The sequence below is a fragment of the Bufo gargarizans genome, chromosome 6 (genome assembly GCF_014858855.1).
Source record: "Bufo gargarizans isolate SCDJY-AF-19 chromosome 6, ASM1485885v1, whole genome shotgun sequence".
Lineage (NCBI taxonomy): Eukaryota > Metazoa > Chordata > Amphibia > Anura > Bufonidae > Bufo > Bufo gargarizans.
Genome location: NC_058085.1, coordinates 309790363 through 309862451, shown reverse-complemented (window position 1 = coordinate 309862451; position 72089 = coordinate 309790363). Strand labels below are relative to the sequence as shown.

Here is a 72089-nt window from a genome sequence, read left to right as displayed (position 1 = left end):
TTCTTGCCTTATAAATGGGGTTGGGACCATCAGTTGCCTTGTGGAGAAGTCAGGTGGATACACAGCTGATAGTCCTACTGAATAGACTGTTAGAATTTGTATTATGGCAAGAAAAAAGTAAAGAAAAACGAGTGGCCATCATTACTTTAAGAAATAAAGGTCAGTCAGTCCGAAAAATTGGGAAAACTTTAAAAGTGTCCCCAAGTCACAAAAACCATCAAGCGCTACAAAGAAACTGGCTCACATGCGGACCGCCCCAGGAAAGGAAGACCAAGAGTCACCTCTGCTGCGGAGGATAAGTTCATCCGAGTCACCAGCCTCAAATCGCAGGTTAGGCCTCTTTCACACTTGCGTTGTCCGGATCCGGCGTGTACTCCACTTGCCAGAATTACACGCCGGATCCGGAAAAACGCAAGTGTACTGAAAGCATTTGAAGACGGATCCGTCTTCAAAATGCTTGCAGTGTTACTATGGCAGCCAGGACGCTATTAAAGTCCTGGTTGCCATAGTAGTAGTGGGGAGCGGGGGAGCGGTATACTTACCATCCGTGCGGCTCCCGGGGCGCTCCAGAGTGACGTCAGAGCGCCCCAGGCGCATGGATGACGTGCCATGCGATCACATCATCCATGCGCCTGGGGCGCCCTGACGTCACTCTGGAGCGCCCCGGGAGCCGCACGGATGGTAAATATGCTGCTCCACCCCTCTCCGCTACACTTTACCATGGCTGCCAGGACTTTAGCGTCCCGGCAGCCATGGTAACCACTCTAAAAAAGCTAAACGTCGGATCCGGCAATGCGCCGAAACGACGTTTAGCTTAAGGCCGGATCCGGATCAATGCCTTTCAATGGGCATTCATTCCGGATCCGGTCTTGCGGCAAGTCTTCCGTTTTTTTTGCCGGAGCAAAAAGCGCAGCATGCTGCGGTATTTTCTCCGGCCAAAAAACGTTCCGTTCCGGAACTGAAGACATCCTGATGCATCCTGAACGGATTTCACTCCATTCAGAATGCATTAGGATAATCCTGATCAGGATTCTTCCGGCATAGAGCCCCGACGACGGAACTCTATGCCGGAAGACGATAACGCAGATGTGAAGGAGCCCTTAACAGCAGCTGAGATTAGAGACCAGGTCAATGCCACACATAGTTCTAGCAGCAGACACATCTCTAGAACAACTGTTAAGAGGAGACTGTGTGAATCAGGCCTTCATGGTAGAATATCTGCTAGGAAACCACTGCTAAGGACAGGCAACAAGCAGAAGAGACTTGTTTGGGCTAAAGAACACAAGGAATGGACATTAGACCAGTGGAAATCTGTGCGTTGGTCTGATGAGTCCACATTTGAGATCTTTGGTTCTAACCACCGTGTCTTTGTGAGACGCAGAAAAGGTGAACGGATGGACTCTTCATGCCTGGTTCCCACCGTGAAGCATGGAGGAGGAGGTGTGATGGTGTGGGGGGCTTTGCTGGTGACACTGTTGGGGATTTATTCAAAATTGAAGGCATACTGAACCAGCATGGCTACCACAGCATCTTGCAGCAGCATGCTATTCCATCCGGTTTGCGTTTAGTTGGACCATCATTTATTTTACAACAGGACAATGACCCCAAACACACCTCCAGGCTGTGTAAGGGCTAATTGACCATGAAGGAGAGTGATGGGGTGCTGCGCCAGATGACCTGGCCTCCACAGTCACCGGACCTGAACCCAATCGAGATGGTTTGGGGTGAGCTGGACGGCAGAGTGAAGGCAAAATGGCCAACAAGTGCTAAGCATCTCTGGGAACTCCTTCAAGTCTGTTGGAAGACCATTTCAGGTAACTACCTCTTGAAGCTCATCAAGAGAATGCCAAGAGTGTGCAAAGCAGTAATCAAAGCAGAAGGTGGATACTTTGAAGAACCTAGAATATGACCTATTTTCAGTTGTTTCACACTTTTTTGTTATGTATATAATTCCACATGTGTTAATTCATAGTTTTGATGCCTTCAGTGTGAATCTACAATTTTCATAGTCATGAAAATAAAGAAAACTCTTTGAATGAGAAGGTGTGTCCAAACTTTTGCTCTGTACTGTATATATGTAATAAATTCTGAAATATTTTTCTACTTTGGTGGGAATACCTGGGTGTCTCTTGTAGGTTTTTTGCAGTGGTCTAATTAAGGTCCTACTTATTATTATCATTGGTGGAGGACATTTTGGAAGTTTTCTATATGGTGTACACTAGGCTGTATCCATACATGCAATGCAGAAAAAACATATCTGTCACAAAGTATACACAACGGTTGATAAAACTAACCAAAATCCATACAGTTGGCCATACACATTAAAGGTAGAGTAAATTAAAATGGAGAAATTCCATCAAACTATTGTTCACCGAGTGACGTTTAACAACTAATGAGCATTTAAGGTGACCGATGACAGACCATCATTGTCAAATTTCAAATAGGCGGTGTTTGAAATTTTCGGATGAAGGATCTCTCGTTCAAGTAAAGATTGATCTTCTTGGACAAAAGGTCTTTCTTTAAAATAATGTCCCCAGAAATATCTTTTATCTGTTCTCAGTGGTTAGCACTGGTGCCTAGCAGCTCTGGGATCCTGGGTTCGTATCTGACCAAGGACAACATCTGCCTGGAGTTTGCGTGGGTTCCTCCGGGTTCTCCGGTTTCCTCCCACACTCCAGACATACTGATAGGGACCTTAGATTGTGTGCCCTATTGGGGACAGCGTGATGCTAATGTCTGTAAAGCGCTGCGGACTATGTCAGTGTTATATAAGTGAGTATAATTTTAAAAATCTGGTTTCATGTAACATGTGCAGTGACCCACTAGGCCAGTGTTGATCATACTATTCTAGTCCCCACCGCTGGGTTCCGGTTCCATTACGCCACGGCTTCCTCCACAGGTCCCAGGTCTCTCGGAATTGACATCCTGATCAAGTGACCACTAGAGCCAATCACTGGGCACAGTGGTGACCTGCCACCCATGCGGCACGTGACCCAGTGACATACCGCATGATGTGATGTCAGCAATGATGCCGTGTCTTAGTGCACACGTCCTTTGGTGTTTTGCAGTCTGCAAATAGCGCATCCGTAAGGCCTCTTTCACATGAACAATGCTAATTGTGTCAGGGTGTGTTCATTGAAACTCGCACCATTTCGCAAGCAGGTTCTGTCAGTTTTGTCTGCAATTGCGTTCAGTATTTAGTTTTTTTCTGCGTGGGTGCAATCGTGAAAAAAAACCTGAAGATTTACAAACACCTAGCAGCCATCAGTGAAAAACACACTGCATCCGGATGCAATACGTTTTTCACTAAAGTCCTATTCACATCTATGGGGCCAGGGCTGCGTGAAAAACGCTGAAAATAGAACATGCTGCGATTCTCACGCAACGCAGAAATGATGCGTGAAAAACAACGCTCATGTGCACAGATCCATTGAAATGAATGGGTCAGGATTCAGTGTGGGTGCTATGCGTTCAGTTCACGCATTGTACCCGCGCGGAAAACTCGTCCTTGTGAAAGGGACCTAAAACATGTTTTCTGGCTGAGTGCTTGCCACCATTTCTTTTTTTACTTCTGCAAAAATGTCCTATCCTTGTCAGCAAAATGGACAAGAATAGGACATGGTCTATCATTTTTGCGGGGCTGCAGAATGGAAGTGCAGCCCGATCTATTGCAGCCCCATTGAAATGAATTGGTCCGCATCCGATCCGTAAAAAATGCGGTAAGAACCATTTGCCAGGCTGTGGGAGGTTATTTGAGGATCAGGAGGCGTTCTTGGGCACTGCAGGGGGGCGTCACTGGGCACCGGAGAAGGAAAAAAACGCCCCTCTGGGCACCTTGGAGCCTCATTAGCATAACATAAAAATCGCTTTTATATGAAAAGGACAAAACGAAATAAAGTAAAAAGAAGACTGCTGGAAATAAGGTACTTTAGTGAACATAGCGATGGTGCCAGCTTAAAATGGTAAAAGCAGGTGACAGATTCCCTTTAAGGTAAAAGTTAACATTTTCTGTAAAGTTATTTTTACTAGAAAGTAACAAAGTAAAAAATCATTAGTGTTTGTAACACATAGGGTACATTCACACTTGCGTCAAAGTTTTCCTGTATTGAGTTCCGTCCTAGGGGCTCAATACTGGAAAAAAAAACAGATCAGTTTTATCCCCATGCATTCTGACAGCCGGTTCAGACCTGAGCGTTTTACAGCGCGTTCCTACGCGCTGTAAAACGCTCAACAGGCAAGAACCAATGATTCCCTATGGGAATGGTTCTCACCTGAGCGTTTTACAGCGCGTACGATCGCGCTGTAAAACACCCGACGCCCCAAGAAGTACAGGAGCTTCTTTGGGGCGTCTTGTCGCGCGTTCCTGTACATAGACTTCAGTGGGAACGCGCGACAATGGGCGTTCGCTTGTCTCTGTATGCGCGATTGCTAAAGGCCCGTACAATCGCGCATACAGAGCGTACGTTCAGTACGCTCAGGTCTGAACCCAGCCTGAATGGAGAGCAATCCGTTCAGGATGCATCAGGATGTCTTCAGTTAAGTCCTTTTTCGTTATTTGGACGGAGAAAAAAACGCAGCATGCTGCAATTTTCTCTCCGGCCAAAAATGATGAACACTTACCAGAGATGGTGACGGAACTGCCTACCGAAATCCAGCAACGCAAGTGTGAAAGTACCCTATGAAATATCTCAAAACAGTATTTGGTATCCCTGTAATTATAATAAGTTTTACAATATAGTGAACATATCATTTTTGATGATCGGTAAATCGCGACTTTTTTCCCCTTCACTTAAAAAATATACTATTTAGTGTTGTGCCTGTGAAGAAATTAGCTTTTTAACAACACCAAAATCAGACTGTGCAACAGAGCAGGTCTGTAGTGTAATGGTAACTCTTGTGCCTGACATACAGAAGGTCTAGAGTTCAAATCCTGATGAGGACCTTTAACTGGTCCTAACATTACAATATTATCAGCTGACTGTGTAGGGCTTTGCTAGGGAGCTTTTTCTTTTTCACACTGGCTGCTCCATTCCCCCGCTGTGCCCCCGTTCACTTTTGCCGCCCTGTATGCTAATTAGCAGCATCAGTACAGAGAGGAGGAGACGGCCGGGTTTCTCAATGGGCGTCTCCTTCTCCCTGTGGTTGGCCGGCTCACAGCGGGGGAACGGTGCAGCCAATGTGAAAAAGAAAAAGCGCCCTGATTTAACCTAATAAAGCCCTATACTGTCAGGTAATGATATTGTAATGTAAGGACCAGTGAAAGCGCCTCTTTAAATAAGGCCAAGTTCACAGTTCAGTTATTTCCATCAGTTAGAGTGCATTCACATCACCGTTTAGCTTTCCGTTCTTCTGATCCGTCAGAAGAAGAGAGAGAGAAAAAAATAATAGCATCAAGTAAAAAAAACTGATCCTGTTGCATCAGTTGTCATCCGTTTCAGCCATTTCCGTCTGAGATCAGTTTTTTTCTTTAGACAGAAACAAAAGTACTGCATGCAGGACTTTTTTTCCCCGATGCTCGAACCGCATAAGCCCGCCTCCTGGTGCTCGACCACTTCATTTGCATATTTTTAAAAGTTCATTTTTCTCCACCACTGGACCACCGACAGCAAAAATAAGGGTATGGCTTTTGTCAGAGTCATCAACCCTACCAGGCTATTTGCTGGTAGTATAGGGTTGATCCAGATGATAGAGCCGCTTTAAGGCCTCTTTCACACAAGCTAGTTTTCTGCAAAGATGATTGACCATGTCCTATTTGATTGACCAAGTCCATTTTGCTGACAAGGATAGGACATTTCTACGTTAGTTAAAAAATAAATGGTGGCATGCACTCAGCCGGAATACATGTTTTAGGCCCCTTTCAGATGAGTGATTTTTCCTCGCAGGTAAAATGCGTGACGTGAACGCATAGCACCCGCACTGAATCCTTTTCCATTCATTTTAATGGGTCTGTGCACATGAGCGTTGTTTTTCACGCATCATTTCCGCGTTGCTCGAGAATCGCAGCATGTTCTATAGGCCTCATGCACACGACCGTTGTGTGCATTCGTGGCCGTTGTGCCGTTTTCCGTTTTTTTTCACGGACCCATTGACTTTCAATGGGTCCGTGGAAAAATCGGAAAATGCACCGTTTGGCAGCCGCATCCGTGAGCCGTGTTTCCTGGCCGTGAAAAAAATATGACCTGTCCTATTTTTTTCACGGCCAACGGTTCACGGGCCCATTCAAGTCAATGGGTCCGTGAAAGAACACGGATGCACACAAGATTGGCATCCGTGTCCGTGATCCGTGGCCGTAGGTTTTAGTTTCATACAGACGGATCCGAAGATCCGTCTGCATAAAAGCTTTTTCTGATCTAAGTTTTCACTTCGTGAAAACTCATTTCCGACAGTATATTCTAACACAGAAGCGTTCCCATGGTGATGGGGACGCTTCTAGTTAGAATACACTGCAAACTTTGTACAAGACTGCCCCCTGCTGCCTGGCAGCACCCGATCTCTTACAGGGGGATATGATAGTACAATTAACCCCATCATATCCCCCTGTAAGAGATCAGGGCTGCCAGGCAGCAGGGGGCAGACCCCCCCCCCCCCTCCCCAGTTTGAATATCATTGTGCGGCCCCCCCCCTCCCCTGTTGTTAACTCGTTGGTGGCCAGTGTGCGCACCCCCCTCCCTCCCTCCCTCTATTGTTTTAATACATTGGGGCCAGTGTGCGCGCGCCCCCCCCAACCCCCCCTCCCTCCCTCTATTGTTTTAATACATTGGGGCCAGTGTGCGCGCGCCCCCCCAACCCCCCCTCCCTCCCTCTATTGTTTTAATACATTGGGGCCAGTGTGCGCACCCCCCCAACCCCCCCCCCCCCCCCCCCTCCGTCCCTCTATTGTAATCATCATCGGTGGCAGCGGAGTAGAAGATTTTCATACTTACCTGCTTCTTGCTGCTGCGATGTCTGCGTCCGGCCGGGAGCTCCTCCTACTGGTAAGTGACAGGTCTGTGCGGCGCATTGCTGTCACTTACCAGTAGGAGGAGCTCCCGGCCGGACGCAGACATCGCAGCAGCAAGAAGCAGGTAAGTATGAAAATCTTCTACTCCGCTGCCACCGATGATGATTACAATAGAGGGAGGGAGGGGGGTTGGGGGGGTGCGCACACTGGCCCCAATGTATTAAAACAATAGAGAGAGGGAGGGAGGGGGGGTTGGGGGGGCGCGCGCACACTGGCCCCAATGTATTAAAACAATAGAGGGAGGGAGGGGGGTGCGCACACTGGCCACCAACGAGTTAACAACAGGGGAGGGGGGGCCCACTGGCCACCAATGAGTTAAAAACAGGGGGGGGGGGTCTGCCCCCTGCTGCCTGGCAGCACCTGCCAGGCAGCAGGGGGCAGTCATGTACACAGTTTTTTTGTATATTCTAACCTGAAGCGTCTCCATCACCATGGGAACGCCTCTGTGTTAGAATATACTGTCGGAAATGAGTTTCACGATGTAGCTCATATCCGACAGTATATTCTAACATAGAGGCGTTCCCATGGTGATGGGGACGCTACAAGTTAAAATATACCATCGGATTGGAGAAAACTCCAATCCGATGGTATAACAGAACTCCAGACTTTACATTGAAAGTCAATGGGGACGGATCCGTTTGAAATGGCACCATATTGTGTCAACATCAAACGGATCCGTCCCCATTGACTTGCATTGTAATTCAGGACGGATCCGTTTGGCTCCGCACGGCCAGGCGGACACCAAAATGACTTTTTTTTCATGTCCGTGGATCCTCCAAAAATCAAGGAAGACCCACGACGGTCACGGATCACGGACCAACGGAACCCCGTTTTGCGGACCGTGAAAAAAAACGTCCGTGTGCATGAGGCCATATTCTGCATTTTTCACGCAGCCCTGGCTCCATAGAAGTGAATGGGGCTTCAGTGAAAAACGCATTGCATCCCGATGTTTTCACTGATGGTTGCTAGGGGAAGTTGTTTGTAATTCTCCAGTTTTTTTCCACTGGTGTGAAAAACGCATCGAAACTGATTGCACCCGCTCGGGAAAAAAACTGAAACACTCAACGCAATTGCAGACCAAACTGACTGAACTCGCTTGCAAAATCGTGCGAGTTTAACTGAACGCACCCTGAGAGAATCTGTAACACTCATGGGAAAGACTCATTTACCAAAAGTTTTTGGAGGTATTTGCTCCTGTTGCACCTATTTTGAGTTTTAAGAATAATATAAAAAGTTTTCTAAATTTTGCGCCATAGAAATGAATGGGAGCAGTGGCCGCACAAGCGCGGTGCCCTCCCACTCATTTTAATGGGGATTCCGAAAATAGCCAAGCAAGCAGCTCAGCTATTTTCAGCAGGCCAATAGGAAGGCTTGGTGGTGGCTGAACCCGGGACTGCCGACCTTGTGGTAGACTTCGTTTTAGAGCTCATGCACATGACTGTATGTATTTTGCGGTCCGCAAAAAAGACGGATTACGTCAGTGTGCATTCCGTATTTTGCGGAACAGAACAGCTGGCCCCTAATAGAACAGTCTTATCCTTGTCTGTCATGCGGACAATAACAGGACATATTCATTTTTTTTGCAGAACGGACACACAAAAACGGAATGCACACGGAGTAACTTCATTTTTTTTTTTTTTTAGGACCCATTGAAATGAATGGTTCCACATACATCCTCAAAAAAAAATGGAATGGATACGGAAAGAAAATACATTTGTCGGCATGAGCCCTATCAGACAATGGGGGCATACCCTAGCGATATGCCCCCATTGTCTAAAATTGAATACCCCTTTAAGATAGATGTGCAGGAATAGACACTTTAGTCAACTATTGGTTGGCTTAGTTTGACACACAATCTTATGCCAGAATTGTGGAATATTTTTGGCGCTAAATGTTGCATATCAGACCACACCCCCTCTCAGATAAAGGCACACAAAAGCTCGCTTGGCCTTTGCAAAAGCTCATCCGGACAAAGAAGAAGACTTCTGGTCTTCTGTGTTATGGTCAGATGAAACAAAAATTGAATTGTTTGGTCACAATGATGTTTCCTTTATTTGGCATAAAAAAGGAGAAGCCTTCAACCCAAAGAACACCATCCCCACTGTCAAACATGGTGGTGGGAACCTAATGCTTTGGGGGCGTTTTTCAGCCAATGGACCAGGGAACCTAATCACAGTAAACGGCACCATGAAAAAAGAGCAATACATGAGGATTCTCAACGACAACATCGGGCAGTCTGCAGAAAAACTTGGCCTTTTCACCAGTGGACATTTCAGCATAACAATGACCCAAAACACACATGGAGGCACATCGCACCCTCCTCATAGAACTAACAATAAATAAGACGCCACAATCTGGGTTGGCTAAACAATGGCCGCAATGCTTTATTATGGGTTACCTTAATTAAATTAACACCAGAATAAATTATCGTAAATAATTAAATATTTATAAATACTTCTCCAATAAATAATTAATTCAATAACCCATAAGCATAATCACTTCATGGTGCCATATGAGCAATTACTAAACTGGCATAAATTTCAACATCAAACTTAATTAAAATAAATAACACCAAACCAAAACTGTGGTAGAAAATTGGCCGTGGTCCTTTATTAAGGGTTACATAAATATAATACTGCTGATAATAATAATAACCATCAATAATTAAATAACCAATCAATAAATACTCATTAAATATTCATTAAGTCCACAATTGTCCCCCCTCTAATACAGGACCACGACTTCAAATGGACGTCCTCTTCTTACAGGCTCCGCGGTGGACAAGCTCCGGACCTGCTGCGCTCCTCTTTAAATACTTAAATTTCCCGCCCTAAAACATCATCAACCAATCAGCAGGAGGCAGAAAAAAGGTACCTCAGCAACAGGTAAGCAACCAGGTACCAATCAGAATCTTTAGATAGATTCACCTCAGAATGCTGAAAAAGAACACATATTACCAAACAGAAAAGGCGGGAAAATGGGAATTAAACTAACCACTACTCCCACTATGCTCAATGCCACCATGGTGGGCATTCCGTATACACTTCGTGCCCACTATCATTAGAACTACATCCACCCAGCTACACTGAGTGATTCTGCCCCACTAACTCAGCAAAGCAACAAAACCTTTATTTTTTTTATTTTTTTTTTAAAGGGCAATCGCCAGAACAAATCACATCTCCGGAATTATCCCCCAGCAACCGCTCTCCACCAATCAGCTTCCAGGATTCTTCAGCCAGCCAACATCCAAGAACTGGAAAAAAAACGGTTACCTCAGAACACCTTTACCCTAAAACAGAAGAGCGGGAAAAGAGAGAGAAGAGGGATGGGGGAGAGAGGAGGCACTACCTATATACACATATACACACATAAAACGTACCTATATATACATAGCCTACCTATATAACCGAGGTGCCTGTGCCCCCCAAGCTAAATGCTCTGGGGGAGGGGGGGCTATGAATAGCAGACAACATTAACGTTTTGGAGTGGCCCAGCCAGAGTCCGGACTTGAATCCAATTGAGAATCTGTGGAGGGAGCTAACCTTCAACCTGAAAGATTTGGAGCTCATTGCTAAAGATGAATGGGCAAAAATACCTGTGGAGACAAAAAGCTGGTCTGCAATTATAGGAAGCGTTTGATTGCTGCAATAGCCAATAAATGCTTTTCTATTGATTATTGAGAAGGGTATGAATGATTTTGGACTGGACCCTTTTTGCTCAAATGTAAATAAAAGCTGAGAAATGTTTTTTTTCCCACAATAATGCCTCTTGTACATCGTCTTATTATCTTTTGGGAGACACCTATGTCATTTCCCGTCAAAAAATTACTTGCTGGTTTAATAAAAGTAACTAAGTCAAAATTTGCCAGGGGTATTAATAATTATGGGCAGCACTGTAGGGACCTGCACCTATCAGACAATGGGGGCATACCCTAGCGATATGCCCCCATTGTCTAAAATGGAATACCCCTTTAAGATAGATGTTGTGCAGAGATAGACACTTTAGTCTACTATTGGTTGGCTTCGTTTGAGACAGAATCTTATGCCAGAATTGTGGAATAATTTTGGCGCCAAATGTTGCATATCAGACCACACCCGCTCTCATGGTAAGCCCCCTTGCCAGACTTGGCGGATAGAATTTCTCTAAACCTAGATGGAAAAAGAACATTTTGGCTTAATTTATGCCAAAAATTTAGGTGCACTCACATTTGAAAAAGTATTTGTACGGTGGAGCCCAGAGGCAATATAACTGGTGGGCGCTAGGCCGCTCGGTCCAGCTTTGGGGCTCCTAACTGTCCTCTGGCGGTAGAAAGAAGGATCAGGCCAACTGAATGTCAACGCTCAATAATGTTCAGGGGAAGCAGTCGGTGGAGATTCCTGGCAGCATCTTCCTCCCCTTCCTCACTGACAACTCTTGCACACTGCGCGGTGAAATAAATCCCATATGGCTGACTATTAAAGGTGTACGGTCCCCCCGCTAGAATATGCGACCAATGTGAGACAGGTATGGGACCCACATCTATCTATAGCACAGGGGCCCAAAATAGAAGGAGAGCTCACTGGGCATGTTCTCGCTTCAATGGGAGTTCCGAAAAGAGCAGAGTGCGCAAGCACGACTATTTACAGAACTGACAGAAGTGAATGGAGAGCACACTGCGCAAGCGTGGCCACTTCTGCATTCATCTCTATGGGAATTCCGGGAATGGCCGAGCCAGCGCCTAGCTATTTTTGGCACTCCTACAAAAGTGGATGGAGGGTGGTTATGCTTGCTAGGTGCACTTTGGGGGTCTGTTCTAGAGACCGGTGCGGGTCACCTATCTGACATTGGTGGCATAAAGAGATATGCCACCAATGTGTGAGTCTGAGTCTCGGTGGTCACATGCCATCCACGCACATGTCAGCGCTGGCGCCATTTATTTGCCAGCAGTGGTCTTATGTATGTACACGGCACATCACACGGTCCGGCGGGGCCGGATGCAGCAGGTTCGGGAGCCGCAGAACACCATGTTACTGGTATCAGTCTGGGATAATGAACCCCCTACCCGTGAGAACACAGTATGGGACCTTTGTACTGGGGGAAGGGGGTGTCTGGCGGGATAGCTGTGGGCAGAAGATAGCCAGCCACACATTTCAAGGACATGTCCAAGGTCTGGTCCTGGAAACAAGTGACAGTAATAAACTGACACCAGTACAGCCAGTGGTTGTCAGAGCTGTGTCATCACCAGTACAGTCAGTGGTTGTCAGAGATGTGCTGGCACCAGTACAGTCAGTGGTTGTCAGAGATGTGCTGGCTCCAGTACAGTCAGTGGTTGTCAGAGGTGTGCTGGCCCCAGTACAGCCAGTGGTTGTCAGAGCTGTGCTGGCCCCAGTACAGTCAGTGGTTGTCAGAGGTGTGTTGGCTCCAGTACAGTCAGTGGTTGTCAGAGCTGTTCCGGCACCAGTACAGTCAGTGGTTGTCAGAGATGTGCTGACTCCAGTACAGTCAGTGGTTGTCAGAGATGTGCTGGCTCCAGTACAGCCAGTGGTTGTCAGAGGTGTGTTGGCTCCAGTACAGCCAGTGGTTGTCAGAGCTGTGCTGGCTCCAGTACAGCCAGTGGTTGTCAGAGATGTGCTGGCTCCAGTACAGCCAGTGGTTGTCAGAGATGTGCTGGCTCCAGTACAGTCAGTGGTTGTCAGAGATGTGCTGGCTCCAGTACAGTCAGTGGTTGTCAGAGATGTGTTGGCTCCAGTACAGCCAGTGGTTGTCAGAGCTGTGCTGGCTCCAGTACAGCCAGTGGTTGTCAGAGATGTGCTGGCTCCAGTACAGCCAGTGGTTGTCAGAGATGTGCTGGCTCCAGTACAGCCAGTGGTTGTCAGATCTGTGCCGGCACCAGTACAGTCAGTGGTTGTCAGAGCTGTGCTGGCTCCAGTACAGTCAGTGGTTGTCAGAGATGTGCAGGCTCCAGTACAGTCAGTGGTTGTCAGAGGTGTTCCAGCACCAGTACAGTCAGTGGTTGTCAGAGGTGTGCTGGCTCCAGTACAGTCAGTGGTTGTCAGAGCTGTGCTGGCTCCAGTACAGTCAGTGGTTGTCAGAGGTGTGGTGGCTCCAGTACAGCCAGTGGTTGTCAGAGATGTGCTGGCTCCAGTACAGTCAGTGGTTGTCAGAGATGTGCTGGCTCCAGTACAGTCAGTGGTTGTCAGAGCTGTGCTAGCTCCAGTACAGTCAGTGGTTGTCAGAGCTGTGCTGGCTCCAGTACAGCCAGTGGTTGTCAGAGCTGTTCCGGCACCAGTACAGCCAGTGGTTGTCAGATCTGTGCCGGCACCAGTACAGTCAGTGGTTGTCAGAGATGTGCTGGCTCCAGTACAGTCAGTGGTTGTCAGAGATGTGCTGGCTCCAGTACAGTCAGTGGTTGTCAGAGGTGTGTTGGCTCCAGTACAGCCAGTGGTTGTCAGAGATGTGCTGGCTCCAGTACAGTCAGTGGTTGTCAGAGATGTGCTGGCTCCAGTACAGTCAGTGGTTGTCAGAGCTGTGCTAGCTCCAGTACAGTCAGTGGTTGTCAGAGCTGTTCCGGCACCAGTACAGCCAGTGGTTGTCAGATCTGTGCCGGCACCAGTACAGTCAGTGGTTGTCAGATCTGTGCTGGCTCCAGTACAGTCAGTGGTTGTCAGAGATGTGCTGGCTCCAGTACAGCCAGTGGTTGTCAGCCTGGTCCCGCTCCTGCCCCCCCTTGTCATGAGGGGGGCGGGGCGTGACGTCACCCGGCGCTGCAGCACTGGCGGCTACGTTGGAGCGCCTGAACTGTAGGACATGACCCCGCTCCTGTCAGCGGACACTTACCGTCCAGCGCCGGGTTATTAGCGGAGACGTGCTCCGGGAGGGGAGGGCGGTCAGCGCACACCAGTGACGGTGATGGCAGATCACGCGCAGCCCGCGGCGGCCTCGGCTCCCTGTCTACAGAACGGCTTCCATGCACCCGGTACCGGAGAGAGCAGCGATCATGCGGCCGTGCACCAGCGCTCGCCCCCGGATCCCCTGCATCAAGGCTCCCCAGCCAAGAAGAGCAGGATGAGGAGAAGGCTGGACTCGGGCAGGAGGAGCAGACCCCGTAAGTGGCCGCAGCGGTGGTCCTCTGCTGTGCATTCAGGTCCCCATAGCTTTCTCCTAGGATACCTGTAACGATCGCTAGAGCTCACTGCGATCGGTCGTGGTCTAAATAGATTGGAGAGGGGGCTGAGCCCTTGGGTCTGTAGTACAAGAATGATGGGGGTTCAGATTCATCCATATGTCAGGGAGGACAATCCGTGGCCATAGCCTCTCATCATTCCCTTGGCTCCAATGTATGGCTTTGGTGGTGGGTGGTCTGAATGGCGTGAGATGATTGACCCCAAAATATCAGCGTGGTGGGTGCATGCGTTTACCAAGACGCAAAATGTTACATGGGGTTTATAGATGTGAGGGTCTGACGAGGAAGGTCATCAGCTTTTCTCTTCCTTAGGCCTAATTCACACGCCCGTGACAAGATGGTCAGTGGTCCATCCGTGTTTGGTCCGTGTGTCATCCATATTCCACAAAAACATCCAGAGCATCTCCTACCAATGTCCATGGAAACCACAGAACAAACATGGACGGCATTCGTGTTGTGTCTGTGCTTTTCATGGACCCCTAGACCAGAATGTGTGTGAGGGATCTGTAATCATGTATTGGGGATGTCACCGCGGTCCGTGGAAACCACTGATGTTTGAATTAAAGTCAATGGATACATGTGCTGCACATGGAGACCACACACATCCGCAAATCACTGCCATGTGAGAGACGCCTTCTGGTGCCTCCTGACTGGCCTCCATAGACATCAGTATTTTGTCCCAATACAATGGCGAACTTAACCGCTCCTCGCTATTTTTTCCGCAGCTGGAAACTGGAGAGGAACAAAAAGTGTCAGAATATTATATTTTGGTGCATGTCATAGTAACATGGTATATAAGGCTGAAAAAAGACATCCGTCCATCCGGTTCGGCCTGTCATCCTGCAGGTTAAGGGTCCATTCACACGTCCGTTGTTTCTTTCCTGATCTGTTCCGTTTTTTGCGGAACAGATCTGGACCAGTTGCGTACCCATTCATTTTCAATGGGTCCTGAAAAAAAATCGGACATTGTGCTGTCCAATTTTTTCAGTACCCATTGAAAATGAATGGGTACGCAACTGGTCCAGATCTGTTCCACAAAAAAACTGAACAGATCAGGAAAGAAACAACGGACGTGTGAATGGACCCTAATACAGAGGAAGGCAAAAAAAAAAAAAAAACGGAGGTAGAAGCCAATTTTCCCCACTTAAGCCGAATGCACACGGCTGTGAGCGGTCCGTGGTAACCCGGCCTGGAGTCCTGCTGAGAGCAGGAGCGCACGGCGTCATTGGTTGCTATGACGCCGTGCGCCTCATGCCGCCGCTGCACTACAGTAATACACTGGTATGATCTATGCAAGTGTATTACTGTAGTGCAGCGGCGGCATGAGGCGCACGGCGTCATAGCAACCAATGACGCTGTGCGCTCCTGCTCTCAGCAGGAATCCAGGCCGTGTTACCACGGACCGCTCACAGCCGTGTGCATTCGGTTTTAAGGGGAAAAATTCCTTCCCGACTCCAATCAGAATAACTCCCTGGATCAACGACCCCTCTCTAGTAGCTATAAAGGGCTCTTTAACACAAGCGGATGCCGTGCGTGTCATCTGCTGCGTGAAAGAGAGCCAAGCCCCGTTCCGGACAGCAGAGACATGGAGCATTAGGCTGGGTTCACACAGGCGAGATTTCCGCGCGGGTGCAATGTGTGAAGTGAACGGATTGCACCCGCACTGAATCCGGACCCATTCATTTCTATGGGGCTGTGCACATGAGCGATGATTTTCACGCGTTGCGTGAAAATCGCAGCAAGCTCTATATTGTGCGTTTTTCACGCAACGCAGGCCCCATAGAAGTGAATAGGGCTGCGTGAAAATCGCAAGCAAGTGCGGATGCGGTGCGATTTTCACGCATGGTTGCTAGGTGACAGTCTATTCACTGTATTATTTTCCCTTATAACATGGTTATAAGGGAAAATAATAGCATTCTTTAATACAGAATGCTAAGTAGGTCAGTTGAGGGTTAAAAAATAAAATTAACTCACCTCCTCCTATTGATCGCGTAGCTGCCGGTCTCCTGTTCTTTTTTCAGGACCTGTCAAAGGACCTGTGGTGACATCACTGTGCTCATCACATGATCCATCACATGGACCATGTGATGAGCTCAGTCTATGGAGACACTAAAACATGTTTTGTTTCAAAAATGCTGTTATTGTGTATAACGTAAATAAAAAATGTATACATATTAGGTATCGCCGCGTCCATAAGAACCTGCTATATAAAAATATCACATGACCTAACACCTCAGGTGAACACCATAAAAAAAATAAAAACTGTGTCAAAAAAGCAATTTTTTGTCACTTTACATCACAAAAAGTATAATACCAAGTGATCAAAAAGTCATATGCACCCTAAAATAGTACCAAACCGTCATCTCATACCGAAAAAAATGAGCCCCTACATAAGACAGTCGCCCAAAAAAAACAAAAAAAAAAACTATGGCTTTCAGAATATGGAGACACTAATAAAGCATTTTAGAATTTTTTTTTTTATGTAAAACTTAAACAAACAACCAAAAAAGTTTAGTATTTTCGCATCTGTAACAACCTGCTCTATAAAAATAGCACATGATCTAACCTGTCAGATGAACATTGTAAATAACAAAAAATTAAAACGGTGCCAAAACAGATATTTTTGTTACCTTGCCTCACAAAAAGTGTAACATAGAGCAACCAAAAATCAAAAGTACCCTAAACTAGTACCAGCAAAACTGCCATCTTATCCCGTAGTTTCCAAAATGGGGTCATGGCATTCCTTTCCTTCTGCGCCCTGCCGTGTGCCCGTACAGCAGTTTACGACCACATATGGGGTGTTTCTGTAAAGTACAGAATCAGGGCCATAAATATTGAGTTTTGTTTGGCCATTAACCCTTGCTTTGTTAATGGATTAAAATGGAAAATCTGCCCAAAAAGTAAAATTCTGAAATTTCATCTGCATTTTCCTTTAATTCTTGTGGAACACCTAAAGGGTTAACAAAGTTTGTAAAAATCAGTTTTGAATAACTTGTGGCCATTTTGGGGTAGTTTCTATTAGGTAAGCCTCACAAAGTGACTTCAGACCTGAACTGTTCCCTAAAAATTGGGTTTTTGAAAATTTAAAGATTTTCTTCTAAACCTTGTAACGTCCCCAAAAAATAAAATGTAATTTACAAAATGATCCAAACATGAAGTAGACATATGGGGAATTAAAAGCAAATAACTATTTTAGGAGGTATCCCTATCTGTTTTAAAAGCAGAGAGATTAAAAAAATTTATATTGCAAATTTTTCCACATTTTTGGTAAAAAAAATAAAAAATTATAAATAAAAATTCAATATTTTGACTACAATTTACCACTGTCATTAAGTACAATATGTTACGAAAACATAATCTCAGAATGTCCTGGATAAGTAAAAGTGTGTTAAAGTTATTTCCACATAAAGTGACACGTAAGGGCCTGGTCCTTAAGGGCGGTTCCACACGAGCGGATGCCGTGCGTGGCATCCGCTCCGTGAATGACAGCCAAGACCCGATGCGGACAGCAGAGGCACGGAGCACTAACATGACTGATAATGCTCCGTGCCTCTCTGTGATCTCTTCACTACGAAATCACAGTGACAACTTTATCTCACTGTGATTTCGTAGTAAAGAGATCACAGAGAGGCACGGAGTTTTATCAATCGTGTTAATGCTCCGTGCCTCTGCTGTCCGCATCGGGTCTTGGCTGTCATTCACGGAGCGGATGTCACGCACGGCATCCGCTCGTGTGAAACAGCCCTAAGGGGTTGAACTCTTTTATTGTACTCGCCATCACCACCTCCTCAGGCAGAGAGCTCCATAGTCTCACTGCTCTTACCGTAAAGAATCCTTTTCTATGTTTGTGTACAAACCTTCTTTCCCCCAGACGCAGAGGATGTCCCCTCGTCACAGTCCTGGGGATAAATAGATGATGGGAGAGATCTCTGTACTGACCCCTGACATATTTATACATAGTAATTAGATCTCCCCTCAGTCGTCTTATATTTATTTTAAGTGAATAACCCTAAGGGCTCGTTCACACAAACGTGTGCTGCCTGTTGCCGTATTGCGGACCCGCAATACATAAGCACCTTTCCGTGGCCATTCCGCATCACGGATGCGGATCGAAGCACTACGGAGCGCTTTCTGAGGTTCTGTTCCATGCCTCCGCACCACAAACAGATAGAACTTGCTCTACCTTTTTTGCGGAACGGACGGATTGCGGACCCATTCAAGTGAATTGGTCTGCGATCCCTATGCGGCTGGGCCACGGTCGGTGCCCATGCATTGTGGACAGCAATTTGTGGTCCACAGAACAGGCTTCACATAGTCATGTGAACAAGCCCTAATTTTGATAATCTTTCAGGGTACTGTAGTTGCCCCATTCCAGTTATTACTTTAGTTGCCCTCCTCTGGACCCTCTCCAGCTCTGTAATATCTGCCTTGTTCACTGGAGACCAGAACTGTACACAGTACTCCATGTGTGGTCTGACTAATGATTTGTAAAGTGGCAGGACTATGTTCTCATCACGGGCATCTATGCCCCTTTTGATGCAACCCATTATCTTATTGGCCTTGGCAGCAGCTGCCTGACACTGGTTTTTGCAGCTTAGTTTGCTGTTCACTAACATTCCTAGATCCTTTTCCATGTCAGTGTTACCCAGTGTTTTACCATTTAGTATGTACGGGTGACTTGCATTATTCCTTCCCCTGTGCATAACTTTACATTTGTCAGTGTTAAACCTCATCTGCCACTTATCTGTCCAAGCCTCCAATCTATCCAGATCCCTCTGTAGCAGTATGCTGTCCTCTTCAGTGTAAATTACTTTACACAGTTTAGTGTCATCTGCGAATATTGATACTTTACTATGCAAGCCTTCTACAAGATCATTAATAAATATATTGACGAGAATAGGGCCCAATACTGACCCCTGAGACACCCCACTAGTGACAGTGACCCAATCTGAGTGTGTACCGTTAATAACCACCCTCTGTTTTCTATCACTCAGCCAGTTACTTACCCACATACAGACGTTTTCTCCCAGTCCGAGCATTCTCATTTTATATACTAACCTTTTATGTGGTCCAGTGTCAAATGCTTTGGAGAAGTCCAGATATACAACCTCCATTGATGTCATATACACCACTTTTTTTGGTGCAATTTATGCCTAGATCCTGGTGTCCCATTTTTGGGCTCGGAGAACACCAAGGCAGCGAGGAATCCAACCTGAGACCCAGTGAAGATGCAGAGCTGGCACTGAATGGAAAACCTGGAGTCTGTTCACACCAAGCAGATGTGAATGGGGTTGTGTCTGCAGCCATGCATGGATTTCTAGAACTTCCATTAAGATGCATGGGATAGTTACAGAAATCTGTGCTGTGTGAATATAACCTAAAGACCCAGCCATGCACTTCCCAGAAGCGGTCAGCTATTCCTCCCGCTGCCCCGTACACATGCACACTCATCCGAGCTTGTATGCGTTTTCAGTCGGGCGGGAACACATACACATGGGATTAAAGCACATCTCTGCAGATCTGTACCTAGGACACCGGCTGACCTGGCAGCTGAAGGCATCCGTGTTGGTACCATGTACCTATGTGCCCGCACTGCTGAGAAAAATGATGTTTTATATGCAAATGAGCCTCTAGGAACAACAGGGGCGTTACCGTTACACCCAGAGGCTCTGCTGGCTTTATAACTGCCGCACCCTCCGCACTTTGATTGGCACGGCCATGCTGTGAAAGCATAATCAGACCTGACCCTGCCAAAGTGCAGAGGGCGCGGCAGTTGTAGAGAGAGCAGAGCCTCTGGGTGTAACAGTAACGCCCCTGTTGCTCCTAGAGGCTCATTTGCATATAAAAACCACATCATTTTTCTCAGCAATGCGGGAACATAGGAACATGGGCCAACACAGACGTCTTCAGCTGCCAAGCGACCTTGTAACAGTTCAGATAGTGTCCTAGGTACAGATCTGCTATCCAAAATGCCCATTAAAGGGGTTGTCCAGAGCTGAACCCGCACATACCCACTTTTTCACCCAGGCAGACCCGGAGATATCAGCATCGGAGCATGAAACAGCGCAGGGCAAGGGCTTTTTTGCTTACAACAGCGCACTGCTAGGTGGAGGCATCTGCCCAGCAGTGGGTTTGGTGACATCACCGGCTCTGATTGGCATCACTTTAGCGCTGCCCTAGTCGTTGCTAGGGCAGCGCTAAAGCCCGCCCATTCGTGCCGGTGATGTCACCGGCTGGACCGAAGCCTCCGCCTAGCAGAGAACCCCTTTAACATTGGCTGAACCCACTGATTTCAGCGAGGCCAACTGTGTGCACGGAGGCCTCTAAACGCTGCGCTGGCAAATGATGATGGAGGGAAAGAAGGATATGTTTCATTTCAGCCCGCCTTCCCTTCGTTCTGGCTCCCGCCGAAGGAGTCTGGCGATGAATTTCTTCTCTCTTGCCATTGAAAAGACAAGGCATGCTCAGCTCATCTGAGTATGGAGGCGTCAGGAGAGACACTTAGATCTGTTGTAGTAGGTGCGTTCTACAGTTAGAACAAGTCTGGAGCGTCTGTGTTGTCATTCCTCTATTATTCCTATTAGACGTTATGAATGGCTAGCAATGTGCAATAAAGCTCCAACTAGGTGCTACCAGCTGGGCGGCGGTCAGTCTGACACTGGCAGCATGGATTGGACAGCCTCATACTGTGCACATGGACATGCCCCCAACTGGTAACACTGCAAACCGCTAGCAATTCATGTCACTTCTTGAAGGGATAATTGAGGAGTGACAACATAGATGTTCCAGAATGGTTCTTACATTGGGGAATTCAAGTAGTTACTAAAACAGACATGTCAGGGGAGGGGACAGCTCCTGCTTAAAGGGGTTGTCCACCTTTGCTGGGCTTTTTTCAGACCCCTTTCCCTGGTATAGTTGGACCTGAGGTTCTGGCTCCATCACTCCCCTTCCTGCAGCCCTGGCCCCAGGTACAGCCATGCCAACAACTTGTTTAAAAAAAGAGTCACGTGACTGCTGCAGCCAATGACTGGCCCTGTATATGGCTGCATGTTGGACATGTATTTTGATGTATCCCTCTCACCATTATGATCACATGACATTGCTAAACATAAATCTTCCTGTGGATCTGGTAAGCAGAAAGATGGGGGATCACGTCCGTGGCTGACGATCAGCTGCTGGATCTGACATTCCGATGATCTCAGGCTTTCCTGCCGTCCCCGGTGACACGTCTGGGCTCACGTTACGTTGTGGGGTGTGCACATGATGGGTGTAGTAGTGTCCCCTCCCTTCCTCCGCTGCACGGCTGACACCACAACACGAGCAGCGGGTGGATTGGTGAGGGAGCAGTCAGTAGATCGCTTAAAATCAATGCCGAGTTAAATGCCTGCTCGGCTCAGCCAATCAGGAGAGCGGAGGCGCGGACACACCCACTGACACCACAGGGGGGCCGGGCTGCGGTCGGCCAATCAGGAGGCGGGAAGCATGGCCATTGTGGCTGCACGGTGAGCCCCGGGTGCGCGGTACAACAGGCGACGTTTCGCAATTTACATACAGAAATATGTGACCTTGTTTCTAGTGAATCCAGACGAGGCGGCGCGGGGGATGCGGAGCTGCGGGCTGCTGCGGGCGGTGTAGTGCTGGACGGCTTCTCCCTGACCGCTGCGACCGACTCTGCCTAATAATGAAGCTTATTGACGGCAAGAAGCATTGTAAGTAACCGGGCTGCAACGCCCCGAGCTCAGCTACATCTGTAATACTGAACAGTACACCCTATAGGGACGGCTGGTGAGCTGGCGCAACTGTGCGACATCTGTATCAACTATCTCCTGGTGTGTGGGCGACATGTAGCATGTTGGATCCTTCCATGGGAGCATCTCTGAGCCCTGACAGAGACTTGTTTTACTACCAGCACTATAGACTGTCCAAGCATCTATCTGTCTGTCTGTCCGTGCATCTATTTGTCTGTCCGTGCATCTATTTGTCTGTCCATGCATCTATCTGTCTGTCCATGCATCTGTCTGTCCATGCATCTGTCTGTCTGTCTGTCCATCCATCTGTCTGTCTGAGCATCTATCTGTCTGTCCATGCATCTATCTGTCTGTCTGTCCATGCATCTGTCTGTCTGTCCATGCATCTATCTGTCTGTCCATGCATCTATCTGTCTGTCTGTCCATGCATCTGTCTGTCTGTCCATCCATCTATCTGTCTGTCTGAGCATCTATCTGTCTGTCCATGCATCTATCTGTCTGTCTGTCCATGCATCTGTCTGTCTGTCCATGCATCTGTCTGTCTGTCCATGCATCTATCTGTCTGTCTGAGCATCTATCTATCTGTCTGTCCATGCATCTATCTATCTATCTATCTATCTATCTATCTATCTATCTGTCTGTCCATGCATCTATCTATCTGTCTGTCCATGCATCTATCTATCTATCTATCTATGTCTGTCCATGCATCTATCTATCTATCTATCTATCTATCTATCTATCTATCTGTCCATGTATCTATCTGTCTGTCCATGCATCTATCTATCTATCTGTCTGTCTGTCCATGCATCTATCTGTCTGTCCATGCATCTATCTATCTGTCTGTCTGTCCATGCATCTGTCTGTCTGTCCATGCATCTGTCTATGCATCTGTCTGTCTGTCTGTCCATGCATCTGTCTATGCATCTGTCTGTCTGTCTGTCCATGTGTCTGTCCATGCATCTGTCTGTCTGTCTGTCTGTCCATGCATCTATCTGTCTGTCTGTCTGTCCATGCTTCTATTTATCTGTCTGTCTGTCCATGCTTCTATTTATCTGTCTGTCTGTCCATGCTTCTATCTGTCTGTCTGTCCATGCTTCTATCTATCTGTCTGTCTGTCCATGCTTCTATCTATCTGTCTGTCTGTCCATGCTTCTATCTATCTGTCTGTCTGTCCATGCATCTATCTATCTGTCTGTCTGTCCATGCATCTATCTGTCTGTCTGTCCATGCATCTATCTGTCTGTCTGTCCATGCATCTGTCTATCTGTCTGTCTGTCTGTCCATGCATCTATCTGTCTGTCCATGCATCTATCTGTCTGTCCATGCATCTATCTGTCTGTCTGTCTGTCCATGCATCTATCTGTCTGTCCATGCATCTATCTGTCTGTCTGTCCATGCATCTATCTATCTGTCTGTCTGTCCATGCATCTATCTGTCTGTCTGTCCATGCATCTATCTGTCTGTCTGTCCATGCATCTATCTGTCTGTCCATGCATCTGTCTGTCCATGCATCTGTCTGTCCATGCATCTGTCTGTCCATGCATCTGTCTGTCCATGCATCTGTCTGTCCATGCATCTGTCTGTCCATGCATCTGTCTGTCCATGCATCTGTCTGTCTGTCCATGCATCTATCTATCTCTGTCCATGCATCTATCTATCTGTCCATGCATCTGTCTGTCTGTCCATGCATCTGTCTGTCTGTCCATGCATCTATCTGTCTGTCTGTCCATGCATCTATCTGTCTGTCTGTCCATGCATCTGTCTGTCTGTCCATGCATCTATCTGTCTGTCTGTCCATGCATCTATCTGTCTGTCTGTCCATGCATCTATCTATCTGTCTGTCCATGCATCTGTCTGTCCATGCATCTGTCTGTCCGAGCATCTGTCTGTCTGTCTTTCCAAGCATCTATATCTATCTATCTATCCGAGCATCTATTCATGTAGTTTATTCTGTAGTTTGATTCATGTAGTTTATGTCATTCTATCTGTCTGTCTATCTATAATCTATCTGTCTGTCTGTCTCACATCTCTTTCTAGTCACACTCTATATACACACATTAATTTGCCATTGGTGTTGTATAAACGTTTTTCTAAGGGTATGTTCACACCAGCGCTGGTTATTTCCGTTAGAGGAGCAGAGCAACGAAGATAACGAACAAACCGCATTGACTATGATGAGTTCCGTCCCCTTTTTTATTGGGAGGGAAAAATAATAATAATTCTTCATGCAGGACTTTTTGTCCTCCCTCTGACAAAATTTGCAATGGAGTCCCCAAATGGAACCGAACATGCCCATAAGGGCTCATGCACACGGCCGTATGGATTTTGCAGTCCGCAAACCATACGGATGATGTCTGCGTGCATTCAGTATTTTGCGGAATAGAACAGTTTTATCCTTGTCCGTAAGGCGGACAATAATAGGACATGTTCTATATTTTGGTGGAACGGAAACAGAACACGCGCGGAGGAACTTCCGTTTACTTTTTGGTGGACCCATTGGTTTGTGTGCATGAGCCCTAAGGGTGCAGTCCCATAGGTGTCTCCAGCGCGGTGTTTCCTCCCGGGTGAAAGAGGTGGAGTGTGATAATCCGGTGATAACTCATCCTGGCAGGAGCACGGCCCCGGAAGTGTTGTCCTACTGGTATTAAGGCTATTACTTGATGATTTTTTGGGGGGACAAACATTTGGCCCCTTGGGGAAGATCTGGTCTCGTATACGTCTTAGAGCGCGTGCACACAGTGCAGATTTGTGTGAAGGAGATCAGCACCAAAAACCTCATAAATCTGCACTATTCATTGCAGTTTTTTTTTTTTGTGTTTTTTGTTTGGTACAGATTTGATGCGTTTCGCTACAGATCTCAGCCTTCCAGTGAAAAGGGTGAAATCCGCACAAAAAAAAAAAAAGACATGTTTCAGATTTTTAAAATCCGCATGGCAGGTCAGTTTCCGCACCTTTAGGGTGCATTCACACGACCGTACATCAATTGCAGATGACATCCATGTTGCATCTTTTTTTTGTTGTTGTTTTTTGCGGATGCCTATTCTTGTCTGCAAAACGGAAAAGAATCGGACATGTTTTATCTTTTTTGCGGAGATACGGAATGGACATATGGATGCGAACCTATTGAAATGAATGGGTCCGCATTCGATAGGCAAAAAATGCGGTTCAGATCTGGAGCAAAAATACGGTCGTGTGAATGGGGCCTTATATTACGGTGTGTGTTTTACATTTTTTGCCATGTGTAATCCGCACTGAGTGCAGGCGCCCTTCGGCTAATTCCACACAAGCGCGTTCAGTCTGGGAAACGTACTCCGTGTGATGAATGCATTTCCCTGACTGGGCGCTTCTTCTCTAACCCAAACTCACAGCATCGTAACGAATTATGATGCTGTGAGTTCCTGCCTGACTGCGGGGGCTCTGGACTGCTGGCATTATGTGAGTATCGGCTCACCTGATTCTGCTGATGGGGATGGTTTATCAAAACTGGTGTAAAGTAGACCTGGCTTAGTTGCCCATAGCAACCAATCAGATTCCACCTTTCATTTTTTACAGCTCCCCTGAAAAATGAAGGGTGGGATCTGATTGGTTGCTATGGGCAACTAAGCCAGGTCTACTTTACACCAGGTTTGATAAATCTCCTCCATGATATTATAATATTTTGACTGGAGAGACCTCTTCAGAATGGTCCGGGCAGACTGTCAGTGTCTCCACAGCACACACTCCGCGTTAGAGGGCGTCTTCTGATGAATCAGGTTTTTCTGGTTCGGTGAGATTTTTCCGTAGTGCGTGTGGCTGTGTATTAGGGCTCATGCACACAAATGTATTTTCTTTCCGTGTCCATCTCATATTATTTTATTTTTTTTGCAAACCGTATACGAAACCATTCATTTAAATGCGTCCACAAAAAAAAAAAAACTGAAGTTACTCCGTGTGCATTCCGTTTCCGTGTGTCCATATTTCCGTTCCGCCAAAAAATAGAACATGTCCTATTATTGTCCGCATTACGGACAAGGATAGCACTGTTCTATTGGGGGCCAGCTGTTCTGTTCCACAAAATACGTAACGCACACGGATGTCATCCGTATTTTTTGCAGATCCGTTTTTTGCGGACCGCAAAATACATACGGTCGTGTGCATGAGCCCTTAATGAGGCGCAATTACCACGTGTTCTGAATGCGTAGTGTATTACGTATGTACATATACATGAGGTGAGGACAGGTTAAATAGGTGGGGTTAGTTTGTGCTAAAGTTTATGTTGTTTCTCCCCCCCCCCCCGTAGGTTGGTTATAAAAACAGTGGTGGAGATTTATCAAACTGGTGTAAAGTAGAACTGGCTTAGTTGCCCATGGCAACCAATCAGATTCCTCCTTTCATTTTTGACAGCTCCTTTGGAAAATGAAAGGCGGAATCTGATTGGTTGCTATGCGACACTAAGCCCGTTCTACGTTACCCCAGTTTGATAAATCTCCCCCAGTGTTTTTTGTTTTTAGAAAAATGCTGCAGCAGTTTTTAGCCAAAACCAGAAGTGGATTCAGCAGAAAGGAGGAGTAGAAGTCCTTCCCATATATTACCCATTCCATTTGAGTCCACCTCTGGCTTTGACTTAAAAAACTGCCCCATATTCACTGTGTGAAAACACGCTTAGGGCTGCTTCACACACAGTTTTGGTCCTAGTGTATTTTTAGGCCAAAAAAAAAAAAAAACAAGAACATGTGCACCTAAAATTAGGCCTACAGGTATATGTGTGACACCAGTTTTCTTTCAGCCAAAAATGAACTTTTAAGATTCTGTAAGGGCGGCGTCTCAATCTTCCGAGCGCCAGGCAGCACCTCCTCAACGGCTCATTACCTCGCCCTCCGTGTGCCTCTGCCCGCCCGTTTACTCTCCTCTCCTTTTCCACTGCGGCTGCGCGATCAAATTCGTAGCGGGCAGAGGCACACGGAGGGCGGGGTTATGAGCCGTTGAGGAGGTGCTGCCTGGGGCTTGGACGATTGAGACGCCGCCCTGGGCACTTGAGAGGGCGCATTTACAGAATCTTAAGAGTTCATTTTTGGCTGAAAGAAAACTCCAGATACAACAAAGGTACCGTTTTGAAGTTCTCGGTGGCACATATAACGCTATTTGATCAGTCTAATATGCACAAATGTGGTGACAGACTCCCTTTAACTTTGTTAACAATACAGTCTCTGTCCTACCGTAAAATGTATGGGCTCTGCAGAGGTGTTTGCAGCAATTATCGCAAAACAAAGCAAGTCTATGACACGACACTGTTTATTCGCATAACTTACAGTGTTAAAATCCAAGGCTGAACTCCGTTTCCTGCCTCAATAACGAAGCAGAGTTTAGCTTCGACACTGTACTTATGCGAATAAACGAAGTGTCACGTCATAGACGCGGGACGAAGCAAGTCTTGCGATATTTGCTGCAAGTTCGCAAAGACCTCCATAGAGCCCATACATATTATGGTAGGACGGAGTCTATATTGTGAATGAAGTTTACAGACGAATCTGGTTCGGATACAGCAATCTAGACCCGATTTTGCTCAACACCAGACGTAACCATGGAAACAAGCAGTGTATACTGATATGGAAAAATGTATCCAGCCAGCAAAGGAGGCAATATGGACAATCACAATACATTAGTAAGAGCCTTGTATTAACTTTCTCTACATGATAAATGCCATTTGCTGAAGTGACACGACCCATTTAAAACTGTAAATTAACATATATTCACTGGTTCATGCCACCTCCGCTGCGATCCTCACGGCACAGCTTTGTTTACATGGCTGCAGCGGTAACGTGTATACTGAATGTGACCACTACCGCCAATGACCTCACCAGTCTTAGGCCTTATGCACACGACCGGTGTTCTGGTCCGCATCTGAGCCACAGTTTTTTCGGCTCGGGTGCGGACCCATTCACTTCAATGGGAGCCGCAAAAGATGCGGACAGCACTCCGTGTGCTGTACGCATCCGTTGCCCCATTACGTAGCCCCGCAAAAAAAAAAAAAAAACGTTTTGTGTACAAGAATAGGCATTTCTACAAAGGGCCGTCTGTTTTGTTCCGCAAATTGCGGAAGGCACACGGGCGGCTTCCGTGTTCTGTGGATCCGCAATTTGCGGACCGCAAAAAAACAGAACGGTCGTGTGCATGAGGCCTTTTGCTGTATACTGCAGGGCCATTGGCTGTAGCAGTGACATGTGGTATAGAGGATTCAGCATAATTTTCTGCCGGCTCTCAGTGCTTTGGTTTGTCAGATACCATAAAGCCTACCCTTTCTGCATCCTTGGACTTTCATTCCTGTTTGTTACAGCATGGTACATGTTACACAACTGTATTGTAAATCCCTGCGGCCAGACAATTATTTCTCTTTGTCTGATGGTCAAAGCTCATAGCTAACATTTGCTATTGGGGAAAAACTACTCTGAAGACATTGGGTCATGAATATGTTAGGAAACTGCATAAAGGGCAATTCCCTGGCATCAGCCTCCCCTCTCTTAGTTTACATGTCTGCAGGACTTTAAACAAGAAGACAGGCATCCGTTATGCTTGTGTCTGTAGGTGAGTGTCATTTTTAAAGTACACTCTATTACATTTATTTATTTAGCAGGAACCAACGCTGATTGCATTCTGAGAAATTAATAGGAATTAACATCTCTTTGTGGACGGTATTTATCAAGCAGTAGTACAGAGCTGGGACAGGAAAATCCACATTGGCAGCTTATACCCTGCTCAGCCCTTCTGGGCTGCCTGTATTCTGTCTATAAAGCAGCAGGCTCTGGCTGCCTTAAAACCACTGTGCCTGCTCAGGCTGCAAGGAACCCACACAGTGAAGAGTACAGCAGCCTCTGCTCAACTATCTCAGCAGTCATAGAAGCCCTCCTTCTACTAGTTCAGAAGCCCCCCCCCCCCCCCAACTAGCACAGTAGTCACCAGAGCCCCACAATGACTAGCTCAGTAGTCCTAGAAGCCCCCTTTGACTAGTTTAGTAGTCACAACAGCCCCATGTTACTTACCCAGTAGTCACAGCTGAACGCCCCCTTTCAGATTGGTTACACAGCCAGTGACAGATCTACAGTTTTTGACCGTTGAATACCAAGTAGAGTACAGTCATCAGGTTCACTTTGACACGTGAGGAGGAAACTCTTGCAGTTAGCTCAAGACTCTACTGTGTGACCTCTGTCTCCTTAGAATTTATGTGCAACTTTAATGTTTTATGTACAGCCAGTAATTATAGTTTTATAGGACTGCAATACACCAATAACAAACATGTGTTATTGACTTCTTCATTCATAGTAGTTACGGTATATAGCACCAGGACATTGTACAGCAGTGTTCACTGGTAGTCAGGCAGTGGGACTAAACGCGTATAAATCATATTAGGGCCAGTTCATTTTCAGCTTGAGGTTTTTGAAGGAGATATGCGGGGAAAATGCACAAAAAAAGTATGGACTATTATGGGGCTGTTTTTGGGAGATTCAGAACTGGTTTGGCCCCAGGATAAGGCATGCTGCTTCTTTTTTACATGTGTAAATACGAAGCAAGTACTGCTTGCCATTGAAATGAACGTGAGGATGTTTTGAGGCAGAAATGCTCCAAAATCAGCGCAAAAAAACGCTGTGTGAACTGGCCCTTAAGGTGGAAGAATCAATGATCCAGGGAGTCATAGCACATAACCGTCAGTTGGAAGACCCAGTGGACTAAAGTGCTACGCTACGGGTATTTACTAGTTTCCCTCTTTCTTGTGGTGTATATATGTATTTGGGATGAATAGGCATTGACCCTTTGGTGTCACGGACGTTCCCGCGACAGGTGGCAGGAGATCGGTGAGACTGGTAACACGTGGTTTGATCTGATATGTTTTCCGTTTGGATGAAATGACGTCTGTGTTGTTTCTGGTGCTTGCCACGCCTTCTTTCCCCAGGTCTGGCTATAAGGGTCATTTAACCTTCCCTATTTATAGTTGCTTCTCCCACAATGCTGTGCAGTTTATAGCTTCTGTTTGGACCTTTTGGATAGCTTGTGATTGTAACTCGGCTGAGTTCCTGGTGCCTCTATTGCTCCTTTTGAAGTTAAGTCTTTCCTTTCCCTTTTGTATTTTGTTTGCGTTCCGTGTGTTGCATTTCTCTATTGTTTGTATTAGGCCTGAAGGAGACTCCTGTTCGTCCTTCCTTTTGGAGGAACAGGTAGTCCCGTCCCTGCCATTAGTACCAGGGTCCTATAGGGCTTGATAGGACTCTAGGTATTCCTGCGTATAAACTCGCCTACCTTTGGGGTCTGTTCATACTGGTAGTCAGTCAGGATTTTAGTTAGGGGTTTCACTAGGAGGTGTCCATTTTCCTTCCCTAGTTCTCAGGCCTGATTCTCTTTCTCCCCCCCCCCCTTCTATTCTCGGTGTGGTGTTTCCCTCCCACACCGAAGCGTGACATTATAAACCGACAAAACCGTCATTTTTTGTTTGGTGTGCAGCCATGGATCCTATTGCTGCACTGGCAGGTCGGCTGCAAGGGCTGTCTTTGGAGGTAGCTGACCTCCGCACAACCGTTTTGCAGATGCAGAGATCACAGGCTGTTGATCCTGGTGGTAGTGGTGGCGACCAGGCCTATCTGGAGCCTAAAATTTGCCCTCCCGGACAGATTTTTGGGGGGACGTGATAATTTAATTTTGTTTAGGGAGACGTGCAAACTGTATTTTAGGCTATGTCCACACTCTTCTGGAGATGAGAAACAGTGAGTCGGTGTGGTTATTTCCTTGCTTAAGGGGAATGCCCAGTCATGGGCTTTTTCTGTCCAGACCGGATCGCAGTCTCTCCGGTCAGTATTTTTTGAAGCTTTGGGTCTTATCTCTGATGATCCAGATCGGACCTCTCTAGCCGAAACCAAGCAGCGCGGCCTTCGTCAGGGTGATCGTTCCACTGAGATTTATTGCTCTGAGTTTAGGAGGTGGGCTACGGATACGGAGTGGAAAGATCCTGCCCTTCGTTGCCAGTTTTGTCAAGGGTTATCAGAAAGGCTGAAGGATGCTTTGCCCTTTCATTAAACCCCAGTGTCTCTGGAGGTTGCTATGTCTCTTGCTATACGCATTGATAGACGCCTGAGAGAGAGATCTAGGGGCCCACACTCTCAGGACGTACTATCACATGTTGTATCGTCCTCCTCTGACACTTTGGGTGAAGCTACTCCTGGGTTTATGTCTGGCGACGAACCCATGCAATTAGGAGGAGCTACTCTCGGATATGCACGGGTTGTCACCGAGTGCATTAGAAAAAACATTTCCGTTTTTGCTTTTGACTGTGCACCTCTAACTCAGAAGTGTTTATCTCAAGTGGTGGAAGTAATTTGACACTGTTCACACATTCACCTGTTCACCCAGTCTTAGTGCATTTAGTAGTGTGCTGCTACTTTTTTGTTCTCTCTCCCTCTCCCGGCCGGGCTGCTTGCTGTCCTGAACGCGCATGCGCGATGGTGACTACTTCCTGGCCAGAATAGTACAGAGCCGCATTCAGTCCAGCACGCGGCCTGGCCGGGAGAAGACTTCAATCAAGATGAAGCCCGCCCCCAGCCAGAATCCATGAAGTGAATGGCACGCTGGCAGCAGGTTAGTATGAAAATGCAAAGTGGGATAACTCCTTTAATGTGCACAGTGGATTTAAAAGATGCATACTACCACATCCCAATCCACCACAATTTCTTAACCCCTTAGTGACCACCCATACGTTTTTTTACTGACTTAAACAAAAGTTTTTTTTAGCTAAACAGCTGGCTTTAATCAGTCATTACATGTACTTAAAATGGTGCATTAAAAACTATAACTTGTCCTGCAAAAAATAAGACCTCGTACAAGGACATTTATAAAAAAACTAAAAAGTTCTAACTCTTGGAATGCAATTTTTAAAAAATGTGCTTGGTCACTAAGGGGAAATTCCTAAGATTCGCCATAAAAGACCAGCTAGAAGTAATTCATCATTTTCAGTTTACAGCACTTCCATTTGGGATTTCCTTGGCTCCCAGAGTATTCACCAAGATGGTGGTCGAGATGGTGGCGTATTTGAGACTGAAATAATCGTCATGGTCTCATACCTAGACGATTTCTTATTAGTGGGAGATACGGTAGATAGTTTGTTAACAGATCTAGACATTTTTCTATCCATTCTGAAGGAGCTAGGCTGGATGATCAATCTGGAAAAATCTTTTCTACAACCATCGACCAAGGTACATTTTCTGGGAGTCATCCTGGACTCTCGATCTCAGACCACCTTTCAACCCTCAGGCAAAATCCAGTCCCTAGAGAAGAAAGTCAAATTTCTTCTATAAGAGAAGCCATGAGTATGTTGGGGACGTTAACAGCATGCATTCCCTCAGTGACCTGGAGTCAATTTAATTTCCACGCCATTCAATCCTGGATTCTGGAGATCTGTGACAAGCAGTTTTTCTTTTTTTTTTTTTTTTAATTTATTTATTTTTTAACCCTTTCTCTGTTCCTGCCCCTGAATCCGGACCCATTCATTTCTATGGGGCTGTGCACACGAGCAGTGATTTTCATGCATCACTTGTGCGTTGCGTGAAAATCGCAGCATGCTCTATATTGTGCGTTTTCCACGCAACGCAGGCCCCATAGAAGTGAATGGGGCTGCGTGAAAATCGCAAGCAAGTGCGGATGCGGTGCGATTTTCACGCACAGTTGCTAGGAGATGATCGGGATAGAGACCCGATCATTATTATTTTCCCTTATAACCTGGTTATAAGGGAAAATAATAACATTCTGAATACAGAATGCATAGTACAATAGTGCTGGAGGGGTTAAAATAAATAAATAATAATTTAACTCCCCTTAATCCACTTGATCGCGCAGCCGGCATCTCTTCTTTCTTTGCCGTGTGCTGCAAAAGGACCTGTGATGACATCACTCCGGTCATCACATGATCCATCACCATGGTAAAAGATCATGTGACGGACCATGTGATGACCGGAGTGACGTCACCACAGGTCATTTTCCTGCACACAGCAAAGAAATAAGACAGAAGAGATGCCGGCTGCGTGAGCAAGTGGATTAAGGTGAGTTAAAAATTTTTTTTATTATTTTTTAACCCCTCCAGCACTATTCTACTATGCATTCTGTATTCAGAATGTTATTATTTTCCCTTATAACCATGTTATAAGGGAAAATAATACAATCTGCCCAGCACCTAACCCAAACCCGAACTTCTGTAAAGAAGTTTGGGTACCAAACATGCCGATTTTTCTCACGCGAGTGCAAAACGCATTACAATGTTTTGCACTCGTGCTGAAAAATCACGCATGTTCCCGCAACGCCCCCGCACATTTTCCCGCAACGCCCGTGTGAACTCAGCCTTACAGAAATAACTTTTATAAGCTCTTTATTGTGTATTTCTTCCATGTCGTACAGATGAATGCGAACAATGCCTGACGTATTAAAAGGATTTTATTAGTTCTTTAGACACTTCATAAAAAAGTACCTTCCTTTTGTCAACTTTATTTTAGAAAAGTGGATATTTGCCAGGTTTGAAGCGGAGTAGGTAGGTTGTCCAGTAAAGTCGCCTGCATGTGCAATCATCGACTTTATATTCAGATTGCTAGTATGAGAAAACAGACTCCAGAATAAAGACTTACAACAAAAACCATAAGTAATATAGAATATGTCAGGGCCGCTTATTAAATACCAGTAGAGGTACGGTAACGGCCCATGTTCTTCTGTGGGTGCACCATTAATAATGACTCTGTACAAAACAGAGCCAAAATAGGGCCTTGTGCAGGAATTGTGTTTTAGGAAAGTGGTCCCAGTAAAAATTGGGAACACTTTCCAATACCCGTTTACCGAATTTGGGTTAAAAGCTCCCAGAGAATATGTCAAATAGACCCATAAGCCCTATTCACCTGATAAAAGACCAAAATAGTGTCCTTTTGGCCTCCATCATGCTACTATAGGTCGGTATATTTTATATATTTTTTTAAACAGTCTGCTGTACTGTACCATACAGAGGCATCCAGTAAAAAAAAAACATATATGGTGTGGTATACATTTTTGGGGTCATTTATCAAACTGGTGTAAAGTAGAACTGGCTTTGTTGCCCATAGCAACCGATCAGATTCCACCTTTTAATTTTCCAAAGGAGCTGTCCAAAATAAAAGGTGGAATCTGGTTGCTATGGCAACTAAGCCAGTTCTACTTTATACCAATTTGATAAATGACCCCATTTGTTTTTTACAATGGGAGCCTATGGGTGTGACAGAAGCCCCTGTACGTATATATCATACTTGCCATCATTTGTGTTTTATAAACTCTGGACATTAAAGCCCCGCAACCCGAGTACACCCTAAAGCTGGCTGGTGATACCCACTTCTGGGTGGGGTTTACTCGAGTCACACCTATTTTCGTATCGGGAATGTGTGTAATGTGAAAAAAGCCTAAAAGTAACCCATATAACATCATGTACATCAGTGAAACAGAGTAGAAGGCGCTGACTATCTTCAGGTGGAATTGGTACGGGCTTTGGCAGTGCTGACAAGGCTGCTAAGAAGGAACGTTATTTCACACAAATTTTGGTGCAGAATACAACAAAACCTATGCATAATTTCGTTAGTCATTGCAAACCTCTGGTTAAAGGGGTTCTCTGGGAATTATTGAACATGGTCACCCATCCTTGAATGTGAATAGGACGGTTGCGTCCCACTGCAGAACTGCACGGGTGCGAGGCCTAACTTCATTACACAGGGCTCCAGCTCCTGCTTTCATGTTACAGTACTGAGTGTTGCTGTCGGGCTGCTCTGCCTGGCAGCATACTGTAGACAGGATTGTATCTTTACTATCTAATTGTAGAGCAAGAACCCTGCTCTACAGTTGGATAGTAATGATGCCACCTTGTTCCTGTCAGTCTGCTCAGCCTGGCAGCATATTTCAGGCAGGGTTATGTCATTACTATCTAATTGTCGAGCAGAGTTACTGCACTACAGTAGATTGTATCATTGTACTGATGCAATCCTGCCTGCCCTAAGCTGCCAGGCTGATCAGCCTGACAGGAACACAGTGCTGTAACATAAAAGCAGGCACTGGACTTCAGTGGTAGTCAAACGTGAGCCCCCAACCTTTCCCTCTTATCACCTCTTCCATGCAGCTTTGTAGCAGGATGCAACCTATCTTATTCACATTCTAGGACGGGTTGCCGGTGGCCATGTTCAACAAATTCCCAGAAAACCCCTTTAACAGTTTATGTTCAGTGTTTCAGATAGAGGGTTGGCTAAATGAGCTCTACAGGGTCCCCCTTGCCCCCCAACTAAACAGCAATTTCATAAACCTCAGCTTCCTGGGCCCTTGAAAGTCCATGATTACACAGCATAACCAATGTGGTTAGACTGTTTTTGCAAAGTTTTCAGTGTTGTTCCCTTTTTTGTTTTCCATAGGGAAAACATTGACGTCACAGCCCGGCCACAATAACTCGCAGGTGATGCCATGCCTGGCTGTGCGTTGGGTGAAGGATTTGTAGGAGTTAACTCCCGTCGCATGTGAATATCTAGGTTTTGCGTAGAGAACAAAAATAAAAGAGCTGATTCAGACATCAGCAGGGTTCTGTTCTACGTAATGTATCATCAGACTTAGTACGCAGTCACCAGTGTGACCAGTGGTCGGGGATGTCACTTGTGTACACTGATGACATCCTAGGTATGCACATGTTTTTTTTCCAGCCTGGCATCAGCTTACCTGGTCTTTCACATGACTTTTTAATAAACTGGACATGATCAGAACAGTATAGTGTATGTAGCGCTGACCCCATAAAATAGTGTCATACCCACACAACGTAGACGTGACCCACAGTAAGGTAACGGCACATGCGGTAGTCATCTGTAAGTGTCTGACTCCTCTCAGCTTACTCGGCTATCTTCAGAACTCCCATACAAATGAATGGAGCGGCTGCGAATATGTGCGATCGTACGCCCTGTTCTCATGAACGGTGGGAGTACCAGTGGTAGGCCCCTTCACCGATCTGATAGTTATCTCCTATCCTGTGTATAGGGGGTAATGTAAGTTACTGAATACCCCTTTAAACAGACGGGAACCAAATTTATCTGATTGCTAAAGCCTAGAGTAGAGGTGGAGGCCCTAAGAAGGCCTGGGATGAAAGATTATTGGCAGGGGGTGTTTCAATTGCACTGACGCTTTAAGGTGAAGGCTACACAGCAACCTGTCATGGAACATTTTTTGTAATGCTAGTCTATTGGGTTGCACTTTGACATGCTGCGACTTCTACACGACAGTCGGGAAAAAAACCCCATCCAAGATGGATTTCTGTGGATTGCTGCGACTGTCATGTCGCGGTCACAGCGCAACGCAATAGACTAGCAGTACAAAATATGTTGTGCGACATTCACCTGTCGGACAGGTCTGCTTTAATAAATACTTACCTATGCTTCATGCAAATTGTTTAAGGGCTCATTCACACGTAATGGAATTGCTGCGGATTAGCAGAGTGAAATTTGTACAAAGCCCCCTGCACACACTGCGCAAATTTTTCAGTGCATACACTTTGCTGGATCCGTATTATGCTGCCGTTTTTTGGCACGAGAAACCGCATGATAAAAACGCATGTACTCCGCATTGCCTGAGACAATTGTTTAAAATAAGAATAAAACATGATATACTCGCCCCTTACTCCATCGTCTTTCTCTGCTCACTGGTCCGGTACTCCGGCTGCTGGTTGTTCACAGACTGAACACGTGTCTGGATACGGCATGTGACCGCTGCAGCCAGTCACTACCCTCAGCGGATCATGGTAAAGACACAAATACAACAATGATGTGTTTTCAGGGCAGCAGCGTGCTATTTAATTGTTATAACTGCCTGCAAAACTGGAAAAGTGAACCAAACAAGTGTGCCAAACCCACCCAGTAGCGGGAAATACGTCATTGGGACTCATGCATGCGTATTGTGCGGGAGATCTCGTGAAAGTTTAATTTCTGTTGCTCTCCTCTGGTGCCTCTAGTAGTTGTGCTGCACGCTTTAGACCTTTCCCCCAGATAGCTATCAGCTAGAGCCTGGATCACATTTCTCCCTTTCAGTCGCCACCTGCTTGCGTGGCCACGTGATTGATGAGGAACTGTAAGGAAATTAGGTGTGCAGAACAACAGTCACCTGATGCTTCAGGATTTGCCACAGGTCTGTAGCAGCAACATCCGTATCAAGAAAAGCAGATTTTTTTATGGCGGAAAATAACACGGCCATGCCGTGGGTTTGCCGTAGATTTCACCCTCTGCATGGCAAAGGGTGAAAACTGCGGCGTATCCGCAACATGAATTGTATGTGCTGCGGGTTCAAAATCTCTGCACCACATGTCAGGTTGCATGAAGATTCCGGGGTGGATGCTCTACGCAACGCGTGGATGGGATTGGTGAAAACCTCATCCGCTCCACTGCTACTTTAAGCACTGCAGATTTTCCAAGCGCAATTTCACTGCGGAAAATCCCTAAGGCTGGGTTCACACCTGAACCTTTTACAGCGCGTACGAATGCGCTGTAAAACGCCCTACGCCCCTTTTTTGTCGCGCGTTCCCGCACATAGACTTCCGGAAACGCGCGACAATGGGCGTTTGCTTGTTCCGGAGCCGCGTATGTAAACGCCCGATAAAATATCGCATATAGAGTACGCTCAGGTGTGAACCCAGCGTAGGGTACGGCCACACCAGTTAGCAGTTCCACAGGTGAATTAGGATTTTTCTATAGTTTTGTGGCAAAATCTGTGTCCTATCCGTGTCAAATCAACATGTGTTACACCCCATGTGTGAGTGAATGAGAGTTGCGCCGCAGTAACCAGGTGTGGCCGCTACACACAGGACGGAGCTGTGTAGTTCTGGGTCCTGTTTCCGAAGCTGCTGCAGAACTGATATGAAGAGCGAATCGGCGGGGATGCCGGGAGTTTTATCTCCGCCGATCTGATATTTATGACCCTATTCTTAGACCTTTAGGCTAGGTCTACACTACGACATTTGTCGCGCGACAGATAGGGCGCAACAGTTGTCGCGCGACATTTTGTTGCACTAATGTCGCGCGACAATTTTTATAATGGCAGTCTATGGTGTCGCACTGCAACATGCGACATGTTGCGACTGCGACGCGACAGTCGCAGAAAAATCCATCTTGAATGGATTTTCTGCGACTGTCGCAGTCGCAGCATGTCGCATGTTGCAGTGCGACACCATAGACTGCCATTATAAAAATTGTCGCGCGACAAATGTCGTCGTGTAGACCTAGCCTTAAAGAGTCAGTAGTTGCAGAACGATGTTTGTTTTCTGACTGTAGGGTCTAATTAAAAGGGTTTTCAGAGATTTTTGAACTGATCACCTATCCTCTGAATAGGTCATCAATATCTGATCAGTGGGGGTCCGACACCCGGGACCTCCGCTGATCAGCTGTTGGAAAAGGCATCGGTGCTCGCTTGGCATAGGCCATGTGACGTCACGTTCATCGGTCACATGGCCTAGGCACAGCTAAGCCCTATTGAAGTGAATGGGGCTGAACTGCAATACCAAGCACAGCCGCTGTACAATGTACGGGGCTGTGCTTGGTGAGCAGAGACAAGGCTGCGGCGCTACTGCCTTCTCAAACATCTGATCGTCGGGGGGACCCCCACAGTCGGGTACTGGCTATTCTCTCCGGAGGATAGTTCAAAAATTCCAGAAAACCCCTTTTAAAGGAATATTATGTGTGAGAACATCCAACTAAAGCTCAGTATAAGCTCGGCATTGTGCTGATGATTTGGCCATGATTTCACCCCAGGCTTAGAGAGAACAGTTAGCGGTTACATGTGGTGATTATACCGTCACCGCTATATTTAGAGCCACATCAAAACACTTGGTTGTTTTGTGTTTGCTGCCAAGTTTAGCAGGGCATTCAGAAGCAGGGTGGGCACGTCCGACATCTCGTCGCCCTGGTTGGCTAATGTAGGACCATAATAGGGATCTTATCCTCGCCTTTCATGTTGCCAGTCCTGTATAGAGGCCAATGGGAGAATAAAATCCTCTCCCGTCCGTGAATGCCTCTGTGGCTGAGTATATTGTACTACAGACTTGTTTGCTTACTTTCTGTTCTAAGCAATATCGCATTATGTATTTTATATAGTAAATGTACCATTCACTATGCAGTGAGGAGGTGTCTATTCTTTAAAGGACTATTCTAGCTAAAGTAAATAAAGATTATTCATCGTATAATAGGTTTCTATTGAATGAGACAAAATGAAAAACAAAGCAAAAACATGGGTGTATTAGGTAATGGTATAACCTGACACTGTACGAAGATTAAAGAGGTTTTCCAGTTTCATAATGATTTTCTTATCTGACTACATTAATGTGTATGGGGAATTCCCATCTCCAACATTGAGGGCATATCACTACAATATGCCCCCAGTGTCCGACATGGGAATATGCCTTTAAGGGTGTGACTACTGCAGAAGGAAACGTTGTGGCTCCTACATATATTTTTTAGGGTCTTGGATGACCAACCTGTTTAGTTATGTAGAAAAACGGTAATGGATGCCGTATTACTGCGTAAGTAGATGGTCTATTTGTTAGGAGTGAGAAAGCTGGGTAACCCAAGTGGAAGTTATAAGAAATTGCTGAGTAAATTTTTTAGAAAGTCTCAGAATTCTATTAAATTATCCTCCATTGCTCCAGTCCCATCCTTTGTGGACCCGTTCACCACTTCCTCTTCAATAGCTGTATGAAATAAGCGGCCATTTCCCATGTGACAGAAGGCACCAGGAAGTAGAAATTGGCGGAGAATGAGGAAGCATTGGAATGGAAGTGGCGAGGGAAATGCTAAAGTGACTATTTTTTTTTATGCATTTTGAGGGTTTTCACCCCTCTAAGTACAAAAGAGGACAAATCAATGAATGACATCTGTTGATGACTATTTGTGAGTATGTGTACTTTTACATTAGCCGTCCAGTGCTTACGATATATCATACATCCTATTTTTATAATGTATTGTTCTGACATTTAGTTTCATTACAGAACTGTGACCACAATAAAACTGCCTTAGTTGCCCATAGCAACCAATCAGATTCCACCTTTCATTTTTCACGGCTCCTTTGGAAAATGAAAGGTGGAATCTGATTGGTTGTTATGGGTAACTTAGCCACTTTATGCCTCCATTATGTCTAATTTTATATTTTTATATATATATTTTTTTTTTTTCACTTTTCTTTCAGCCTTCCCATGGTTTGGAATGGACATTGGGGGAACTCTGGTGAAGCTAGTTTACTTTGAGCCTAAAGATATCACGGCAGAAGAAGAACAAGAGGAGGTTGAAAACCTGAAAAGCATAAGAAAATACTTGACTTCAAATACAGCGTACGGTAAAACTGGTGTCCGGGATGTCCACCTGGAACTGAAAAACTTGACCATGTGCGGCCGCAAGGGCAATTTGCACTTCATCCGCTTCCCCACCTGTGCTATGCACAGGTTTATCCAGATGGGGAGCGAGAAAAACTTCTCCAGCCTGCATACCACACTTTGTGCCACCGGCGGTGGGGCCTACAAGTTTGAAGAGGACTTCAGGACGGTATGTAGGGGAAGGGGCACAGTTTCACAAGTGGTCTGGAGAGAGTCTCAAAGTCCAACCTTAATAAAACCAAATAAACATTAATTTTGAAAGCACATGTTGTGCGGTAAAAGGTCAATGTGGTTGCATCAAACTTCCTAGAATAATAATCTGTTAAGGTCAATAATAACACAACATTGGATACAGAGCAAAGATTCAGAGGTTAAAACAATGCAAAATGTCTACCATAGGAGGCCTGTTTTCCTTGCATGTGAGGAGCACTTGTTGCCTCCCATGGTCCCAGTCTTGAAAAATATTGAGATCTTTTTGCTCCTTAATTGCAATATATCACTTATTACCAGGAAGGTTATGAGCAGGACAGAAGCTCCAATAGGGCTTCAGTCTGCTGGGGTCACCATTTTATTTTTCGTTGTAAGATATGGAAACCAGACTACTTTCAACCATCTTTCTTGGATTTCTAGTTCAGTGTCTTCCGAGCTTGACCCGACTACCAGTATAACCGCATACCAACAGGAAAAGTTGTTACATGCGGTTTTATTTGTCACTTTTGCTGGAGGAAATGCAGCTGTTATCTACGACCTGTTTATCGAGGTGTTTGATGATGTTGATAAATATGTTGCATCTTTAAAGGGGTTTTTCCAGTTCCTTGATATTTATGACCTATCCTCAATTATCAATATCAGATCGGTGGGGGTCCGACACCTGGCACTGATCAGCTGTTCCCTGCAGCCCTGGGTGCGGGGCGTTGGACCCTCACGGGCCTTATATTAATGGCCTATCTTGAGGATAGGTCAACAATATCGGGAGCTTGAAAAACCTCTAAGTTGTCTAGAGATTTTTTTTATTTTTTGCCACCCCCACCTACTGCAGTAAGATTGTGTGAAAACTTTGTGACAGTTTAAGAAGTCACAATTTACAAATGTGTCTGAATCCTGCAGAGGTAGCAAACCGTGCCCAGAGTAAAATGTACCATAAAAAAGGTGCATATGCATAATGATAAATGTGTGCTTTAGTCGCTCATCTTTAAAGGGGTTTTCCGAGATTTTTTTTTATAGATGAACCATCCTCAGGATAGGTAATCAGCATGTGATCGGTGGGGGCCTACACCAGGGACCCCACCAATCAGCTGTTTGAGAAGGCAGTAGCGCCCTTGTGAGCAAGTTCATCAATCATGTGGCTTAGGCGCAGTTCAGCCCCATTCGAATGAAAAGGGCTGAGTGCGATACCAAGCACAGTCCCTTTACAATGTATGTAAGCTACGAGAATCCTTTTCAGAACAGCTAATTGGCAGGGGTCCCGACTGTTGAACCCCCACCGAAAAAAAAAAAATCTTGGAAAAAATCCTTTAAAAAAATAAGTGTTGCTCCAGTTGTTTAAAGAGGACCTTTCACCAGAATAAAACTTCTAAAGTAACCATACAGGCATGTAGAGCGGCGCCCAGGGACCCCCCTGCACTTACTGTTATACCTGGGCGCCGCTCCGTTCTCCCGTTATTGCCTCCGGTATCTTCAGAGTTAGGCTCCACCCAGGGGAACCTGCTGGCACCTCCTTCTCCCATGCTGCAGCGCTGGCCAATCGCAGCGCTCAGCTCTCAGCCTGAGAGGCTTTTTTCTCTCTCAGGCTATGAGCTGAGCGCTGTGATTGGCCAGCGCTACAGCATGGGAGAATGAGCCGACGGCAGGTTCTCCTGGGTGGAGCCTAACTCTGAAGATACCGGAGGCAATAACGGGAGAACGGAGCGGCGCCCAGGTATAACAGTAAGTGCAGGGGGGTCCCTGGGCGCCGCTCTACATGCCTGTATAGTTACTTTAGAAGTTTTATTCTGGTGAAAGGTCCTCTTTAATGAGTTGTCCCCTTTTTAAATTGGAGCCAGCATGGCAATCTATTGAACTTGTCCGGCCCAGCATCCCTTACCCCTGTGTCTGCCCCTGCACCAGTCTACTACTTCAATAAATTGCAGGGATCAAGCAAGGTCACCTCTAGTACCCAGCCAAAACACGGCTAACTAGCTAGCTCAATGTTTGCACTTATTGTGAATGACTCATTTCCCGTTAAGGTTAGATACTTCTTTAAACATTATAATAATGATAATAATATAATGATAATAGCATAATAATATAATCATATGACTAAATGGCATAGTGATCTCTAGTGCACAGATATTTTGCCACTTCCAATGCAGTCTTGTAGTGTTTGCTAAATCTGCCTGATACATTGAATGTACACTTCCATCGATTTTAATCACATATATACATCCTATATGTATGTGAATATGCCATGTGTTTCTTTAAAAGCGTACCTGCATTTTCAAAAAGTTTGCATAATGGCTGTCCTTTTTTTTTTTTGTACAATCATAACTGTGAAGGGACAGTTACGTATTTTGGGCTTCGCTAATGTTTTTTTATCAGACATATTATTCCCTGTTTCAGCTGCACAGCTAGATGCATTTCACTCTGAAGCAGGGGGCGATTCCCTTCTGCCAGCACTGTACTGCAGTGACCTCACTTCCCTGACTTCCCACCATGCTTGTTTTCAGCTCTGGAGCTTACAGAACTGATGAGGAGGGATAAATCACACTTACAAAAAGGCAGGAGGCTCCTGTGATGTTCAGAAGCAGTGTAGAAGCAGTTCTTCTATCAGGCTCACATCTCAGCTAGCTCTGCCATGCCCCCACTTCCTCTCAGCGGTCTTCTGAGTCCTGTTACCAGGGACGGATGTTGCGGGACAGCAGGCAGTGGACTGCAACTTAGGTGGAAGTGAGACCCCCAGTGGCCATGACTTTACTGCTTTTTCTCAGGTGGATGCAGGCATATTTTTTAAATGAAGCGCTACTTACACCATTCTCTATTAAATTAAGTAAAATTGTGTGAAAGTAAAGTGACTCTAAAAAAAAAATATAAAAAAATGGCTGCGTGGTTTTCTGGATATAGGTTTTTGAAGTCATCCCATGTATTCTACTTCCTGGCTTTTTATCTCTTGACCTTCTTAGTCAGACCATTCACTGTGACCAGAGAGAGAGAGCCTACCCTCCCTGTAGTGCAGGGATGGCTAACCTGTGGCTCTCCAGCTGTTGCAAAACTACAACTCCCAGCATGCCCAGCCTACAGCAGGGCATGGTGGGAATTGTAGTTTTCTAACAGCTGGTGAGCCACAGGTTGACCATTCCTGCTGTAGTGACTCAATTACAGGATCACTTATTACACTAATTAATGCAGTTTTCTTCTGTGGACATCCTTATTTGAGGAAAACAAAAGAACAATAGAGCTGTCCTACTGTTATCCTACTTTTACACCTACTATTATCGTGAGGATTACCCTTCAATACAGCTTCCCCTGACAGCACCAGTAAATTGACAATGAATTCCCTGTCCATATAGGACTTTTCTCTCTCTGTGCTGACTGCTACAGAAGAACCATACTTTGTAATTGATCTTCCGTGGGATAGTACTGCCCAAATAAGGCCACGTTCACATCTGCATTGTTAATTTCGTTTTTAAGATCCGGCAGAGGATCTCAAAAACAGAATTAAACGGATCAGTGTCATTTAATACATCCCTTTCGTCTGGATCCTGTTGTACCAAATCAGAACTGAACAAACCAGTATGAAAATCATTGTAAGGCCTCTTTCACACGACCGTTTTTTTTTTCCGTTTTGCGGGCCGTTTTTTGCGGTCCGTATACGGTCCGTATACGGAACCATTCATTTCAATGGTTCCGCAAAAAAAACGGAATGTACTCCGTGTGCATTCCGTTTCCGTATTTCCGTTTTTCCGTTCCGTTTAAAGATAGAACATGTCCTATATTTGGCCGCAAATCACGTTCCGTGGCTCCATTAAAGTCTATGGGTCCGCAAAAAAACGGAATGCATACGGAAATGCATCCGTATGTCTTCCGTATCCGTTCCGTTTTTTGCGGAACCATCTATTGAAAAAGTTATGCCCAGCCCAATTTTTTATATGAAATTACTGTATACTGTATTTGCCATACGGAAAAACGGAACGGAACAACGGAACGGAAACGGAACCACAACGGAAGCAAAAAACGGAACAACGGATCCGTGAAAAACGGACCGCAAAACACTGAAATGGACATACTGTCGTGTGAAAGAGGCCTAAGTCAATGTGGGCCAGATAATTTTTTTTTTTTTCCCCCCCCCCCCCCCGCTAACAAATAAAATGGATCTGGCACCATTGACTTACATTGATTTTCATGCTGAATCCAGTTTCGTCTGTTTCGCAAACCGGAAGCTTGCAGCGGTTTTGTGTCCAGAACCAAAATCGAACAGATGCATACTTATGCATCCTGATCAATTTTGTTACCGTTGACAATGAATAGAGACAAATCTGAACCGGTTAATTCCTCTGCCGGATCTCAAAACCGGAATTGAAAACGCAGATGTGAAAGTAGCCTAAAAAAATAAAAACGCACGCAAATTCTCAAACTGTTTTCTATAAATGCTGAGTCAAAAAATGCACCTTTCTGGCGGAAGTGTCCCTTTTACCTTTCTTGTAATAATCGGGCCTCTTATCCGAGATTAAGGGCACGCCTCAGTGTACGTTCTCTCCTTGTACAGTCTTGGACTTTAGATCACAGGCAGCAAGAGACAGAAATCAAAGGGCAAATTAAGTGAAGGCATCTCAAGATTATTAGCATTTCTCATTGCCGGTGAACAGACAAACACGCGGAGTTATGACAGGGCACGCATTTATGTAACGACACCAAACGTAGACTTCAGTGTTTGCCTCCACAGTCACATGTCAGCCGTTCACGAGAAATAAACTGCGTGATACCCCTCCACTAATCGGTTCAAGTACCTGGTTTTCATTAGTATCTGCAATATGTTTCAGCTTGCTGATTCTGTTGCGACAAATAGTGTCGGAGGAATTTCGAAGCCGCGTATCCCCAACTTAGAATAACTTGTAATTTACGGCAAAACTAGCAGACAGTAAAGATGGCCGTCACTAATCCCTACAATCGTTAAAGGGATTTTATGAGGATAGGTCATCAGTATCTGATCGGTGGGGGTCCGACACCAGGGACCCCTGCCGATCAGCTGTTTGAGAGGGCACAAGCGCGCTCAGTAGTGCAGCAGCCTTCTCTCATCTTTTTCTAGGCCAGTGACGTGTCATCGGTGACGTGGCCTAGGAGCAGAAGGGAATGGGGCTGAGCTGCGATGCCAAGCAGAACCGCTACACAATGTATGACGCTGTGCTTGGTGAGCACGGAGAAGGCCCAGCGCTCTCAGGACCACCGGTGTCTTCTCATTCAGGTTATCGGTGGGGGTCCCGGTTGTCAGACCCTTCTGATCAGAGGATGGGTCATTGGTTAAAAAAAACTCTGAGAAAACCCTTTTAAATAATGGACGGATACCTATTAAATACATATATATATATATATATATATATATATATATATATATATATATATATTACATACCTATTTACCTATTACAGTGCAATATGGCATAAGTTTGGAGATTTTCAAGATGAAAGCCAAAGGGTCTTGGTGCTAATAAGGGTACCGGTACTCTTCAATCCCTGTGCAGAGGCCCTCACCAATCCAAAAATGGGATTGTCCCCTACCAGCTGCCGTAGAAAGGACACACCCCATGAGCTGCCAGGTTGAAATGAATCTAGCAGAGGAATTAGAGCAATGAATGTGGAGATCTCTATCCATGTGAGGTACAGGGCAGGTTCTAAGGAAAGAGACAGTCATGTACTATATGATATTGGATTTAATTTTTTTACATTAATCATGGGATAACCCCTGTAAGGCATTAGTTCTGCCAACAGTGCATGTGTACTGGGGGAGGGGAGGGGAGGTATAACTGGCGGCTGAACAGGAGTTATATAAACTGTACAGCCAGTTTGGGTCTCTTTTCACATCTGTTTGGTGGCTTCCATTTATGAAGGAAGCCACAACATTCTGGCAGCGGTGCCCGACACACATGGGGTATGGCCGCATTTCGTGGAAATCTGCACCAAATGCTGCAGATATGCCATATATTTCACCATTCCATTCCAGTGCATAAATTGACATGTTGCTTATCTTAATTTGGCCCTGCACCTTGTGCCGCTTTTTTTTTTTTTTTTGGGAAAATGTAGAATTTTATTAAATAATTTCATCCACCTTACTGCTTCTGTAAACTCTGCAGAAAAGCCACAGTGTGGGTACTCTGTGGGTAGCAATGCCCACAAGATGGAATATAAGCCTGTTCCGTTCAGCAGGTGACATGCACAGTGATGTGCAGGTGTACAGCATGCGACTGCTGCAGCCAATCACTGTCCCAGTGGTAGACCGCCGAGGACAGTGATTGGCTGCAGCAGTCATGTGCCGTATACCTGTACTTTACCACTGCAACGGCCGGTGGACCAGCGGCACATAAATGGCGCCGTAGAAAACGGTTAGTACAGCATTATTTTGTATTCAACACCATTTGTGGGCTTGTCTGAGGTTTTTTCTCGGGCATCCCTTTTAATTGAAAATTTGGAGAACTGGTTGCACCATTTGCAGGCAGCAGCTGTAGGAACGTGACTCCTTCTCATTGTTTCTGTTTATTAGGAAGCAGAACACATAAGCGTAATCCTGAGCCTGCGTCCTGTGTGCACTGAATAGAAGAATCCTCCGGCTGAAGAGCTGGCAATCTCACTGCCGCTTGTTGCATAGCAACCAAACGAGCATGACGAGATGCTAGAACCGGCCTCGCCGTCTAAGTGTATTATTACCAAGTGGAACAAAGCAATGATTTGGAGCTGGCCTCATCGCATAGCCATCAGAGCAGGAAGACGAGGCAGGGGGCGACAGGGCTATGAATGTCTCAAAATAAATGGAAATATCTGCCACGTCTATGGCACAGTTCACATGTTTTGCTTTGTGCAAGGAGCCCTGCTACAGCGTCTGGGTGGGATACTCTTGCATACATCTATTGCAAGACCTTAAACTCCCTAAAAAAGAAATGTTGGTCTCTAGCAGCTGAGCCGCTCATGAATAGATCTCTGGTTTCCATCTAACATAGCAGCACAAATATTGGAGTACTTTGATTAGGTGGCTTCCATACCTAGAGTGTGACGTCACACTGAAGTTTCTTGGAGAATACCTGTGGGCTATACTCGAGCGCTCTCCTAAAAGATGTTCTCCAACAATAAGTGATGGCGACCAATTAGTTTCTGCAAGCAGATCTTAAGGACCTTGGGCTAGAGTTGCTTTTTGTTACATAGTAATCTTCCATAAATCAGAATCGTTGATTAGAACGATAGAACCCTATTAGGGAATCTGTTCTATGGCTGGGCTTCACGTAACAAGTATAGCAGGCCCCATCACTCCAGTAACCACCTTCTTCTAGTTCACCTGGAAAACACTCACTTGGATCAACCTTTGGTAGCATTTGTTCTAGTGACCCAAAGGTCATGTGGGAATTAATAACCTTCTGTACTTGTTTTCTTATGCAATTTCTAATATGTAGAAGAGAGCAAAGTGCCGTCTGATAGCTCTTTGCCCTTGTATTTGGTGACGGTATCCTCTGCTCTACTTATACCTGCTTATTCATTAACCTACTGTTTTTTTCTCCCTCTAGATAGCTGACCTCCAGCTCCATAAACTTGATGAACTGGATTGTCTAATCCGAGGCCTGCTTTATGTCGATTCTGTTGGCTTTAATGGCCGTCCAGAATGCTACTACTTTGACAACCCGACGGACCCAGAGCAATGTCACAAGAAGCCATATTGCCTTGATAATCCATATCCTATGTTGCTGGTTAACATAGGATCAGGAGTCAGCATTCTTGCAGTGTATTCTAAAGACAACTATAAAAGAGTAACTGGGACCAGGTAACGATCTGTTTTATTTCAGAGATCATTCATTCACATTTATGGAAGTAATAGTTCTGGGGCTAGATTGTGGTTATCCTGTAGGCACAAGGAACATTTTGTCAGGCGAATCTCATGAGAACAGGGCCTCCTCCAACCTCAATTTCGCCTTTACTATCGTCCAAGATAATAGTCTAGTTAACAGTTTATAAATGTTAGTTTTTTTTTTTAGTTTTTTTGCCATTATGATGGCAGAGTGGGGCAAATCTTCTAATCTCTCATTTCTAGACTGTATGGTAGCTCAGCATGGACAGTCTGAAGATGCTCCTAATTTATGACCGGTTTATGCCACCTTTTAGTTGGTTCACTTTGCGCAAGAATTGTGTGCATCATTTTCGTGCACGTGGTCTCATCTTAGGCCATGCTCCCATTCTGGTGGGCCACAGCCCCTTTCCGGCTAAGAACACCCCCTTTTTGTTGGAGGAGGTCTCGAGGCATGCAGCTTTTTGTGCAAATTGAATTAGAATTCTGGAGCGTTTTGATCAGTATTTCAAGAGCATTCATACTAACGGGGGTTTTGGGAGATATATCTATATTGCCCACTGAAACTATTGTAGGTGATGGTTTTCATTAGTATAATAATCATAGCATGGATGGATATGTTCTACTACTACTACTACTACGCCATTTTCTGCACATTGGATTGGAAAAGAAAATGCATTACTGGGATTTCGTAGAGATTACTTGGGGAGGTTAACACACCTACTCCGTTGAGGTCTGTGTTGTGTCAGTCACTGTTCTGGCAGTTTTGGTGAAGCGCAGACTCGGACCACTAACATACTACAAAAGCGGCAGCAAAAATCTAAGCATGTATACAAGTCATTTTTGTGACTAGTCCTACATTATTGTGTCATGCCTTCAGTCTAGGAGGAGGAACATTCCTTGGCCTGTGCTGCTTGCTGACGGGTTGTGAAACGTTTGAGGAAGCTTTGGAAATGGCAGCGAAAGGAGACAGCACTAATGTCGATAAACTGGTGAAAGACATCTATGGCGGGGACTATGAGCGGTTCAGCCTTCAGGGCTCTGCTGTTGCCTCCAGGTAATCTGCAGTTCTACACTTTTCTACTTTAGTACAGTTATGGTGAACCGAGACCGCGTGCAACCCAAAACCCACTTATTTATCGCAAAGTGCCAAGATGGCAATTTAACTTGAATACCAATATAGTAGATCTTCCATGTACTTTACCATTTAGCTATAATATCCTGCCTGCATTCAGAGCACTGCCTGTGCTGTTCATAGTGCGCCCTGCGCTGATGAATGGCAGGAATAGTCTAGGGCATATTGGTACACTAAAGACTTTTTCCAGGGTGCGGGTGCCCACAGAGAGGGCTCGGAGTACTGCCTCTGGCACCCGTGCCATAGGTTTGCCACCACTGCTTTAGTACATGCACATAGCATCATCCAGGGCTCATACACACAACCATATGGTCGATGTGCCCGAGCTGCGGACCGCAAATGCATTGCCTTGAATGTATCTGTGATCCACAAAATATGGAAAAAGATGTCCTTTCTTTTGCAGTGCGGAGGCACCGACCTGAAAGTCCATGGAAGGGCTTCTGAGTGTTTCATGGGCTTCTGATCCGTGCCTCTGCTCCGCAAAAGATAGGAAATGTCCTATCTTTTGCCATATGGGTCTGCATCCGCAGCACGGAGTTCACATGGCCGTGTATTGCGGATCCACTGTTTGCAGTCCACAACATGGGCACAACGGCCATATGGTCGTGTTAATGGGCCCTAATATGTGATGTGTGGAAATAAATCGTATCCTCCTAGCACCTTACTAAAAGCATCCCCCGGGCTAAAACCACTGATTGCGGGGGTTTCCCCACCTGTTGCGACCAGCAGTGCAAGAAAAGGAATTGCCAAGGCTTAAACTTATCCCATATCCGCAGGATAAGGCGATTACAATCTCATCAATGTGGGGTCGGACTGCTGCGACCACTAATAAACACCTGCATGGTGGTCCTGTGCCTCCCCATATGAATGGATCGGCTGTTGAGCATGCGTGCTGCTGCTCCATTCATCTCTATGGGACTGCCGGGGATAGCCGAGCGCTGTAATTGGCTTCTCTCTGGCGGTTCCATAGAGATGAATGTAGTGGCCATTTCTTTGGTACAGTGGTACACAGTGCATCGTTCCTGTGAGTGGTCGGACCCCCACCGATCAGGCACTGAGGATAGAGGATAAGTTTAAATCTTGGAACAGTTCATAAAAATAAAATAAAATAATATATATATATATATTTGACCATGGCATCCAACACGTGATAATCTGTCTTCACGATCCATTACTCCTAAGTTTATGGAATTTTACTGTAATTCCTTGCCACGTCCTATTTTGTTAATAACTTCCCTTTCTAAAAGAAACACCCGCTTATGACCACCACTTCATCTTGTATGCAGGTTGCCATCCAATGTTTTCAGGCTCCTGAATGGTGGTGGCACCTCCTAGTTATTTAGCCATGAAAAGGGGCTGTATGGGTCGAAACATTGAAAAAACGCTAAACGTGTTTCGGACAGATGAGGGCAAACTATAAGTCACTGGGCACACTGAAATAAATCATGTCTGACCGTTGTATTTAACCTTCTGTCCTCTCCTTTTAAAAGCTTTGGCCACATGATGAGCAAAGAGAAAAGGGATACCATAAGCAAGGAGGACTTGGCGAGAGCGACGCTGGTTACCATTACTAACAACATAGGATCCATTGCTCGTATGTGCGCCGTCAATGAGGTAATGATCGCCCCTTCTTATCTATTCATATGGAATTTAGAAACTGGTTTGGTGAAAAGTGGATTTCGATTACACATCTATTCAATTCCATGTTCTTATGTAACTTGCCAATTCGTTGAAATATTTCCTTTTAAAGGGGTTGCTCTGGATTTTGATATTGGTGGTCTATCCCCAGGATAGGTCATCAGTATCTGATCGTGAGGGTCCAACTTCAGCACCCCCTCTGATCAGCTATTTGAAGAGGCCGCAACATCTTTCTAGGCCAGTGACATCTCGTTCATCTGTCTCATGGTCCATGTACAGCTCAGTCCAATTCAGGTGAATAGACCTGGGCTACAGTGCCAAGCCCTGCCATCATACAATAAATGGCGCTGTGCCCGGTAAGCTGTGAGGAGGCTGCTGCGTTCACCAGGGAGTCGTGGCCTCTTCAATCAGCTGATAGGTGGGGATGACGGGAGTCTGACCCCCGCTGATCAGATATTGACTACCTATTCTGATGATAGGCCATCAATATCAAAATATAGGACAACTCCTTTAAAGAGGATCCTTCAGCTCTCCTGACTGTTTTTACTAAAGTTTTGCACCCCCTGGGCTCATTTCTTATAATTCCACATTATGCTGTTCCCCTGTTATTCCTCCTGGCAGAAACGTAACCTGTAGCTCCAGGGTTCCAATGCAAAGTCATTAACAAGCCTCCTCCACCCCCTTTAATTCTTAATTTACAATACTGGTCTCCCCATGTGAGGAGGAGGAACTTGAGCCATCTCAGGCTTCTGGGCCCGGCTGCTCTCCCCATACCCCCTAAAGCTATGCACCCCCTAAAGCTACGCCCCTGCCTCCTGGAAATGTAGAACTAAATTGACAACTGATGATTACTAGCCCTGTTAATAACACACATCTCTACACACTTTGAACCTTTGACTCCCCCAACCAAAAAAACCCCCAACAAATTAAAGGGGTTTTCTGAAACTTATATACTGATTGGTGGTGGTCTGACACTCGGACCCCCCACCAATAAGCTTTTTGAGAAGGCACCTGCTCTCGCAGTAGCCCTGCAGCCTTTTTCGCAGCTTTTCCTAGGCCAGTGACGTCACGTTCATCAGTCACGTGGACCAGGCGCAGCTCAACTCGATAGAAGTAAATGGGGCCTTCTCAAACAGCTGATCAGCGAGGGTCCCTGGGGTCGGTCCCCCACCGATCAGATGCTGATTAACTATACTGAGGATAGGTAATCAGTATAGTAGTTTCAGAAAAACATTTTTAAAGTTAAACATAAGCTTCTTTATAGCCTAGAACGGTATCATAACAAGTAAATTTATCATCTCTGGAGATCCCACCGAGCTCTGTGCTCCATAGACCCTGAATGGAGCAACATCACGCATATTCGACTGCCACCCTACTTACCATGGTCATGCGGTGAGAAGGAATTGGGGACACCCATTCTTCTGATCGATACAGGTTTGGAATACCAAGCGGTCAAATGTTTATCGCCTGTCTTATGGGTAGACAATGCACCTATATGGAATGAATGGAGGTCTGCTGGTGTCACCTGCCTTTGGGCTTTGCTTAGCAAACCGCATGGGTAAATAAAATGATTCATTGAGGAGCCTGAAGGGTTTACAACTACTGATGACTATGAATGTTACCTCATTATGTGAAATTAGATTGTGAGCTCTCCACGGGCAGGGACCTGTTTTTCTTCTTTAGAGCGTAATGAAGGAGAAGTAACATGATCTGGTCTTAGTGCTTTCAGCTTCTTTACAGTGTTGCCTTGTGGCATGGAGTTCAAGCAGCATTGTACAGGGCTATCAAAGCATTAAGAACGTCTGCAGAATCTTGTAGAAGAAATCCAGCCATAGCTGCTGCTCCTTCTGGCCATACTGTGGGTATTATACCTCGGTGTCATGTTCGGCATCAGTCTCCGTCAGTGCTGGCACAGCACAATAAAATTTCATTAGTCCTGCAATCACTTGTCTATAGAACTAGTCCCACTTGAATCCGAATTCTTCAGATAGTCCCGATTTTTGAGAAGTGTGAGGTGGAAGGTGCCCTCCTTCCCCTGTGTAATGCTCCAGATCCTAGGTTCTTACCCTGATGTACGCCTTTCCCGGGGGTAAGTTCCAAGTCTCTAGTGGGCACTTGCACTGTGCTGATGCTGTGCTTTTTTAATAAGCAGCACAATGTCATTCATCATTTTACAGCCTTGTGGGACTTGTGTAATTTGTTTCAATAGGTAGAACTTGGCTTAGACCCATTGAGGGACTCTGCTCCAGGTCAGCTCTTCTCATACTGTGAAGCGGTTCCTCATGGGTGTGATGGTGGGGCTCTGCTGAGGAGGTGATTTTGACAAAAGTTTTTGTATGCTGCAAAAGTCCTTCTCTGGTTACACCAAATTCTGGTTTAGCAACAGAACTGACTCCTTTTGTGCTCCTGTTAAACGGGTTTTCCAGAAATTCGATATTTATGGCCTATTCTCAGGATAGGTCATAAATATTATAAGCAGTGGGCAGTCCCAACGCCCAGCACCTCTGCCAATCATCTGTTTGAAGAGACCCCGCTGCAACCACTTCCTAGGTCAGTGACGTCATATTCACCGGTCACATGGCCTAGTTGCAGCTGTGTCCCATTCAAGTGAATGGGCCTGAGCTGCAATACCAAACACGACCACTACACAATGTGCGGCACTGTGCTTGGTATGCTGTGAGGACGGCCCAGCATAGCAATCCTCTTCTAATTGCTGATTGGGCCCACCTACCGGTCATGTTTTCAGGATTTCCTTAGTATTGAGCAGATGAGATATATATGTCAATGCATCAAGACTTGCCACATGTATTCATTCTGTGGGATATTCTCAAACCATGACCGACAAGTGGGTCCTGATGACTGGAGCTGAGAAACACTGCTGTAGATCATACGATCAGCCCCTCTGCCTTTTAAATGTATAAATGACGCCAGATCCAGGACGGGCTGCACAGATTATTCAAGACTTGTGTCTTAAAGGGGTTCTCTGGGAATTAAGAAAATGAAAATACTTGAATATTACTTTATTATGAATATATTCCCAAATACCTTATGTTCGCTATAATTGCTTGTTTTGTCTGGGGAGTAATCCTTAGGGGAAATAAAATGTCCGCCGTTCTATTAGTACACACAAAATCTGTCCCAATCACACAGTGAAGTTACTTCAGAACACTGAGCTAAAGAGCTGCCTCATCCTCCTCTCTGCTCTGCTTGTCAGAGATTATGATCCTGAATACAGCTGATAAGATCTTCAGCTGAATCTCTATAGGAATGGAGTTCAAGAAGAGACATGTAGTACAGATAGGGCGGACAGGACAGACTGCATACAAGTCCTGCTGCTCATCACCCACCTCCTCTCTGTACTCCATGTCTCTTCATGAACTCCATTCCTACAGAGATTCAGCTGAAGATCCTATCAGCCGTATCCAGGATCATAATCCCTGACAAGTAGATTAGAGAGGAGGATAAAGCAGCTCTTTAGCTCAGTGTTCTGAAGTAACTTGTCCTGCTGTGTGATTAGGACAGGTTTTGTGTGTACTAATAGGACGGCAGCCATTTTATTTCTCCTAATGATTGCTCCCCAGACAAAACAGGCCAATATAACTAATGAAGGGTATTTGGGAATATATTTATAGTAAAGTAATATTTAAGTATTTTCAGTAATTTTATTCTTCGGGGCTCCGTTCTCCATTCTAGCGATATGCCCCCATTGTCTGAAAAGGGAAAACCCCTTTAAGGAGTTTCCTTTTTAACTTATGAACATTTTAGGGACTTTAATGATAACATATACTGTTTTTACATAATTTATGTCTCTTCTGTCTGTAGTTTCCTCTTTTTTTTTTTTTTTTTTTGTATGTCCACATACAGTGTATATGAATTAGTACGTATTGCAGGTTTGTCATGTGCTGACATCTACTGGCCTAAAATGGTGAAATGCAGGCTGGATAATGGCAACCCATCACCAGGACAACCCCTGTAAAAGCAAACAAGAGGGCGCCCCTGCCTCTTCTAAAAAGGGATTTGTGTGTGTTCGTGTAGAAAGCATAAATGAGAGGATGACGGATGTTGTTCTGCCTCAGACACAATAGGAAGAATGTAGACCATGGACAGAGGGCTTTTTTTTGTTTTTGTGATTCAGCACATGTGGTGGTTTAACACCCTTAACTTTTATTGGGTTACCAAAATCAGTGCTGCTTATTAATACAATTTTAGAGAAATGAATATTTTTTTCATACTGTAGCGCTTTATTCTTTTTGCATATTAACCCCGAAGTTAAATATTTAAACTGATTCCTTAATTTGTGACTGTCGTTTCGATAAAAAAAAAATGTATAGTCTTGTGAATAAGGTGGTGATGGTTTGAGTTGATGCGTATATTTTGCCGGGAAAGGAGAAGACACAAGCGGTAATAAATGCTCCTGTCTTCTCTGGGTACCCGGCTGTGTATGACACCAGGACACCTGACCTGCTCCTGCAAGATGTGCTGCAGTGACGGCAGAAGGCATGCCTGTAGACCACCTGGTGGTCGTGAAGTTCAGCATTTGACTGAAGATTTTAGAGACTACATCCATAGAGATGTTATACTTTACTTTTATAGATACTACGTAGAAGTGTATTAAAGGGGCCACCCCATCATTAATGGCAAATCTTTCTAACAAAGCTAGACCCAGCCCTGTACCTCCCATGGATCCAGAGATCTCCTCATTCATTGCTCTGCTAGATTTATATCAAGCTGACAGTTCGAAGGGAGTGTCCATTCTGCTGTAGCTCAGGGGGCGTGGCCATGCTCTCCCTATCACAGCTCAGGAGCCAGTTGAAGGATAAAACTGAGCATGTGCGGCCATCTCAGGGAGTCGGACAAAGAAATAGGTAAAAAAAAAACCAGCAGGTGGTGCTATACAGATACATTTTATTGAATACTGGTTATACGAAATTTTCAATTATGTGCAATTACAAAAGTATTCAGATCCAGGTGCTGGTTTGAAAACTGTAGAGTTTGTTAAGGTCATTTAGAAGTCCTGGCCGGTCTGGCCTCTACATGCTCCTACATTACATGATTGACTGATGGTCGGGGCGGCTCTTTGTCAGGGTGTATGTTTAGTCTCAGAAAACCCCTTTTAATACTTTGGTTCTTTATTTTGCATTGCAGTAAAAAAGAAAAATGTGAAAAAACCTCGTCCATTAATAGGTTTTTATTCCTCCATCTGTAGAACATTGACAGAGTGGTGTTTGTTGGGAACTTTCTAAGAATCAACATGGTCTCGATGACGCTGCTGTCTTATGCAATGGATTACTGGTCAAAAGGACAACTGAAAGCCCTCTTTTTGGAACATGAGGTAAAAGCAGCATTAGAAAGGGGGTGCCGAGGAGAAGGGTGGGCTGTACTGGAGGCTTCTCCTGGTAACACGCATTAAACCCATAGCTAGATAGTCCTGCTCACAGCTAAGAAGTGGAGGTAGTTCTGCCCAGACCAGGGATAGGCAATCTCCAGCACTTCAGCTGTTGTAAAACTACAACTCCCAGCATGCACACTTGCTCTACCGTTTTCAGAACTCCCACAGAAGTGAATAAGGAATTTTAGTTTGTAGCCGAAGGTTCCTGACCCCTGGTCTAGACAATGCTCTGTGGGTTAAACAGACTGAACTCCAGACTGATACATTGTAGCAAACCAGCAGAATGATTTGTCTCACGGAGCACTGCCTAGACTGCATACATGTATTCACTTCTCCATTTGCACCCTGTGATTGTAAAAAGAAAAAGGTTGTTCTAATTCACTGACAGCAACCAGATTCTAAGAATGGCTTCCTGTTGGCCAAAAACCCCTTTTCCATAGACTTATACTCTTTTGCCACTGTCTCCATGCCTAGCATCATCCCTAAGCACGCGACTGCTGTGATATGTGACTGTATTTCATTCAGGGTGAGGCTATCTTTATGCCCCTCACCCAAGTGATGCGGCGGTTGTGTCATCATGAGACAGGAAGAAGCTGCACTACTTCCATCAGGCATCTTTCTTTGTCTCTTGACTGAGGGCTGTAGTGGAACAATGCGGGTCCGAGAAGTTAACCCTTAGGATACCGGAGATTTTTTTTATTCCCTATCTTCCTTGAGCCATAACTTCTTTATTTTTCTGTTCACATAGCTATATGGGGGCCTATTTTTGGCGGGACAAGTTGTACTTTCTAATGCCACCAAAATTCCAAATGGGGTGAAATTGGGGGGAGAAAAATTTCCTCAGTTTTTAAGGATTTTTGTTCCCACTGCATTCCCTTTACCACAAAACTGATCTGTGCCCTTCATTCTCTGGGTTAGCACGATTACACTGATACCACATATGTATAGGTTTTAATGTCTAAATAATGTAAAAATAAATGTAAACTTAGAAAAAAAAAAAAGAAAAAAAAAATATAAATATTTTTTTAATCACCATATTCTGACCCGCATAACTTTTTTATAGCTATATCTAGGCATGAGCGAATCGACTTCGGATGAGCGCTCCGTACAGTATTAGAATGTATTGGCTCCGATAAGCCAAAGTTATTAAAAAAAAACATTTCCCGAACTCGGGCGTTTTTGGACACGGTGATGCCCATGATGTTTATATTTTTGGTTATTTATGTATTATTTTTTTTTTCTATGGAAAGGGGGGTGATTTAAACTTTTTTATATATTTTTTTAAAATATATTTTGAAGCTCCTATTTGAGCCTACAAAATCCATATAAAAACAAAACAAAAAAAAAAACCTGAACCATCATGGATCTTTTAGACCCATTTTTGTACAGAATTGCTCCTTTCTTATGTTGGCCTGCCACCTGCTGGCCAAAATAGGAATTTCAGCTTCAATACCCTGGGTCTCTTCAGAAACCCACCGGCCATGACGCCTGCTGCACGCACGAGCGGGCGCCATGTTAGCCCATCGTCCCAGCACCGTACATGTACTGTGCTGGTAGCGAACGGGTTAAAGCTCAGTATGTAGGAGCCTTCACCCATGATGTTGTAATTAGGAAAGGATTTTTTACTCCCTGGACAACCCCTTTAAAGAGGACAGGTCTGTTTTAGCAACAACTTGCATCCCCCTTATAATAACAATTCTGGAATATCTATTTGTTTGACTCTATTTTGTGTGCCGTTCCTTTATTATTCCTGCTATAAGTTATGAATGCATTGCTACCAGTTTGCCCTGCGGGTTCAGATGGGTGTTACCAGTTAGGGGTGTGTCCTTGCACAGTCTGACTAATCAGTGCTGCCAGTGGCAGACTGTGCAGGGACACCCCCTTCCCCCCCCCCAACTGGTAGCACCCATCGGAACCTGCAGTGCAAACTAGTAGCAATGCATTCATAACTTCTAGCAGGAATAATAAAGGCATAAAAATAGATGCTCCAGAACTGTTATTACATGGTTGATGCAAATAGTTACTAAAAAAAGACACGTCAGGAGAGGGGTCTGGTCCTCTTTAAGTCGCAGGGCACAGACCATCTCCAATGGACAGGCATTGAGAAACGAACCCCCTTACTGCCCGGGTTGGTGCTATAAGTATTGTGTATTTTGTCTATTATAGGGTTACTTCGGAGCAGTCGGAGCCCTGCTGGAGCTTTTCAAGATGAATGACGAGCACTGAAAGAAGACGCTGCCTCCGATGTTTGTGCTGCTCAATGCCGTTGTCTGAGCTTCCAGAAGGCCCATGAAGCCATGTCAGATGAATGAATCCTGTAAATAGCGAGGACGGAGAGACTGTACATAGATCTGTACATTTTACTGTAAAAACAAACCGTGCACCATGGCCAAATGTACTGTAGTGATCGGGAACTGATTTTATTGCAGTAATTCCTTTTTTCTATTTATTTTCTGTAAATAGCCTTATAATCTGCCCTTGGTGAAGGGCTGCTGCTGTTAAACCTGGAGATCTGATTTTATGCTTTTCTGTCTGAGATAGTATGAATATAGACAAATCTGTAAATGTAATAAGGAGGTGCCTGGCGGGCAACATGACGTTGCCTACGGAGAATGTGGGACTGTGTAATAAAACCCATGAATAATGTTAGATAATGTGCACTTTCCAACCTTCAGTCCTGTAAAATTTTACATGGTACTTAACAATCTGTCGTTGGCGGCACCCGTAGGATGGCGGACCCTTTGTCCAGGTCTGGACCGGAAGTAACCCATTCTTTTCCTGTAGTAGTATATGCAGCTGAACAGGAAAAGAAGCAGCCACTTCCGGGCAGAAGAGGCCGCATCCTGTATCAACGCAACGGAGATGGCCGCGTCAATGGGGCAGGGGTGGGTAAGTACTAGAGTTGAGTGAAGCAAGCTTCGGATGCTTCGTCCAAAGTCAATTCATTCAAAACTTAGGATTGATACCGTACGGAGATCTGTCTCCATAGAATGAATGTGCTCCGAAGAGCCGAAGCCAGTTACTCGCAAAGTCAGGGGGGACTTCATTGAATAACTTTAGTAATTGATTTTTAAAGTGGAAAACAACTTTAAAACTTGAAGCCGAACACGACTTCGGGTCCGAGGTACTAGTCGGAATCAAAGCTGAGTTCTGTTTCAAGTTTTAAAGTGATTTTCGAATTTAAAAATCAATTACCGAAGTTATTCAAGGAAGTCACGCCTGACTTCGCGAGTAACTGACTTCGGCTCGTCGGAGCCCATACGTTCTAATACTGTATGGAGACAGATCTCCGTACAGTATTAATCCAAAGTTTTGAACGAAGTGATTTCGGATGAAGCATCTGAAGCTCGCTTCGCTCAACTCTAGACTAAGTTTCATCGAAGACCTCTTTCTTCCACAGGTTGGTAACAGCAGCAGGTTTAGAAGAAATGAGTGGAGAACCCCTTTAACTAATAGAGGTCCTAAAAGATGTCTGTTTTAGTATATATATATATATATATATATATATATATATAAATATATATAATTCCCCATGAAATAACAGTCCTGGTGCATCTTTTTTCCCCATAACTCTGTGTTGTGAGGTTCCTCTGTTATTCCTCTTGTAAATATATGATCAGATTGACACCTACGGTAAGTGTGATCAATCAGTTTGACACTATCAGTGTGTAGGGATATCTACCTAGGAAGACTTGAATCTCCAGGAAAGCACCCTTAACTGCACATCTAATCTGCTGCTACTACTGGGACTCTCATTAGTGCTTTCTCTACTCAATATTCCGGTTTTTGTTTTATGAGATTCCAGATTATCTTGCAATCTGTGCCTGAAATGAGTGACAGATTATCAGAATGTCACTGAATTAAAGGGCTTTTGGGGGCATACTCTCTTGTCTCGGCAGCCGTACTGCCAAGCATGCAGCGGCGTCTCTGCACGCCCGATATCAGAACAGGCGGAGTGGGGGGGTGGTGGTATGCCTGCACAACCCCTTTAATGAAATTGTGTCGTGTGTAATGAGAAGCCCGCACATTCAAGCAGGAGACGTTCAACCTTTTAGTCCCAATGATCTCGACATCTGCATAGTATTCCCTCAGATTTTTATTTTTTTGGGTCGTTGACGCCACATCAGTGATTTGCTCCCATCCCCTTTAAAGATGTTCCTTAAAGGATTTGACACTTGCCTGCCGAGGGAACGCCCAGCAGAGCAGATACTTGGGGGTGAATTTGCATGTTTTGCAGAAGTTATATAAAGTGCTTTTTGTAAGGTACACTGTGTTACCGAATATGTGTAGGCGATATCGGTTTAGGGGGTCAAAACTGCTTATAGGTTCCCTATAATGGGGTCCTTTGGGGGGAGGTTTGTGGTGCTAATGATCATGAGTGGGTTATGTAGAAAAACAAACTCCCTTATAAGAATATATCTTCTTACTGATTTTATGCAGTGATTGACATTTCCTTTATTTTTTACTTTTTTATTTGTTTCAGAATTGTGTTTGGGTTTCTAATTTTTCCACTTAAATTTTTTATTTCATTATTTTTTATTTTTTTTGGACACAACCATTGGCTGTCTATGGCTTTTTGATGAAACATACTGTAGATGATGCTGAAAACTGTCCATTGTGAGTCATTTTAACACTACCTGTAATGGCAAGTAGCTGTCGGTTGACGTATGGCCCTTTTCTGTATACTGTGCACCTCAAGTGTCCCAAACTGAGAGCATCTACGCTATGCATAGAGTCAGCAATATGCACATAATGTACGTGACACGTATAGAAAGAGCTGCTACTATCATTTACACATATGCCTGTAAGGGACAGGTCACTTGTGCCTGGTTACCTTGTCATTTTGTATGTCCGGTTACCTTGTCTGATTCATGTCTTGCTTCGTCACATCTCCTTTGGGCTTAGTGTAAAAAAACACCAGAGGTAAAGTGGTGCGGTAATATTCTATGGGACAGTTGTGTCACAGGGGGCAGAGATTTTTCTGGACTTCCTGTCACTTCTCCCGCTTAGGGACACTACAGTCAGCCTCACCCCGGCCCGATATAGTTGCTTTCAGGCTCTCGAGGTTGACATTCAGCACACAGTATTAGGGCTCAGGCACACGGCTGGAGTTTTGGTCCGCATTTATTGCGGATCGGATGCGGACCCATTCATTTCAATGGGACCGCAAAAGGTGCGAACAGCCCACCATGGGCTGTCCGCATCCATATGTCCAGTGCGCGGCCCTGCAAAAAAAAATAGAACATTTCTTATTCTTGAACATTTTGTGGACAAGGATAGGACATTTCTGCAGGAGAAAAAAAAACATGGCGCCATGCACTCAGCCAGGAAACCTGTTTTGCGGATCTAAGATTTGCGGACTGCAGAACACGGCTGTGTAAATGAGCCCTTAGAGAAAACATTTAGGGTCCTTTTCCATGGGTTGATAATCGGCTAAACACGTGTGCCTGATGCCAATGATCAACTAACAGACAAGCCAACTCTATTTTTGCAGCGTCATAAAAGAACTGATCAGTCGATAAACTAATTATTTGTCAGCAGCATATGGCGAGGGTGTGCTGCCGACATAATGTAAAAGTGTATAGGCACAAAGTATCTTATTAATGATTAAGGGCTGGACAAGCGCCATTGGATGATGAACTCACCCGTGGGCGCTCGTTTGTGCCGTATTACACAGGCCAGTGCAAAGCAATGTGGACGGAAGGATTGCTACTGCAGCCGTTCCTACCATATTCAGCTCTATTGATTCCATGGGAAGATCTGCTGCCTATAATTGTGCAGAGTAGTTCAGCTCGGTAGAGCGAAATGTTCTGTAAGTCAGTGATAGGGCGCAGAGAGTTAAAGAGCATCTGTCAGCAGGATCAACCCTGTCAAAGCAGGCATGCTGGCAGCAGCTTAATCCTGTGTACCCACTGAGAAAACATGCGCACTCGGCCGCCCCGATTTCCCCTGTGGTCACAGCACTGTAGTTAAACGGCTTCTGATGTTTGAACTAAATAGAGCTGAAATTAGAAGTTTGATACTCGTACCTCCTCCTGGAATCAGAAATCTTCAAACCTGCATATTGTATGAAAATAAGTCCATGAACCACTGGATACGGTAGAGCGAGGAACAGAATACCTCCGTAGCACAGTGCCTTATGGAACACCACACGGTGGCCCAGTAGTACTGAAGGGATTCTGAGTGCAACGTTCCGGGCCCTGCTAATTGCACAAGGAATAAAGGTAGCCATTCACCTTTGACACCAGCTGGACAAACCCTCATTCTGCCGACAGTTATCCATTCTGACTCCCCTGTACACGTTCACACTGGGCTCACAACATGCAAACGTGCTTGTTTTCTCAATAGGGAGAGTGCAAAAAGCCGCTGCCAGATATCTGTACTGTCTTTTCTGCTTTGAGAACTAAAGGATTGGGTATGTTCAAATCTAACATGCCCGACCCTTCGTTCCTCTGACATCTGCTCTTGGAAGAGAGTCAGGACACTGCTAGACACATTGTACTGCTGAAATCAGAGGGTTCGGCCAACATTCATCCTTGTTGTATGGCCACCTTAAAGGGAACCTGACTCTCTGAAATGTAGTGCAATCTGCAGACAGCATGTTATAGAGCAGGAGGAGCTAAGCAGATTGATATATCGTTTTTTGGGGATAAAATTCAGTAATCTCTGCTCTTTCTGACTTGACTTGTTCACGGGGGCCATCTTATCAGTAATTGATAGCATCTTTGTATACACACGTATGCAGGGATTATGTCAGTCACTGATAGTTGTACATAGGAGAGGTGATATCAGTGATTGATAGTATTCCCTGTGTAAGTGTGTATACAGAGAGCTGTCTGTCACTGATAGTTGTACATGGGGGAGGTGTAATCAGTGATTGATAGCATTCTCTTTGTAAGTGTATACAGAGAGCTGTCAGACACTGATAGTTGTACATGGGGGAGGTGTAATCAGTGATTGATAGCATTCTCTTTGTAAGTGTATACAGAGAGCTGTCAGACACTGATAGTTGTACATGGGGGAGGTGTAATCAGTGATTGATAGCATTCCCTGTGTAAGTGTATATACAGAGATAGCTGTTAGTCACTGATAGTTGTACATGAGGGAGATGTTATCAGTGATTGATAGCATTCCCTGTGTAAGTGTATATACAGAGATAGCTGTTAGTCACTGATAGTTGTACATGAGGGAGATGTCTTCAGTGATTGATTCTCTGTGTAATTGTATATACAGAGAGCTGTCGGTCACTGATGACTGTACACAGGGGAGGTCTTACGTCCAGAAGGAGCAGAGGTTTAAAGGAATAAAGTGCAAGTTTTACTGAATCTTTTCCCATAAACCATATATCAATCTGCTCAGCTCCTCCTGCTCTATAACATGCTGCCTGTAGATTGTAATGCATTTTGTAGTGACACAGGTTCTCATGGAAAGCACTGTGGTTCTTTCATGAGATTCTGGAATTTTAGATAAAATTCCACTCCTAATAAGCTTGGCTATGGAAACATCACCAATGTCAGTTATTTTTCTGTATCTTCAGAGAATTTTTTTTTTTACTTTTAAATATTTTAATCTAAATACACAAATAATTTATTATACTTGTTTTTAATGTTGAATTTTGTTTAGCTCATATCTTCAAATCACAAAAAAGCATTTTGGCCATTCTTTCGTGTGAAAATTAAACTGATCTTAGAAACTGGAAATTAATGTTTTATCCAAGTCTGTAATGTGTTTTTTTTTTCTTTCTGTGGCCTACAACAAGTTGATTACATGCAGTTAATAAGTGTGTGTTCATCTGTTCATGTTGAATACTTTTAATTAGGATTTCATTGAACGTGTTTCCTTGTGTGTCAAACTATTTTGAAATCTGTTAATATGTGAAACATTGTACAAATCTGTATATTTCATTTGTCCTCATTTTCACCTTGACGTAATTAATACTTGCCAACAGTTTGTCCGCTTAAAATAAAACTTGCAACATTTTAAGGTTGTTTTTTCGTCTTTTAGAGTTATTTTTGCTGTGAATTGTGAAGTAGTGCAAGTGGAAAGTGAAAAACTCTGCAGCGGCATGGTGACTTGCTTTAGATTTCACCCTTTGTATTGCAAAAAGTGAGAGTGCAGCAAAAAGTCTGTGGCAGTCGCCCAACATAAAAGGCCTTTGCTGGATTTGATATTTTGCAGCATGCCCTTGCATACCTTATTATGATATTATTTTATTTTTTATTTTTTTTCCTATACCTGTGGACAGGGTTTTGTAAATGCCATTCACATATACTGTACTGTAATTTGATGCAGATTTTCAGTATGGAATCCACAACTCCCATGTTTGAATGCAGTCTTACAAGTAAAAGTTACATTACAATTCATTTATAGTGTTACACATATATATGTGTGTGTGTGTGTGTGTGTGTATATATATATATATATATATATATACAGTACAGACCAAAAGTTTGGACACACCTTCTCATTCAAAGAGTTTTCTTTATTTTCATGACTGAAAATTGTAGATTCACACTGAAGGCATCAAAACTATGAATTAACACATGTGGAATTATATACATAACAAAAAAGTGTGAAACAACTGAAAATATGTCATATTCTAGGTTCTTCAAAGTAGCCACCTTTTGCTTTGATTACTGCTTTGCACACTCTTGGCATTCTCTTGATGAGCTTCAAGAGGTAGTCACCTGCTCTGTCACCTGCTCTGTCAGGTTTAATAAGTGGGATTTCTTGCCTTATAAATGGGGTTGGGACCATCAGTTGCGTTGTGGAGAAGTCAGGTGGATACACAGCTGACAGTCCTACTGAATAGACTGTTAGAATTTGTATTATGGCAAGAAAAAAGCAGCTAAGTAAAGAAAAACGAGTGGCCATCATTACTTTAAGAAATGAAGGTCAGTCAGTCCGAAAAATTGGGAAAACTTTGAAAGTGCAGTCACAAAAACCATCAAGCGCTACAAAGAAACTGGCTCACATGCGGACCGCCCCAGGAAAGGAAGACAAAGAGTCATCTCTGCTGCGGAGGATAAGTTCATCCGAGTCACCAGCCTCAGAAATCGCAGGTTAACAGCAGCTCAGATTAGAGACCAGGTCAATGCCACACAGAGTTCTAGCAGCAAACACATCCCTAGAACAACTGTAAAGAGGAGACTGTGTGAATCAGGCCTTCATGGTAGAATATTTGCTAGGAAACCACTGCTAAGGACAGGCAACAAGCAGAAGAGACTTGTTTGGGCTAAAGAACACAAGGAATGGACATTAGACCAGTGGAAATCTGTGCTTTGGTCTGATGAGTTCAAATTTGAGATCTTTGGTTCCAACCACCGTGTCTTTGTGCGACGCAGAAAAGGTGAACAGATGGACTCTACATGCCTGGTTCCCACCGTGAAGCATGGAGGAGGAGGTGTGATGGTGTGGGGGTGCTTTGCTGGTGACACTGTTGGGGATTTATTCAAAATTGAAGGCATACTGAACCAGCATGGCTACCAAGGGCCAACAAGTGCTAAGCATCTCTGGGAACTCCTTCAAGACTGTTGGAAGACCATTTCAGGTGACTACCTCTTGAAGCTCATCAAGAGAATGCCATGAGTGTGCAAAGCAGTAATCAAAGCAAAAGGTGGCTACTTTGAAGAACCTAGAATATGACATATTTTCAGTTGTTTCACACTTTTTTGTTATGTATATCAAGAGAAGACTTTCACCAGAGTGAATACAGAGGGTTCACCACAAGATGTAAACCATTGGTGAGCCTCAAAAACAGGAAGGCCAGATTAGAGTTTGCTAAACAACATCTAAAAAAGCCTTCACAGTTCTGGAACAACATCCTATGGACAGATGAGACTAAGATCAACTTGTACCAGAGTGATGGGAAGAGAAGAGTATGGAGAAGGAAAGGAACTGCTCATGATCCTAAGCATACCACCTCATCAGTGAAGCATGGTGGTGGTAGTGTCATGGCGTAGGCATATATGGCTACCAATGGAACTGGTTCTCTTGTATTTATTGATGATGTGACTGCTGACAACAGCAGCAGGATGAATTCTGAAGCGTTTCGGGCAATATTATCTGCTCATATTCAGCCAAATGCTTCAGAACACATTGGACGGCGCTTCACAGTGCAGATGGACAATGACCCAAAGCATACTGCAAAAGCAACTAAAGAGTTTAAGGGAAAGAAGTGGCATGTTATGCAATGGCCAAGTCAATCACCTGACCTGAATCCGATTGAGCATGCATTTCACTTGCTGAAGACAAAACTGAAGGGAAAATGCCCCAAGAACAAGCAGGAACTGAAGACAGTTGTAGTAGAGGCCTGGTAGAGCATCACCAGGGATGAAACCCAGCGTCTGCTGATGTCTATGCGTTCCAGACTTCAGGCTGTAATTGACTGCAAAGGACTTGCAACCAAGTATTAAAAAGTGAAAGTTTGATTTATGATTATGTCCCATTACGTTTGGTCCCTTAACAAGTGGGAGGCACATATGCAAACTGTTGTAATTCCTACACCGTTCACCTGATTTGGATGTAAATGCCCTCAAATTAAAGCTGACAGTCTGCAGTTAAAGCACATCTTCTTCGTTTCATTTCAAATCCATTGTGGTGCTGTATAGAGCCAAAAATCGTGTCGATGTCCCAATATTTATGGACCTGACTGTGTGTGGGGCAAGTAGCAAAGGATTTTACTCAAATCTGCCATCGGCTTTGAAATGAATGAACAAGTGCATATCAGCCAGGTGATTGTCGGGAAGGAAGCATTCCTTCCCAGCAATCGCTGGCTCATCAGTGGAAGAGCTATTACATCTAATGCCATCGCTCGTCCTCATGCTGCTGGCAAACGATTCAGTATATTAGCACGATCTGCCACCGGCAAACAATGCTTTTTATGCCTGCTCTAAAACTCTGATTGCCCGATGAATAAACGTTTGCTGATTTATCTGGTGATCTGCGGCAGAATTACACAGATAGATCATTGCTAACGAATGTTCCTACAAACGTTTGATCTGCACGATTATCTTATAGTGTAATATAAGCTTTATGGGTGTATTAGACACCTCGGTGCTGACAGCTATTGTTGGGAGGGAAGTGTACCCTACCGGCAGTCGCCAGATAGCAGCCGTGTCCTCTGCTAGCTATTACATGCAGCGGCGTCTTTGGCAACATGGGGAGGAGCAATCAGTATGACATCGCTCGTCCCCATGCAGGACAGTGGTGTGTCGGTGGCAGATCGTAATTTCACAGCACGATCTGCCACCAGCAAATCCAGATCTTTTATCGTGCTTGCTCGTTTATCTGGCAATCAGAGGCAGTATTAGACTGACAGATGATCGCTAGCAAGCCTTTATAGGAACGCTTGTTAGCGATTACCGGGCAGATAATCTGCCCGTCTAATGTACTGTTTAGTTTAGCTCAGGTAAGTGTAACATCACTGAACATTCAATACCAGGAGTCTTCACTGGTCTTATAGATCTTCCCTATAGGGAACAAACTCCATAATTGCCTAGATAGATAATTATGGAAAAACCACGAAAATGCAAACTACCTGCCATAGTGTTTTTGTTCAGTTATATTACATTTATTTGATCACAGATTACAAACTTTTTTATTTATTTTTTGTGTATAACAATTATCTGGAGAATCCGGGTATTTATATTTATTTTTTATGCTTCAGGGCAAATTCATTTTAATTGTGGCCACTAATCTTTTAACCCTTTCAGGGCCTGCTATATTTCACCTTAAAGGGGTTCTCCGGGAATAAAATAAAAAAAACCTTAATATTACTTCATTATAAATATATTTCCAAATACCTTTCAATAGTTATAAAGGCTTGTTTTGTCTAGGAAGCAATCATTATGAGAAATAAAATGGCTGCCGTCCTACCAGTACACACAAAACCTGTCCTAATCACACAGGAGGACAAGTTACTTTACAACACTGAGGTGCTTCCGTTCCACATTCGTGTGCAGGAGGCCTAAGAATGGCGTTCATGAGATGACATGAAGTACACAGGGGAGGGTGTGGATAATGAGCAGCAGCTATTATATTCAGTCGCCATTACCATAGCCCCACAGTCTGTCCTCTCTTTACTTCATGTCTTTTCATGGACTCCATTTCTACAGAGATTCAGCTGAAGATCTTATCATCTGTATTCAGGATCATAACCCCTGACAGGTAGAGCAGAGAGGAGGAGGAGGCAGCTCTTTAACCCAGTGTTGTGAAGTAACTTGTCCTCCTGTGTGATTAGGACAGGTTCTGTGTGTACTAACAGGACGGCAACCATTTTGTTTCCCCTGATGATTTCTCCCTAGACAACATGAGCCATTATAAATAATGAAAGGTATTTAGGAATATATTTATTATAAAGTAATATTTAAGTATTTTCATTTTCTTGATTCCCGGAGAACCCCTTTAAGGACCAGGCCATTTTTGGGAAATTTGACACGTCAATTTATGTGGAGATATCTTTGGAACGCTTTTACTTATCCATGCCATTCTGAGACTGTTTTGTCGTGACACATTTAACTTCATGATGGTGGTAAATATCAGTCAATATTGTTCTTTTTTTTTTATCCCAAATTTACCCAAAATTTGCAACTTTCCAAATTTCAATTTCTCTGCTTGTAAAACATATAGTGATACCTCATATAGTAGTTATTACTTTACATTTCCCATATGTCTACTTTATGTTTGGATCGTTTTGTGAATGCCATTTTATTTTTACGTTAGGTTTGGAAGCAAATCTTGCTGAAAATTTCCAAAACCCACTTTTTTTTAACCCCTTAAGGACTTATTGGAGGACATAAAGGGAGAACAGAGCGGTGCCCAGGGATAATAGTAAGTACAGTGAGATCCCTGGGCGCCGCTGTATATGTAATGATACTTAGTTCACAATGTTTGGACCGATGAAAGGTCCTCTTTAAGTGCCAGTTCAGGTCTGAAGTCACTTTGTAGGGCTCACATAATAGAAACCACCCATAAATGACCCCATTTTAGAAACTACACCCCTCAAGGTATTCAAAACTCATTTTACAAAGTTTGTTAACCCTTTAGGTGTTCCACAAGAATTAAAGGAAAATGTAGATGAAGTTTCAGAATTTTACTTATTTGACAGATTTTCCACTTTAATTAATTTTTTTCCAGTAACAAAGCAAGGGTTAACAGCCAAACAAAACTCAAAATATATTACCCTGATTCTGTAGTTTACAGAAACACCCGATATGTGGTCGTAAACTGCTGTATGGGCACACGGCAGGGCATAGAAGGAAAGGAATACCATATGGTTTTTGGAAAGCAGATTTCACTAGGATAATTTTAAGTTGCCATGTCACATTTGAAGACCCCTTGATGCACCCCTAGAGTAGAAACTCCCCAAAAAATGACCCTATTTTGGAAACTACGGGATAAGATGGCAGTTTTATTGGTACTATTTTAGGGTATATATGATTTTTTGTTGCTCTATGTTACACTTTTTGTGAGGCAAGGTAACAAGAAATAGCTGTTTTGGTACCATTTTATTTTTTTGCTTTTTACAGTGTTCATCTGACAGGTTAGATCATGTGCTATTTTTATAGAGCAGGTTGTTATGGACACAACAATACCAAATATTTTTTAGTGTCTCCATATTTTGAAAGCCGTATTTATTTTTTATTTTTTGGGCGACTGTCTTATGTAGGGCCTCATTTTTTTCCCGGGATGAGATGATGGTTCGATTGGTACTATATTAGGGTGCATGACTTTTTGATCGCTTGGTATTACACTTTTTGTGATGTAAGGTGCCAAAAAATGGCTTTTTTAACAGTTTTTTTTATTTTTATGGTGGTCATCTGTGGGGTTAAGTCTTGTGATATTTATTACAGCAGGTTGTTACGGATGTGGAGATACCCATTATGTATATATTTTTCTATTTAAGTTTTACACAATAAAAGAATTTTTGAAACAAAAAAAAAAACGTTTTAGTGTCTCCATATTCTGAGAGCCATAGTTTTTTTTATTTTTTGGGCGATTGGTAGGGTCTAATTTTTTGCGGGATATGATGATGGTTTGGTTGGTACTATTTTGGGGTGTGTATGACTTTTTGATCGCTTGGTATTACAGTTTTTGTTATGTAAGGTGACAAAAAAATCCTTTTTTTTACATCGTTTTAAAAAAATTTATTTTACGGTGTTCACCTGAGGGTCATGTGATATTTTAGTAGACCTGGTTGTTACGGACATGGCGATACCTAATATGTCTACTTTTTTTTTTTTTACTTTTAACAAAATAAAAGCATTTTTGAATAAAAAATCATGTTTTAGTGTCTCCATATTGTGAGAGCAGTATTTTTTTTTATTTTTTGCCCGATTCTTTTATGTAGGGGCTCATTTTTTGTGGGATGAGGTGATGGTTTGATTGGTACTATTTTGGGGGGCATTTGCCTTTTTGATCACTTTTTGTTGCACTTTTTGTGATGTATAGTGACAAAAAATTGTTGTTTTAGCACAGTTTTTATTTTATTTTTTCTACGGCGTTGAGGTGAAGGTGTGGATCATGTGATATTGTCATTATGGACGCTGCAATACCCAATGTATGTTATTTTTTTTTCTAGTTTTTTTTACAATTTCATACAGTTTCATTTTGGGAGAGGGGCCTTTTTTTTTTACTTCAAACTTTTTATTTATTTTTATTATGAAAAACACATTTTTTTTTGTCCTACTCTGGGACTTCAACTTCTGGAGTCTAATCCCCTCTGCAATGCATTACAATACATCCTATATTGTAATGCATTGACTGTCAGCTTCTATGCAGACAGCCTGCCTGTGAGACTCAGCCTAAGGGCTCGGATCCGCAATACACGGGCACCGTTCCGTGGCCATTCCGCATCACGGATGTGGACCCGTTCATTTCAATGGGCCCGCAAATCCAGAGATGCAGAACGGAACACTACCAAAGCACTACGGAGTGCTTTCTGGGGTTCCATTCCGTGCCACTGCAAAAAGATAGAACTTGCTCTATCTTTTTGCGGAATGGAAGGATCGCCCCATGGACGGTGACCGTGCATTGCGGACCGCACGGGCTTCACACAGGTTCGTGTGAACGAGCCCTAAGGGGCTGGATTTCACAGGCTTCCGTAGAAGGCAAGCCCCGATGCCTATGGAAGGCATCAGGCTTGCCTTCTCTGCCAATAGGTCTCCGTCACTGCAGTGTGGGGTCCCGATGGGGACCCCGCAAACCCTCTGCATGCTGCGGTCAAAGCATACAAGGGGTTAATATGCCGGCATCTGTGTTTTCACCAATGCCGGCGTATACAGCAGGGGCCCGGCAGTCACTGCACCCGCCCAATCATCCCGCCGTACATGTACGGCGCTGGTCCTTAAGTCACGTCCACCAGCGCTGTACATGCACGGCTCGGGTCCTCTACGGGTTTAAAGTTAAAAGGGCAGTCTGAGTTAATAAAAAAAATATCTGACAAATCCCCAAATTGGCTAAAATAAAAAGTAATACTTGTCTCTTTCTCCAGTATTGCTAGTCTGGTCCTACTGCCGCTGCTTACTTACAACCTACTGTGGTAAAGTGGCAATATACGATATGTGCACACTGCAGCCAGTCACTGTCCTCAGTAATCTAAAGG

The 72089-nt window shown here is 44.5% G+C and overlaps 1 protein-coding gene across 4 annotated transcripts; it reads left to right on the top strand.

Moving 5' to 3' along the window:
* Positions 1–13735: 13735 nt before the first annotated feature.
* Positions 13736–59427, top strand: PANK1 (pantothenate kinase 1). Of its 4 annotated transcripts, none has more exons than XM_044297373.1 (8): positions 14066–14084; positions 21739–21871; positions 40124–40476; positions 48049–48302; positions 49204–49380; positions 50949–51072; positions 56303–56428; positions 58652–59427. In XM_044297373.1, the coding sequence occupies exons 2-8, from the start codon at positions 21844–21846 to the stop codon at positions 58709–58711; spliced, it is 1122 nt and encodes a 373-aa protein (XP_044153308.1). In that variant the 5' UTR covers positions 14066–14084; positions 21739–21843; the 3' UTR covers positions 58712–59427. The 4 variants fall into 4 exon arrangements, with proteins under 4 accessions (XP_044153305.1, XP_044153308.1, XP_044153306.1 ...); XM_044297372.1 differs by lacking the exon at positions 14066–14084 and adding an exon at positions 21630–21664; XM_044297370.1 differs by lacking the exon at positions 21739–21871 and having other exon boundaries at positions 13736–14084.
* Positions 59428–72089: the final 12662 nt, after the last annotated feature.

What these genes read in the sequence shown, in the direction of transcription:
- PANK1 (XM_044297370.1), top strand. Translation starts at nt 13,889, where the DNA reads ATGGCAGATCACGCGCAGCCCGCGGCGGCCTCGGCTCCCTGTCTACAG. An exon ending in TTGAAGAGGACTTCAGGACG is followed by an intron (nt 40,477 to 48,048) that starts GTATGTAGGGGA and finishes TTCTCCCTCTAG; the next exon opens with ATAGCTGACCTCCAGCTCCA. An exon ending in GTATGTGCGCCGTCAATGAG is followed by an intron (nt 51,073 to 56,302) that starts GTAATGATCGCC and finishes CTCCATCTGTAG; the next exon opens with AACATTGACAGAGTGGTGTT.